A 53,755-nucleotide genomic window follows, 5' to 3' on the forward strand; every position below is an offset into this window, starting at 1 on the left:
GAAGTGTAAGGTTGCTCTAGCAAATTATAGTGTGTGAATACTGCAAGTAGCTTTTTCAGTTTTCTATTTCCTTTAAAAGATCTCCTGATGGATAATTATTGTTGGCATTGGAAATATACTGCTTGAACATGTGAGTTGGCTGTTCAAATACTGTTAAGTACCTCAGTAAGTCATGTCTTAACTTTTACTGCACTCCAGTTTGTCTGTTTATGGGTTCCGTATTGCAACCGCGTGGCCCAAACTCATAATTATATCTTTATAAGCACAGATGAATAGCATATACGAGAACATAGTTACATCTCAAATAAATTGCCTTTTGATTTGTTTTCTTTTAATATGTTCAGGTTACAGCTGGAATATGGTGCGTGGGATGGAGGAGATCTGTAGAGACCTTAAACATCCAGTAACCTTCGCAGTGCGTGCAGCTTTGCTGGCCCACTCGCTCTCACCGCTCACATGGCTGCTGCAGCAGTCACACAGGTAGGGGTGCACCGTTCACAGAAGTCACGGTTCGTACCTCGCTTTGGGGGTCACCGTTCGGTACGGGTTCGGTACAACAAGGTACAAAAAAAGTCCCAAATCCACAATTCCAAGTTTGTTGTTATTTATGTTTGAACAGTAGTGCAAGTTTCAGTTTAAAAATAAGGAACTCTAACATTTTGAATAATTAATTGTATTACACTGTTAAAAACAAACCACAAACCACACACACTCAGATGCCCAGATTATATAATAGAAATTATATATATATAATAATATATATTATAGAAAGTGTTTCAAGAGCGCATAGCCGTTGAAAAACATATGCCAAAAGCTTCCGTTATTTATTTTGGTCTCTCGGCTTTCATGTCTATTGGCTTCTTAAAAACAGCGGGAATCAGCTGTTTCTGAGTGATGGGTGATGCCTTCTGATGTGATTTAGCATGTTTGGCGTGTGCCACCATTAGCATACCGCACCGCTGTCTAACAACGCCGACACACCGTCCTCGTCCGATCCACCGTTATCCATCCATCGTTGTTGTAGTCCACAGGGAACCCGAAATGTTCCCACAGCTGATTTAAAAGAAGCAGGTGGGTTCTAGCTCCTGTGTGTTGTGTGAACCTGAGGTTGAATTGCTTACTTAAGAAATGCCATGTCACCTGGGAACTGCCATGGTGTTTTTGAGCAAGGCACTATATTCAAATTAAATTCAAAATTCTGATTCAAAGGCTCCATGTCATCTGCACAGTAGCTACATGTTTGTTATGGCAATGAAACATCCCAAGCTCTTCCAACAATGCAACATAATTATATATAAGACATAAAACAATAAAACAAATACAAATAATAGTGCAAGAAAAAACAGAATACACATAAAATAGTGCAAGATAATGTTGCAAGTAATGCAGGAGAAGTGAAATATATGCACGTAAAATAGAATAAGATGAGCTAAAAATGTCAAATGAGATAAAATAGTGCTCATTGAAACAACAGATGAACGTGTGCGATGCAAACAGAGGAATGGAGGCGGAGAAGTCCGGAGGTAGAGACAGGATTTACCGAATCAGGCTACACAATGTTTTCGTTGGAACCATTATAGATGGGCTTTTTTTAAGAGTCTTGAAAACGCCTGTTCTCCACAGCGACGCACACTCAAATGTGTTTGTGTTTTAACATGTAAACAACGCATTCTGGTAAGAAAACAACATTTACTTCATGCAAAAAGGCCAAGCAACATTGCCGCATGTTTTTGGGTAATTTTAGAGTCAGTAGAATCAGGAGGAATTCTTTTTAGTTTACATTTATTCAGCAGGAGCAATGCTAGTTTTTACATGTTCTATTACAAGTGTACTAACATGTCCAAATTGCACATCTTGACACTAAACCAGTGTTCTTGTTTATTACATTTCTTGTGCACGCCATTTTTCAAATACACAAGGAGTTCCATTTGTCACAAATATTGAGAATTACAAAACTAAAATATATAGTGAAACGATGTAGTTGCTCAAGTGATCAGTTTATGTGATAGAAGATATCATTGTGTTTATTATTTTTCAACTGCACAAACCTACTATTTAATAAATGCTTATGTTTCATCATGTTCTACACAGGTACACTCTAACAGTATGGACGGGCCAGGAGGATACGTTCATACTTCAGGACTTACTGCCCTACAGAAAAGAATTTGACATCAGTAGGATCTACTATGACCTGCCAGACTCCCAAAGGACAGAGCTCAGTATGACACGACAAGAACTAAAAGTCTGACAACATATTTGAAATGGTCTCGCTGGTATCCAAAGCTAGATAGATGAGAAAGAAAAGAACTAAATAGTTGGTTTATCTGCAGAAATTATTCTTATGATTTTTGCATTTGAGTTCAGGCCTAGCAATATACTTCTTCTGGGCTCTAAAGTTTGAACACAAATTCAGAAAATGGAAAATGAAGTCTGGTGGCGTTGCAGAGCATAATTGTAGGTTTTTTATGTTAATAAATTACAACACTTCCAAATCCCTGTTTTTATTTTTATAAAACTCATTTGTCCCACCACCTAATGCTGTCAAAAGACCGACGTCAGTGTGTTTGTGTTGGGGGGGAAATGGCTTTGTAAGAGGTAAGGAGTAGGCCTAGCTAATGATACAAAATGTCAACGAGCCACAAAAGTTTGAAGTAACCTGGAACAGCTGGATTCAGAAAAAGGTGAACACTGGCATACATTATTGATGTCTTGTTATTCTATTTAAATAGGAAGAAGTTAGCATGGCATTTTGTTAGTAGTCCTCAAAAGTCAAAACTATTTTGGGGCGGCAGTTGGCTCAGTGGTTTAGTGCGCTCATCTTCAGATCAGGGAGTACCGGTTCAATCCCACCTTGACACACACTGCAGTCAGCATGCCGCTGTTGTATGGGTATGCTCCTGTGGGTATTGTCCACAGTATTGAGAACGGATTTGAGCACCTGTAAAAGCGCTATAAAAAATACCATGTATTATTATTATTATTTCATATAAGTAACAGAATAGTTTTCATATCCCTTTCTTAAATAAAGTCAAATTCAAGTCAGCAAAGTGTCGAGGTTTGTTCACCTGTCATGACCCAGCATTACTGTGATGTGCTCTGCCTTGTGACTTTCTCACAGTTCCGGACCCGACTTGTTTTACCACTTCTTTTTTTACTGTCAATTTTTTCACTTTTTATGAAATCCAAAGTTATTCACATGTGATCACATGCACAGTGGAGGAAATAATTATTTGTCCCTTGCCGATTGTGTAAGTTTACCCACTTACAAAGAAATGAACAGTCTATAATTTTAATGGTAGGTTTATTTTAATAATGAGACAGAATATCAAAAAGAATATCCAGAAATGTACATCATGTAAGAGACATACATTGATTTGCATTTGATCCTCTTGCAACCAACAAGTCACTGTAGACAGTTAAGCCTTCTAATTCGACAGTCATTTCCATCCGATTGGAAGTCTACAGTCGTACTGTCCAATGGAGTTTGGAGGGGGGACTCCGACTGCAGACGTTTGGCAAATCAGAAGGGATAACCGTCTACAGTCACTGTACTCGCATGTGATTGGAAGTCTACAGTCGTACTGTCCAATGGAGTTTGGAGTGGGCGGGCTGTCCGAGCGTAGAGAAACAGCGGCTCTCCTGAGACTGTCACTGGACAGTATTAACAAGACAGAAGCCATTTTTCTTAGAGAATTTGTGTGCAATGTGTCTTTTATTACTACCTGACAGTATTCATTCGTGTGTTTTTCGCTTTCAACTGAGTTTTTACCCCACCACTTCGTCGCTCGTTTGCTGGTGTATCGCTAGCGAAGACTTGGGTTGACAGGTACGCTTTCTTGTCTTTTTCTGTTTGAAAACTTCTTTAAAGTATACTTTACATGCCACATACTTCGGCAACATTTCTGTTGCATCTTTCAGTGAAATATCCTTTCTAAGTCCTTCCTAAAGATCTACATGACAAACATTGTCCCACTGTACTCCGCACATATAAAAGTACTTATCATCAAAAGCCTTGGATAACCAAGGGCTTACAAGAAGAAAAATAACCTTTATAAAGATTTCATAACATTTAGGACAAAGGCAATTGAAAAGCAATACAAGGCATATACAAATAAGTTGACAGTTCTAATGAGACAAGCAAAAAGAGATTATAATAATGTTAAAAAAAAAGAAATGATATCAAGGGCACATGGAAAATCTTAAATAATGTTATTGGAAATAAATCTGTATCCACTGGCCTGCCCAGTCACTTCATTGATGACAAAAATAAGGTTGTAAAAAACATGAATGAAGTGGTACATGAATTCAACTCTTTTTTTGTAAATGTCGGACCTAATCTTGTAAAGACTATTCCAAAAGGATGGCGGAATTGGGGGAAGTAAAGTGTTGCAGTCAATGTTTCTGGGAGAGATAAACAAAATTGAAATTAGATCCATTGTAGACAAATGCAAAAATAAGACTTCGGCTGATAGTGATGGGATCGACATGACAATCGTGAAAACGACTATTGACTGTATAATTAAACCGCTAAGATACATCTTTAATCTTTCATTTCAGACAGGTATTTTTCCAGATAGCATGAAAATAGCTAAAGTTATCCCACTTTTTAAAACGGGACACAAAAGCCAATTTACCAACTACAGACCAGTGTCCTTGCTTTCACAATTTCAAACGTCCTTGAGAAATTGTTTGTCCAAAAATTTGATAATTCTATTTGAAAAAAATGAGTTATTGAGTGAGAGTCAGTATCGATCTACAGCTTTAGCTTTAATGAAAATAAAAGAAATTACAACAGCTATAGAAAGAAAGAAATACACAATAGGTGTATTTATTGACTTAAAAAAGGCATTTGACACCATAGACCATCACCTATTAATTTCGAAATTACATATATACGGAGTGAGAGGAGTAGTTCTAGATTGGTTAAAAAGTTATTTAGATAACAGACAACAATATGTAGAATTTGCTGGTAGTACATCGGAGTGTATGAACATAGAATGTGGCGTCGGTTTTAGGGCCTAAACTTTTTATTTTGTACATCAATGACATATGTGAAACGTCAACATTATTGCAATTTGTGTTGTTTGCAGACGACACAAATGTATTTTGTTCAGGAGATGATTTAAACATTTTAGCAAAGTGTATTGGACATGAAATGGTCAAACTTAAAGATGGTTTGATGAAAATAAGTTAACCCTACATTTGAATAAAACGAAGTTTATGGTTTTTGCTAATAGAAAAAAAGATGAAAACATTTCATTGTCCATTGATGGAGTTTTTATTGAAAGGGTTTCTGAATTTCGATTCTTAGGTGTGACGCTGGATGAAAACCTGACATGGAAATCACACATAGCACATGTTGAAACCAAAGTGTCTAGGAATATTTCTGTTCTAAACAAGGCAAAGTATTTGCTAGATTACAAGGCCTTGAGGATGTTGGACTGTTCACTCATTTTGCCATTTTTCATTTATTGTATAGAAGTGTGGGGCAACACGTATATGAGCAACATAAAGCCATTGTCTATATTACAGAAAAGGGCAATAATTCATAAAGCTGACTCAAGAGAACACACCAGACTGTTTTTTAAGTCAGGACTCTTGGAACTCAAAGACATAGCTGAGCTGCAGACATTATCAGTAATGCACAAAGCAGAATGTTACCAGCATATTTACAACAGTTTGTTTTTGGATCAGACAAGGAAGACCACAGAAGGAAATGACATTTTAAGCATCCATATGCAAGGACTACTCTTAAACAAATGTGTATTTCGATGGTTGGTGTACAATTGTGGAATTCTCAACAAAAGGATCTAAAGAATTGTATATGTATTTTTCAGTTAAAGAAATTGTATAAATGAAGAAAGATGGGACTATTAAGCAGAATGTGAATAAGTCTGTGTACTCTGGTCCTTCATGTTTTTGATGTCTTTGATGTGATGTCTGTTCTTTATTTGCAGGTCCCATTGTTATTGTTGTTATTATTATTATGCGCCGCTTTCCACCTTCTTCTCCAGTCGGACTCAGATGAGGGTGTTGCACTTTTCTTTTCCTTATACATGTGATGTTTTGGTGTTGTTTTTTTGTTTATTTCCGTTAACCGTCAAGTGGGAAATAAGTATTTTTTTGTGTTTCTCTTAGTATCCTAAGATACTGTTATGTTTGGCTGTGAAAAAAAAATAATTATGAAGGGCAGACCATCTATTTGTATTTATTTAGGTTTTTTTTTTTAGAAAGCGGCAGGTCACAGATTGTATTCTTCTCCCTGCTCCTTTTCGCTCAATGGTGTTTTGGTAGAGTCATGTTTTGTTGGCTATTATTGTACATTTCATTTTGCTAACCCTAACCCTAACGTACCGTGAGCGGGACAAATAAAAATGAAATGAAATATATTCAAAATTAACCTGCCAATATAACTTAAAACTCTAAATAAATGAAATGTATAAGTAAAAGCCTCCCAGTAAGATTATTATGTAATCCGTTAGTTTAAACTAGTATAAGCCGCTAGCTGATACTGAACTCATATAGACGCTCAGCATTAGCCTTGTCGTTGTTATTTGTTAACTGCTTGCCCAAAATAAACTATTTTGCCTATTCGGGGCCGTTGAGTCAAATAGTATTCGTTGTGCTTTTGCTACAGGCACTGTCCCTAATATCTCTGTGTTAACTGCTAAGAAGCTCATTTTAATCTTGTCAATTAGGAGTAAGTGCACCCCCTTTTGTAATAACAGTATCGCAAAATATGTTTTAGAGCCCATTGATTAAATGCTGACCTTTTCAATTGAAAACTTTGTAATAGTAATAATGAACTTACCTCCAAGTACAAATTAATTAATTAATTGTTGAATTGAAGCTTGTTTTAGATTATTTAACTTTATTACTAATTTAAAAACGGAACAGTCTTTCAAAACAAATGCTTGAAATTGTATAATCTGAACTAAATCAGTTAAACCATTTTAACATTTTCCACTTTTCATTAAAAACACAAGTAAAGTTGGACTAAGATTCTGCGTCTCTTTTAGTTGCTGAATTTAGGAGTAAATTAACTCACCGAGTTCAACTCCAGCCCGTCCTCCAGAGCCGCCTCGCCGTCCGACAGGCCGGCATGTAAAGGGGTCCCGCCGTGGCCTCCCTCCAGCCAGGCCTCCAGAGTGGTCCCGCCGTGGCCTCCCTCCAGCCAGGCCTCCAGAGTGGTCCCGCCGTGGCCTCCCTCCAGCCAGGCCTCCAGAGTGGTCCCGCCGTGGCCTCCCTCCAGCCAGGCCTCCAGAGTGGTCCCGCCGTGGCCTCCCTCCAGCCAGGCCTCCAGAGTGGTCCCGACGTGGCCTCCATCCAGACAGGCCTCCAGAGTGGTCCCGACGTGGCCTCCCTCCAGCCAGGCCTCCAGAGTGGTCCCGACGTGGCCTCCCTCCAGCCAGGCCTCCAGAGTGGTCCCGACGTGGCCTCCCTCCAGCCAGGCCTCCAGAGTGGTCCCGACGTGGCCTCCCTCCAGCCAGGCCTCCAGAGTGGTCCCGACGTGGCCTCCCTCCAGCCAGGCCTCCAGAGTGGTCCCGACGTGGCCTCCCTCCAGCCAGGCCTCCAGAGTGGTCCCGACGTGGCCTCCCTCCAGCCAGGCCTCCAGAGTGGTCCCGACGTGGCCTCCCTCCAGCCAGGCCTCCAGAGTGGTCCCGACGTGGCCTCCCTCCAGCCAGGCCTCCAGAGTGGTCCCGACGTGGCCTCCTTCTAGCCAGGCCTCCAGAGTGGTCCCGACGTGGCCTCCCTCCAGCCAGGCCTCCAGAGTGGTCCCGACGTGGCCTCCCTCCAGCCAGGCCTCCAGAGTGGTCCCGCCGTGGCCTCCCTCCAGCCAGGCCTCCAGAGTGGTCCCGCCGTGGCCTCCCTCCAGCCAGGCCTCCAGAGTGGTCCCGACGTGGCCTCCCTCCAGCCAGGCCTCCAGAGTGGTCCCCACGTGGCCTCCCTCCAGCCAGGCCTCCAGAGTGGTCCCGACGTGGCCTCCCTCCAGCCAGGCCTCCAGAGTGGTCCCGACGTGGCCTCCCTCCAGCCAGGCCTCCAGAGTGGTCCACACGTGGCCTGAGTTCAACGATTTTTCCCTCAAAATGTACTTTAATGGGAGATTGTTTAGATATTTTCTAACATTTTTTGTAGCAGCTTTTGCCATGACACGGGACTGTAGTGTTTCCATTGAAAATGCATGCAAAGACTCTTTGAATCCCAAGAGGAGCACTTCTTGGTATAAAAACAATGAGTCACTGTTTTTTGAATATATTTTTCAAGATCAGTTTTGATTTTATGATTTGTTGAGGATTCAGATGCTCTTGCATATTTACACACTTATGATCATCATAAGGATTACCCAAACAAACAGTACAGGTGTTTTTTTAGATTCCCCCAACTGTAAACAACTACAAATAAAATAACTCAAAGTCTAGGATTAACATTGTTTGGTTTTATTTGTTCAAATTGCATAGTTCATCAATGCTCTCGTAGACTTCAAATCTGTACTGGATACCATTCTCCTCCTGTAGCTCGGGCGGCACTCCTGGAAACCTGAAGGAGAGGCAACAGTTACTCTACGTTTCACCTGGTGGTACATGCATGTGTAAAGCCGCCTTCACATGATACGCGACTTGCCCTTTGACTCACCACAAAGCAGGGCGCAGGCAGTACAACACCTCAAGTCTCCTTCCTACTGTATGCTTACCTCACCTGCTGCTTTATACAGTTGTTGACAGAAATGGTTCAAAGTTTAAATAATTTGATCTGAGCCCAGTGCTCGCCGACAATTTGGAGCGTGTGTGACGCCAAGGGCAGCGCCTTCGCCTAGTAGGGCAGCGCCTTCGCCTAGTAGGGCAGCGCCTTCGCCTAGTAGGGCAGCGCCTTCGCCTAGTAGGGCAGCGCCTTCGCCTAGTAGGGCAGCGCCTTCGCCTAGTAGGGCAGCGCCTTCGCCTAATAGGGCAGCGCCTTCGCCTAGTAGGGCAGCGCCTTCGCCTAATAGGGCAGCGCCTTCGCCTAATAGGGCAGCGCCTTCGCCTAGTAGGGCAGCGCCTTCGCCTAGTAGGGCAGCGCCTTCGCCTAGTAGGGCAGCGCCTTCGCCTAGTAGGGCAGCGCCTTCGCCTAGTAGGGCAGCGCCTTCGCCTAATAGGGCAGCGCCTTCGCCTAGTAGGGCAGCGCCTTCGCCTAGTAGGGCAGCGCCTTCGCCTAATAGGGCAGCGCCTTCGCCTAGTAGGGCAGCGCCTTCGCCTAGTAGGGCAGCGCCTTCGGAGCTCATCGGAGATGGACTGACAGCGTGGAGAAGTGTGCTGTGGTCTGATGAGTCCACATTCCTAATTGTTTTTCATGGACGTCGTGTCCTCCGGGGTAAAGAGGAAAAGGACCATCCAGATTGTTATCAGCGCAAAGTTCAGAAGCCAGCATCTGTGATGTATGGGCGGGTGTTAGTGCCCATGGCAACTTGTACATCTGTGAAGGCACCATTAACGCTGAAAGGTCCATACACGTTTTCAGGGACGTCCCTGCTTATTTCAGCAAGACAATGCCAAGAGAAAGAGTGGGGGTACCAGACCGGCCGGCCTGCCCTCCAGACCTGTCTCCATTCAGTGTGGGGCGCATTATGAAGCCCAAAATACAACAACGGAGACCCTGGGCTGTTGAGCCACTGAAGTCATACATCAAGCAAGAATGGGAAAGAATTCCACCAACAAATCTCCAACAGTTAGTGTCCAGAGTTCCAAACACGTAGGAGTGGTGCTAGAAGGAGGGCGATGTGACCCGGTGGTAAACACGCCCCGTCCCAGCAGGCAACACACACGATGAAACGTGATGGTGTGAAACCACGCTCGCATCTGTAAAACCTACAGAAATGCAAAACCGTGTCAGTTTAGACGGAATTCTTCCGTTTACCACATCATCTAAGAGAACACCTTTCAGAGCATGTAAGGGAACATATTCGAGGGGTGATCAATAACGTATCCATAGTTAATTACTTTTCCATGTCATGTTGTTTGTGTGCACTCAGGAGTATCAAACGGGCGTTTCATCATTTTAAGATCGGCTTTTATCAATGTTTGCAAATTAACTCTTCATATGTGATACATGAGGTCCTCTTTTTGATTCATGGTTCACGTATTTCTCTCCATTCTTCTTTCTGCTAACGTGTCACTGTTTCTCATCTCTCCCGTTGTCGTGCGTACGCATGGTCAGAGTGTCCGTGGAGGACCGCACATCCTCCCGTCAAGTCTGCTCTGTATAAATCGCAAAGATTGCTTAGAAATTGGCGTACGCCGTCTTTTGAGCGGACGCCACGTTTATAAATGAGGCCCCTGGTCTTTAGAGTGTACTCAATCGAATATAGGTATTTCAGCAGTCAAGCTGTCAGATGTAAAGTAACTAAGTACATTTACTCAAGTACTGTATTGTACAATTCTGAGGCACTTTGTACTTCTACCAAACTACAGTTCAGAGGTAAACTGTGTACTTTTCCTCCACTGCATGTATTTAATACCTTTAGTGACTTCACAGATCTGGATGAATGATGTGAAATATAACCAAGTGTTGAATCAGACTTTAGTTCCACCTGGAGTAAATCCACCAGCTACCCTGCAGTCTACAAAGTCATTCAGACTAGCTGCACCTTCACCAGCTTTGAGAACACTTTCATGATCAATCATTATAAAACATATCAGATATATTATTCTGAAATGGACCAATCTGCACAACGACTACTTTTACTGTCGCTACTTTCACTATATTTTGATGATAATACTTTTCTACTTTCACTTGAGTAACATTTTGAATGCAGGACTTTTACTCATAACAGAGTATTCCTACACTCTGGTACTTCTACTTTTACTCAAGTACAAGACCTGAGTACTTCTACTTTTACTCAAGTACAAGATCTGAGTACTTCTACTTTAATTCAAGTACAACATTTGAGTACTTCTACTTTTACTCAAGTACAAGATCTGAGTACTTCTACTTTTACTCAAGTACAAGATCTGAGTACTTCTACTTTAATTCAAGTACAACATTTGAGTACTTCTACTTTTACTGAAGTACAACATCTGAGTACTTCTACTTTTACTCAAGTACAACATCTGAGTACTTCTACTAAGTACAACATTTGAGTACTTCTACTTTTGCTCAAGTACAACATCTGGCCTCATACCTCCACCTCTGGCTCTGGCGGTCAGTGACAAGCCTTTTGTTCCAAGGTCTTATTGTCATATGCACATACGCTACAGTGTAGCAATGGCAATGTTATGACCAGAGCTCCTCAAACGATGCAAAAATAGAATACAAATAAAAAAATAGTGCATGAAGTCTATATACACGTAAATAGAATATGATTTATACAAGAACAGAATGTAAAATTAAATATTGTAAAGCAAGGTGAAATGAAATAAGACCCATCTCAAGGGATGTTACTGGAAAAGATACACTTGGGCTTGATACCATGATTTGTTACATGCGTTTGAAAAGCTGCTGGGCACATGACGCTTTACATTGTGAACTAGTCAGTTCAACATCAACACATCTAAATGCATCTTGAATGAGTAAACCTGAATCTTACTGTGGCAGTAGACGATATCTGTCCAGACTGATTTCAGGGAGGAAGGTGTCACACTCGAACTGCTTCATGATCCGCGTGACGAACAGTCTCCTGGTCCCTGGGAACTGCATCAGCTCCTGGGTAACCCATAGCAACGAACACATCATTACAGAAAGACGAAGACTGTGTGTACACAAGTGTTTGAAAGTTAGGCTCATCCTAAAGATGTTAACCATGACCGTTATTCATAGCTGTAACCAGTATAATAATAATAATAACTACAACACCGCTACATGGGATCTTTATAGCGCGTTTCCTTATGCTCAAAGACGCAATACAAGTTACAATGTGAACCCTTTGGATTCTCCACACATAGCGTCTGTGAAGGAAATATTTTTGTTTATGTGTTTGTACCAAAAAGCATTTTGTGTTTCACATAGGTCTGCTATAACTTAGAGCAGGGGTTTAAGAGGTTAAAGGTTAAAGGGTTAAAGGTTCCGCTTTCCTGTTGGGGGACTGTGACTAACTGCCAGAGGACTTTAACAGACTGTCTTTGTCTCTGAATCCAGGTTCTTGTGATTATCGATCAGAAGACGCGCGAAATAGAGGCTCCTCCTTGATTATCTGTGTAGATTTGCGCTGTGTTTCTGTGTAATCTTCAGTGTTGGCTGGGGAATCACATGATGAAGTCGTGTGAGAACCCTGCCAATGCTCCCGGCCGGTGGCTCTCAATAAACTCAGGTGTTTGATATAAAGCGGACTCCAGCCTCCATTCCTTCCATCTACATTGCTGAAAAGAAAATCTCTCTCACAGCGTCGTGTTCCTTCCAAACAACTCAACTTTGGTTTCATCCGTCCACAGAATATGTTGCCAGTCGTGCTGTGGAACATCCAGGTGCTCTTTTGCAAACTTCAAACGTGCAGCAATGTTTTCTCTGGACAGCAGTGGCTTCCTCCGTGGTGTCCTCCCAGGAACTCTATTCTTGTTCAGTGTTGTACGTATCGTAGATTCGTCAACAGAGATGTTGGCATGTGCCAGAGATTTCTTTAAGCCTCTAGCTGACTCTCTAGGACTCTTCTTCACCTCATTGAGCATTCTGCGCTGTGCTCTTGCAGTCATCTTTACAGGACGGCCACTCCTAGGGAGAGTAGCAACAGTGCTGACCTTTCTCCATGTATAGACACTGTGTCTCACCGTGGCCTGATGAACATCAAGGCTTCAGAGATACTTCTGGAACCCTTTCCAGCTTTATGCAAGTCAGCAGTTCTTAATGGTAGGTCTTCTGAGAGCTCTTCTGAGCGAGGCATGGTTCACATCTGGCAGCTTCTTAAGAATAGCAAATTCAAAACTGGTGTATTTTTTATAGGGCAGGGCAGCTTTAACCAACACCTCCAATCTCGTCTCCTTGATTGGACTCCAGGTTGGCTGCCTCCTGACTCCAAGTAGCTCTTGAAGAAGTCTTTAGCCTCGGGGTTCACATACTTGTTCCACCCTGCACTGTGAATGTTTACATGGTGTGTTCAATACAAACATGAACACATATCATTGTTTGTGTGGTATTAGTTTAAGCAGACTGTGTGTGTCTGTTGGTGTGACTTAGATGAAGATCAGAACACGTTTTATGACCAACTTATGCAGAAATCCAGGTCATTCCAAAGGGTTCACAGACTTTTTCTTGCAACTGTAAAATCAGAACAGAAAGAAAACAAAAAAAAACATAAACAGAAGTCCTTATCCGAGTACGGAGTAAAACGGGGGGTTGGGGATCAGAGTTTGAAAGCTAGAGTGAATAAGTGAGTTTTTTTGAAGGATTCAAGAGTGTTGGCCTTTCGAATGTAACTATATATAGATATATATATATAGTATAACTTTAAAATTATAAACTGGATCATTGAGCTATTATTTTCCATCAACCCTACGAAACCCTTTTTGAAAAAGGTCAATATCTGTAGCAGTTTCCCACTAAATGTTCAACCCAAAAAAAATGACAAAAACAATTAAAGCTTGTCTGGGGAATACTGAGACTTTCTTTTTTTTACAGATTTTTAAAACATGCCAAAACATTTACAGACTGATAGAATCGGAGGGACCCTCTTTAATGCAGAGCACACTGCTTGTAACCCATCCTAGTACCAGGAGTCGAGTACTAGGAAGCTGAACAATCTGGTGCCACTCAATGTTTTTAAAGCTCGGTTGGACGCTACTCAATCGGAAGCTGTTGGTACCTGTTCATGTGGATAGTTATGTAAATGATGCTGATGATGTCCTTTTGTTGTTCTGTTGATGTTTTTATGTTTCATGTGGAACTACTTGAGCAGGTCTCCCTTGGAAAAGAGATCAATGATCTCAATGGGATGTATCTGTATAAATAAAGGTTTGAAATGAAATGAAATGAAACAGTGGGCAGCTATTGTCCAGCCGGGGAGCAATGGGAGTGGGGGGGGAAGGGGGATGTCCGGTGCCTTGCTCAAGGGCACCACGGCAGGGCAGGAGGTGAACTGGGACCTCTCCAAGTAGCAGTCCACACTCCATGTTTTACGTTCGGGACTTGAACCGGCGACCCTACAGCTCACAGTCCAAGCCCCTACTGACTGAGCCGCTGCCAGACTTCAGTGTGTTACCTTGTAGAGAGAGCTGCCCCCTATAACCCAGACCTGGGCAGTGCGTTCTGCCAGCTCCGTTTCCACCAGCCGGAGAGCTGAGCTGAAGTCTGGCGCCAGGTGGTGGGCTCCTGCAGGGGGCGCTCTGGAGAAGAGCATTCAGATTGTTAACTATAACAAGTAAAACAATACTTAAAGGTCACCTATTATGCAAAAGCCACCTCTTCATGTCTCTTCTACATCAACATGTGTCCCCTCTTCTTCGTGTCTCTTCTACATCAACATGTGTCCCCTCTTCTTCATGTCTCTTCTACATCAACATGTGTCCCCTCTTCTTCGTGTCTCTTCTACATCAACATGTGTCCCCTCTTCTTCATGTCTCTTCTACATCAACATGTGTCCCCTCTTCTTCACGTCTCCTCTACATCAACATGTGTCCCCTCTTCTTCACGTCTCCTCTACATCAACATGTGTCCCCTCTTCTTCATGTCTCTTCTACATCAACACGTGTCCCCTCTTCTTCATGTCTCTTCTACATCAACATGTGTCCCCTCTTCTTCATGTCTCTTCTACATCAACATGTGTCCCCTCTTCTTCATGTCTCTTCTACATCAACATGTGTCCCCTCTTCTTCATGTCTCTTCTACATCAACATGTGTCCCCTCTTCTTCACGTCTCTTCTACATCAACATGTGTCCCCTCTTCTTCACGTCTCTTCTACATCAACACGTGTCCCCTCTTCTTCATGTCTCTTCTACATCAACATGTGTCCCCTCTTCTTCACGTCTCTTCTACATCAACATGTGTCCCCTCTTCTTCACGTCTCTTCTACATCAACATGTGTCCCCTCTTCCTCATGTCTCTTCTACATCAACATGTGTCCCCTCTTCTTCACGTCTCTTCTACATCAACATGTGTCCCCTCTTCTTCATGTCTCTTCTACATCAACATGTGTCCCCTCTTCTCCATGTCTCTTCTACATCAACATGTGTCCCCTCTTCTTCATGTCTCTTCTACATCAACATGTGTCCCCTCTTCTTCATGTCTCTTCTACATCAACATGTGTCCCCTCTTCTTCACGTCTCTTCTACATCAACATGTGTCCCCTCTTCTTCACGTCTCTTCTACATCAACATGTGTCCCCTCTTCCTCATCAACATGTGTCCCCTCTTCTTCACGTCTCTTCTACATCAACATGTGTCCCCTCTTCTTCACGTCTCTTCTACATCAACATGTGTCCCCTCTTCTTCATGTCTCTTCTACATCAACATGTGTCCCCTCTTCTTCACGTCTCTTCTACATCAACATGTGTCCCCTCTTCTTCACGTCTCTTCTACATCAACATGTGTCCCCTCTTCTTCATGTCTCCTCTACATCAACATGTGTCCCCTCTTCTTCATGTCTCTTCTACATCAACATGTGTCCCCTCTTCTTCATGTCTCCTCTACATCAACATGTGTCCCCTCTTCTTCATGTCTCTTCTACATCAACATGTGTCCCCTCTTCTTCATGTCTCTTCTACATCAACACGTGTCCCCTCTTCTTCACGTCTCTTCTACATCAACATGTGTCCCCTCTTCCTCATCAACATGTGTCCCCTCTTCTTCATGTCTCTTCTACATCAACATGTGTCCCCTCTTCTTCACGTCTCTTCTACATCAACATGTGTCCCCTCTTCTTCACGTCTCTTCTACATCAACATGTGTCCCCTCTTCTTCATGTCTCTTCTACATCAACATGTGTCCCCTCTTCTTCACGTCTCTTCTACATCAATATGTGTCCCCTCTTCTTCACGTCTCTTCTACATCAACACGTGTCCCCTCTTCTTCATGTCTCTTCTACATCAACACGTGTCCCCTCTTCTTCATGTCTCTTCTACATCAACACGTGTCCCCTCTTCTTCATGTCTCTTCTACATCAACATGTGTCCCCTTTTCTTCATGTCTCCTCTACATCAACATGTGTCCCCTCTTCTTCATGTCTCTTCTACATCAACATGTGTCCCCTCTTCTTCATGTCTCCTCTACATCAACATGTGTCCCCTCTTCTTCATGTCTCTTCTACATCAACATGTGTCCCCTCTTCTTCATGTCTCCTCTACATCAACATGTGTCCCCTCTTCTTCATGTCTCTTCTACATCAACATGTGTCCCCTCTTCTTCATGTCTCCTCTACATCAACATGTGTCCCCTCTTCTTCATGTCTCTTCTACATCAACATGTGTCCCCTCTTCCTCATGTCTCTTCTACATCAACACGTGTCCCCTCTTCTTCATGTCTCTTCTACATCAACATGTGTCCCCTCTTCTTCATGTCTCTTCTACATCAACATGTGTCCCCTCTTCCTCATGTCTCTTCTACATCAACACGTGTCCCCTCTTCTTCATGTCTCTTCTACATCAACACGTGTCCCCTCTTCTTCATGTCTCTTCTACATCAACATGTGTCCCCTCTTCTCCATGTCTCTTCTACATCAACATGTGTCCCCTCTGTGGACAGAGACTCTGAAAGTTTCAGGAACAAAGATTCTCTCTCTTTTTGATCCATTTCGATAAAAACCTGTCTGAAAATGAGCTGATCAGATTTTGGCCACTTTATGATGTCATAACGATGTTTTGTCTTGTGTAACCATTAGCCAATCAGCAACCAAGGTAACCCCCCCCACACCTTACCACCTGAATCCCCTCCTAGAGCACCATTGAGTTCTTTGTAACCAAATCTCTCTCAGAGGGGCGTGGGGAGGGGCTCCTTATGGAAACAGGGCTGAAACAGAGGGGTTTATGGCATGCTACAATGCAGGAGGGGGCCTCTCCTCGCGGAGGGGGCCTCTCGTCGCGGAGGGGGCCTCTCCTCGCGGAGGGGGCCTCACCTCGCGGAGGGGGCCTCACGTGGCGGAGGGGGCCTCTCCTCGCGGAGGGGGCCTCACCTCGCGGAGGGGGCCTCTCGTGGCGGAGGAGGCCTCTCCTCGCGGCGGAGGCCTCTCCTGGCGGAGGAGGCCTCTCCTCGCGGCGGAGGCCTCTCCTGGCGGAGGAGGCCTCTCCTCGCGGCGGAGGCCTCTCCTGGCGGAGGAGGCCTCTCCTCGCGGAGGAGGCCTCTCCTCGCGGAGGAGGCCTCTCCTCGCGGAGGGGGCCTCTCCTCGCGGAGGGGGCCTCTCCTCGCGGAGGGGGCCTCACGTGGCGGAGGGGGCCTCACGTGGCGGAGGGGGCCTCACGTGGCGGAGGGGGCCTCTCCTGGCGGAGGGGGCCTCTCGTGGCGGAGGGGGCCTCTCCTGGCGGCGGGGGCCTCTCGTGGCGGAGGGGGCCTCTCGTGGCGGAGGGGGCCTCTCCTGGCGGCGGGGGCCTCTCGTGGCGGAGGGGGCCTCTCGTGGCGGAGGGGGCCTCTCCTGGCGGCGGGGGCCTCTCCTGGCGGCGGGGGCCTCTCCTCGCGGAGGAGGCCTCTCCTCGCGGCGGAGGCCTCTCCTCGCGGCGGAGGCCTCTCCTCGCGGAGGAGGCCTCTCCTCGCGGCGGAGGCCTCTCCTCGCGGAGGAGGCCTCTCCTCGCGGAGGAGGCCTCTCCTCGCGGAGGAGGCCTCTCCTCGCGGAGGAGGCCTCTCCTCGCGGAGGAGGCCTCTCCTCGCGGAGGAGGCCTCTCCTCGCGGAGGAGGCCTCTCCTCGCGGAGGAGGCCTCTCCTCGCGGAGGAGGCCTCTCCTCGCGGAGGAGGCCTCTCCTCGCGGAGGAGGCCTCTCCTCGCGGAGGAGGCCTCTCCTCGCGGAGGAGGCCTCTCCTCGCGGAGGAGGCCTCCTCCGCGCGGAGGAGGCCTCTCCTCGCGGAGGAGGCCTCTCCTCGCGGAGGAGGCCTCCTCCGCGCGGAGGAGGCCTCTCCTCGCGGAGGAGGCCTCTCCTCGCGGAGGAGGCCTCTCCTCGCGGAGGGGGCCTCTCCTCGCGGAGGGGGCCTCTCCTCGCGGAGGGGGCCTCTCCTCGCGGAGGGGGCCTCACCTGAATCGCAAATGTGCCGCCACTAGCTTATATAACTTATATTGACTATTGGTTACATTTTAAAAAAGGACAAATTTCTGTCCTTGGCTTTTTTTTTTGTCTCTGATTTATCTGCCTCTACACCAATACAATAGAGATGAATGGATTTCATTAGACAGACTACTTTTGAGAAACCTTGGGTTCCTTTTTGTAATTGTTTTAATGACTATGAAATGTGCTAGCTGCATTTGCATGTGTTATTCTGCCCCACATTATGCAGAAGTGCCCAGAATGTCTAGAGTTTAAAGAAAACGTTTACTTGGAATGGAATTGTGCCCCACGTCATTGCTTTTCTTTTTTCCTTTCCTATTTTGCAATTGATCTGAGGTTGCTGGATATCAGGAGATATATGAATTGAGCAACCTTAGACTCAACCCCGTCATCCAAGTATATTCAACAAAAAAGGCAGTGCACCTTGGGTTTTTGACCTGCCAAACGCTCTGTCTGCCTCATGCCTCAAGTCACGCCCTCCCAATGCCAGCCTTGATGATGGTTATGGTAAGTTTTAAAATGACACAATTTTGGTGACCTTTAAAAGCAGCATTTCATATCAGAGATAAGTTCTGTCTTCCAAGAATACATAAAAATGTTATACCTAAAAAAAAAGTTTCGGTGTGTCTACAGTGAAACATCCAGTGGCACAGCCCCACCTAGTGTCAGCAGAAAGTATTACAAATAATGATTACAAAAAAATACACAAAAAATATATTTTAAGATCATGTTTAATCATCTGATTCGTCTGTACATTGCTGTTTTAGTCTGTGTTCTTCTAATTAGTGTCTACAGTGTGTAAAACCCGATCATGCCCCTCCCTCTCACTGTCTAAGTGAACGGTGACTGTAAAAACTACACTGCTCAGAATATTTTCCTATTTAATGTGCGTGGCAAAAAAATAATGACCATAGGGGCATAGAGCTGCCATCCCCACCATACGTCATCTCACATAATTCAGAATTGATTGGCTGTAAGTACGTCACGTGTGCAGTGCTGCAAAACGTCACGTGTAGTTTGAAGAGGAGACGAGAGAGCAGCATATAGCTAACATCACCAGCGATTAAAAGAAGTAAAAAACTGAAAGAAAATGAAATGGCTAACGGCGAGCATCCAGAATAATTCCTTCTTTTGCTTTCCTTGCCTGCTTTTTGGTGAAGATCAAGGTACTTGGTCGAGGACAGGTTACACGGATTTAAACCATATTTCGGAGAGGACAATGAAGCATGAGAGCAGCAACAGTCATTTGGAAAATGCCGTAAAATTGGGATTACTGGGAAGCAAGCACCATACAGAATGCACTCTTAGACTGCATGTATGATGTGTGCAGGGAGGAAATAGCCAAGCAAGTGGACAACACATCATCTGTTGCCGTTCAGGCCGACGAGACAACCGACGTCTCCTGTAAATCGCAAATAGTGATTGTGCTGCGATACATTACGCCTGACCTCACAGTTACAGAGCGTTCTTTGGAGTTTGTGGAAGTAAAAGACACAACTGGTGTAGGTCTCTCTAACAGCATCCAGGCTGTTCTGGAACCCCTGAAGCTGAAAGAAAAGCGAATCGCTCAGACCTATGACGGGGCGGCCGTCATGAGCGGTCACGTGCGCGGGGTACAGACGGTGATGAAGGAGACGTACCCAAACGCTCAGTTAGTTCACCGCTACGCCCACCAACTGAACCTGACCCTGCAGCAGCGTGTTCAGCCAGGACGAGCATCCTGAAGGTGCTTTTTGCAGATCTAACTGCTTTTTCCACTTGTTTCCCCGGTGCTCCAAAACGTGTTGCAGCTCTTGCAGAGGCAACACAGAGACGCATACCACGGCCACCGGCTGCGAGATGGAACTTTAAAAGCAGAACTGTGAACGCGGTTTGGGAGACCCGAGAAGCTGCTTCAGTGTAGCATATACGCGCACAACCAGGATGGGATGCGGTCCCCATAAGTGAGGCATACGGCCCGTCAAAGAAACTGCGGGACCGAGCATTTATGCAGCTCCTGGAGTTTTTTCCGTTGCTTACGCCAGAAGTGGATGTTTTATACAACAGTCTGCAAACACGAAGCATCGATGCACCTGGGATCAACAGCGCGCTCTGCCTTTCAAGGAACATGTCCAGAAAATGAGGCAGCAAACTGATGCATTGGCCGCCACCGCTCACGATGGAACAGACGAGCCAGGCCGACGAGTCAGCAGCACAGCGCCGGTGATGAAGGTGATGAAGGTGATGAAGGAGGCTTGTGACAGTCATCTCACGGGTGGAACAGAGGTTCTCACAGAGTGACCATTTGATCGCTGCAAAGCTCGTTGACAGCTCATTCTTCCCACAGCATGTCCTGTCATTTCCTACACCTGAGCTTGACTGCGCCGTGAAACTGTGGCCTGCGTTGGGGAACAAGGAGAAGTTGAAGTCTGAGCTGACCACGCTCTATGTATGCGCTCACTGTGTTGCTCCGTGTGGTCTTCAGTATGTAATTTGACATTCCCCCTCTCTCTCTCTCTCCCTCCCTATCTCTCCTCCCTCTCTCTCTCTCTCTCTCCCTCCCCCAGTTTTGTACACATAGAACCGCCACTGGAAGCATCCCATTGATGTCGTTTGGACACCCTGCTTTATAGTAGCATGCACTGTGTGCGACACATACCTGCACTCCCTGCTGAGGACGATGTTGATCCTGTTGTTTAGAGGTCTGTTCTTCTCTGGGATGGAAAACCATGTTTTCCTGCCCATTATCACCACATTCTGCTTGCCTGCAGGACAGCAAGGTTTAAATAAATGAATTCATGCATTTTTAGTCAACACTCTTTGACCGCTGGTGAAGATTTATCCAAGTTTTCTTAGATAAGTTATAGATCTGAACATTTCTCAAAGCTAATTCCTTAATTAAGCCTAATGAGTATTGTAAGAGACAATCTCTGCAAGGGAATTCCCCAATATGTTTTTCCTTAGTTGCATTATTGATATTCTTGTTTATTTTACACTGCTGCTAATTTTACAATGTCCAACATTTCAGAGATATCCAAAGTCAAGACAAGATGTTAAGTTAGGACTCTTTGCTAATTCCTTCTATGTGAAGGTGTGAGAATTATAGATACAGCAAGGAAGTGCTAGTCTAACTAGAAAATGCATTTCCTGCTGAAAATGCGTGCGAATGCTGTAGGCTGCGCAAATTCTTTGCTGAATTTAGCTGAAAATACAGAAAAAGCGGAATATTTTAATAGCTGAATGGTCTCTGTACATGTAGCTGCTTTTAGCTACAGAAACAAAGTAAGTGTGTTGCTGAACTTAGCGGAGAAATGCAGAAAAGTGAAATGATTTGAATCAAAATTGTTACAGCTCAAATGCATTGCAATGACTTTGTTGAAAACTTGAAAGTTAAATGTTAAACTGGAAGAGTAGGAAAAATAGTGAAGAAGCTTAATATTTAAAAAAGGTATAAACAACATGTATAGCCTCAATGTCCTGAAATAGCTGAATAATGTAATAGTTGAATGGTTTCTGCAGCTGAAAGTAATCTGAAGGAGTTAGTTACATATTAAATGTACGTAGTAGTGAATGAATGTGTATTAAGAAGAGAAAAGAAAGTAAAAACGCTTTGAAAAGCAGCAGAATATTTTAACTGCAAACTTTTGAACTGAAACCACACGTCACCAATAATGTCTAAAATATGTGGAACATGTTGAAGTCGGTATGAAGTCTCCATCAGACAGAAAATAATAGGCTGAGACAGTCTGTTAAAGTCCAGTCTGTGGGTGTTTCTCAAATGTCGAGGACGCTTGCTTGGTAGCACATGTCTTCCGAGTCACTTGCTTCAGAAGCGAGGCAAGAATCCTTCCTAGCCTCGGAAAACGAAGAATTGTGGAACAGGCTAACAGGTGTGCGTCATATGCGAGGCCCCGCCTTAAATGGAGAGCGATTTCCGCCATAGATTTGGAAACTGTGGTTTCTGAACTGCATTATGCTGCGTTCCAACCCAGTCTCACGGCATTTCGTGTTCACCAACACGATTTTTAATCTATTGATTCGTGTTCACCATCACGATTTGCCCCTTTTTTTCGTGTTGCACAGCACGATTTTAAAAGCAATGTATTTCTACTGGTAACGTGTTTCGTGCCTGCAGGCTGCAGCACGTCTTTTTCTCCGGTCGGGTCGTGGAAGACCGGAAGCTGTGTGGTTCATAAAAACATGTTCTTACTCAATATCAAGCCACAATTATTGCTTTTATTTTAAATTGTATAATTTCGGACTTTTGTTGTCGTCTGTGAGGAAAATAAACGGGGCTCAGAGCCTCAGAATACTGAAATCTGTATTTTTAAATCTTTTTTTCCTTCTAATTTGTTATTCTTTTCAAAATAACACACTGTTATTTACTCACCAATAACACACAATTATCCTTGCTTTTATTTATTGGTTTAATTCCATAATCTCGGGCTTTTTTGGTGTCCGTCAGGAACTGAATTTCAAAATAAAAATAACCAGAAACAGACGTAGGCATATAAGGGACATTTCGAGCATCATTGCGATTGTCAACATTTCTGAGTTTAGGATGGCCGAAGACACTACACTACCCATAATCCCCAGCTATCGTTTAGGACTACAGTTCCCGTAAGGTTACAGAGCGTCAAACAGCTGTGTGAAATGGAACGAAACCACGCCAGACTATCCAAAACTGGAATCGAACACCCCTCCAGAACTACACATGCTGGCTATTGTGTTTCGCAAAATGTTCTATGGGACGTCTCTACTGAACGTTTTCGTTTTTCCCACAATTAGAAGTTGCCAGTATTAAACACATTGGTGTTATCAAATGTAAAACATACAATTAATAAATGGGTGAAAATCACTTGTGTCCATAATGCGCAGCATTATATTAATGCCGTATACCCACATGACAGCTCATTGCTACTTTTTAATTCTACTCCACTACAATTCAGAGGTTAACCTGGTATTTTTACTCCACTACACTTATTTGAGTTACTCTGCAGATTCTGATTAATTATGTGAAATATAAACAACCCTTAAATCAGACTTTAGTTACACCTGAGTAAAATTCAGGTAAGGTGATTGTCAAGTGCCAACAATCAGGAGAGATATTTGATAGTTGGTGCTTGAGAAGACTAAACATGCATCTGCCATTGACATGAATGGAAACAAGTAATAAAGTATATTCATTACTCGTTATTCTCTACTAATAGTTAATTAAAGACTGTATATTATGGCTATTTTGCATATCCCTTTCAAGATTTTCAAAGGTTTATTGACATATATACAACTACGGTGTAGTTATGCAATGAATGAAAAACTTGGGTCACAGGTTCCTCAACAGTGCATTACAAGACATCTATCAATATGTGTGTACCTCCACCATTAAACTGTCATATTCTGCACATTTCTTATTCTATCTACATACATAAGAGTATAATTAATGTGTATAATATCAGTTAAAATAAGTGCTTCAACATAGTTAACATTGCAGGAAAGCAATATATTAGACGTTAATTACTTTGTCAGGCATAATATTTAATATTTAATGTTTAAATAAAGGTTAATCCGTTTTTCTGTTTTGCACCTCCTCCTATTAATATCTGTGTACATCCTGCACTAAACTGTTGTATTGTAGAGATCACTTATAGTATCTTCTTGATTTTTTATATTCTATATTTCTATATTTCTACTTTCCCCCTATGAAAGTATGTACTCTTAATATTTTTTTAATCAAATATAACACATAAAAACAATAATTCAATAACGTGCTTTAACCACTAGGAGGTGCACACAAGGTGCACACAGCCATAATAACTTTGTAGTATTAGTGTGTATGTACAACATCTGAAGATGTATAGTTTTATGCATGCTTTCACATCATTTTACAGCATATTGCTATACTATTTCAGACTCAGTATTTACATTCTTACATTCAAAGAAAATCAGTAATATCTTTGAAAACTACAGTCCTTTTCTATCAGCTGTGCACCGTTATGGTGTAAATATAACCTATCTATGAATTAGATCAAATGTAAAAGTCAGCCGAATTAGTGTTGATACTGCAAGGAGACGTATTGTGTGAAGAGAAATTGAAGATGTTGTTTAATTGTTGATATATTTATGATCCACGTCAAGTATTCAGTTTCGGCGCCATTTCTTCCAGTTTTTCCAAAGGTCTTCTCATCAGGGCTCTCTAAATAAAGAACTACGGCAGATCTGTAATATGTAATGCAGCCGAACCGTGTATTACAATGCCCTTATGTGATGACTTTCAAAGAGAAAAGCAAGAGCACTCGGAATTAAGTATTATTTTATACTTTTAAAATGTTTTCCGGATTTCATATAATATAAACACCAAATCCCAGCATGCATTGCGGCTAACACATCCAATCAGCGAGCTTAAAACCATAGCTGAGGATCTTGGGTAATCGCTCGAAATGCCTACGTCTGTTTCCGGTTTATATTTATTTTGAAATTCAGTTCCTGACGGACGCCAAAAAAGCCCGAGATTATGGAATTAAACCAATAAATAAAAGCAAGGATAATTGTGTGTTATTGGTGAGTAAATAACAGTGTGTTATTTTGAAAAGAATAACAAATTAGAAGGAAAAAAAGATTTAAAAAATACATATTTCAGTATCCTGAGGCTCTGAGCCCCATTTATTTTCCTCACAGACGACAACAAAAGTCCGAAATTATACGATTTAAAATAAAAGCAATAACTGTGGCTTGATATTGAGTAAGAACATGTTTTTATGAACCACACAGCTTCCGGTCTTCCACGACCCGACCGGAGAAAAAGACGTGCTGCAGCCTGCAGGCACGAAACACGTTACCAGTAGAAATACATTGCTATTAAAATCGTGCTGTGCAACACGAAAAAAAGGGGGAAATCGTGTTGGTGAACACGAATCAATAGATTAAAAATCGTGTTGGTGAACACGAAATGCCGTGAGACTGGGTTGTGCGTTCACAACGGACGCGATGCGAATATTGTCATCGCTCTAACCGCTGGAGTTTCACCGTGGCTGCCAGGGGCGGGGCTTATATCCATGTAAATACTGTGGTGGAAACCAACTACGACAACATTAACCTATTTTACCGTGATTTAATTGTAATACACGTTTCAAAATGATGCCGAGGTAACTAAATACTGATAACGGTTAGTAAAAACCATGCTTTGACAAGTGTGTGCAGACAAGACGGCAGGCGAAAAACTTTTAAAATGTGTGTTCTCTGAATGGAGCAATCTCCATTCGATCAGATCAGAAACTAACCTGTAACTGCTCCGTCCAAACTCACAACAACGTCCTAAAGACAGAATTAAAGCAGCGACTGTATTCGCCATAACAGACAGTCTGTGGTTTGTACATGTTTAACTGTTGTCCAGTTTCTGAACAGATATGAGGAGCTGTGAGGAGTTGATTAAAGAGACACACACTTTTGCATTTCAAAGTATTGCTTGTTCATACAGTTGACTGTTTGAGCTTCACTGTGCACTGCTGAATGATGTATGAGCAGAGTTTGACCCTTGAAGGCTGTTTCTTCTGCTCTGAAATGGAATATATTTGTTACATATTAATAGAATTTTAGATTTGATTTTGGATTTGTGAATGGGAGAAGTAGTAGATGGAAAACATACCAAACACTAATTATTCAAAGTAGAGTATTTCATTTTGTATACGGTAATACTAAGGAGGCATAGGCCTATATGATGATATAATGTTTGACATTATTGATATTAAAAAAGTGATTTGTTTTCCATGTCATTTGTATGTTTTTCTTATCAGAAATGAAGTTATTTATTTGTAAGCTCCAAATCCAAATGTTTACATCAATGGCCTTTGTGCCCTGGCATGTGGCCTTTGCGCTTTGAAAAAATGTGTGACACCAAAGGCCAAATGGCCTGGTCAGGACCCTGAGGCAGAGTCCTGCACGGGTCTGATTTTCAAGACCCGCTCCGGCCGCGCGACGTGCAATACCGAACCCGCCCCGCTACCCACACATATTGCCAATCAGTTCCGCAACCCGACCCGTCGGCACAAGATCCGCAACCCGACCCGAACCCGCATATATATGAGCAGTGAAAACGTGCAATTATTAACACACGCAGTTGCATATTTGTCTCAAAATGCGTGGGATGTTGGTTATTTTCTCCATCTAGGAACCAAAAGCCTCCCAGACGCTGGGTTTCGCTCTTGAGGAATTGAAAATGCTGTATTCTCCGCTAGAGAGCTTCACCTCAGCCATTTAGAATGTGGCGCGCACAGCAGCAGATTGATGCGCTGCAGAGGTTATGATTATGCGCGGTCCCGCGGGGGAGAGGTCTGAGGATTTTAAACATTAAACTAAACTATTATTTTAATATATTTATTATGCAACACCCGCGACCCGACCCGCATCATCTTTGTTTTACCCAGAACCGAACCCGGAGAAAAGCGTTTGAAAAAATACCACCCGCGAATCACCTTTTTTGCGGGTCACCCGTCGGGTAGGACTCTACCCTGAGGAGCATCTCAGTCTGCTTTTTGTGTATTTTCGGGTCAATAATGTGGCTTTTTTTTGGCAGATTAACTAAAAGGTGTGGAGCTGGTGCTGTGATGAAAGATGAGGCTACATTTATTTTTCAACGTAAGAGAGGTTTTCCTAAATGTTTCATGAATAATGATGTCCAAGGAGTGTAGGGTTTGGGAGTTATAGCAGGTTGAAGGCACATTTCAAGCTCTCCTCCACTCTAGCTGTGACATCACGCACTCTAGCCCTTAACGAGCTACGCAATACACAGTCATGTTAAACTCTGAAGAAGGCCTCTTTACCAAGCTCCAAATTAAGTTAAATATCTCAAAAAGTGTAAAAAAATATCAAAAATCTGAATACAAGTTTTATAGGTGATTGTCTTGTGACCGTTTTAAAGTTGGAATGAAGTCTCTAGCTGAAAGTATGGAAGGAGTAGCATTTGGCGCAAGGTGTAGGTAAAAGAGGATTTGAAGGTTCCTCCCATTGAGTGCTGAAAAGGATGAATATTTTGATAAACAGCATTCCACTAATTACAGATAACCTGAGATGCTGGTCATAAAACCCTCTTGACATACTGTAGGCACCAGTTTGATTTAGTAAAAGACAACTTTGATATCTTAAGTCAGACACCGAACAATGTTGGTGTTACATGGAATTCAAGCCTCTCTTTTGTTCAATACCAGGTGTTACAAAGATCGTCTTCCTTCACCTACAAAACATAGACAACAATCAAGCCTTTTTATACATGGCTGGTGCAAAAACTAAACCCTTTGTTTCATCCAGGATTATTGTAACATTTTGTTGTCAGCAGTGATGTAACAGAGAACAGAGTGGTACTTGGGGGTGGAGCTTTTTATTGCCATTCCGTAACGTCACGGATGCAGCACATGTAAAGGTTATTCTCAAATTCGCATGAAGGTACGACACTGTCTCATAAGAACCCGTTAGTTACTGTTCAAATCCAAGTGAAATATATTGTATTGATTCAATATTATCTGTGAAAAATACCAATAGATTAATAAATGTTGTAATTGGAATTCTATCAGCAGAGTATAGCGTACTACAGCAAATCAGGACGAGGCATAAACACCGATTCCCGAGTGGTGACATTAAGGAATTATAGCGCTTTCATATGATAGTAAACTATACCCATAAATAGTCTTCTATGGTGATCTATTTAGGTAGGCAACTTGCAAATATTTAGGAGCTAATTAGGGAAACAGAGAAAAAAAAGAATATACAATGTTCCCTTATTCAAAATGAAATACAATTATTCTTGATCAGATTTTCTGCATTACTGAGGGGAAAAAAGCAATCCGATGCATACAACATGTGCTACTGTAACTCAATGGCTCTGAAGACTCAGGCTCATGGTGGAGACATGTCGGCCTAAACAGTCCAGAAGCCATCCAAGGAAACATTGTCAGTTAATCCTGGTGCATGGGTCAGACTATGTTTCCTCAAAGCACATTAAACTACACTCCAGATATTCCGTCTGACTCCTGGCTAGCGCCATCAGCTTGTCCATTATTATCCAGTGGTCTTAATGATCTGAATTACATCTCTAGATTAACTTGTTTTCATACATTTCAACACTGTGTGGACCCTGGTCTATCATATCCTGTTTTATAAGCCATCGACATTTGCCTAATACTGGAGTCCGATTGGCCGGTGTTCTTGGGTACTTTAGTCATTTGTAATAGCTAAACCATATACATCAAGAGACAGCACAGTTCATAAAAGTGTGCTCATTTGAGATTTGGGGTCCTTCTCATAGTCACCCACTAACAGAGTATGGATGATGTATTGTGTTGTACACGGCGCAGTGTAGCAGTGATCACAAATTAAATGCTATAGTGCTTAACCTGTCAAATTAACACATGTGCGTTTGAACCAGCAGTGGGGAAAGGGTTGAAAAGCGGAGCCTATTAAAAATGGGTCATTCCAGAAATCGAAGGACATTTCCCGTCCCACCTATGACATTTCAAATATTCCATGCCCAAAACGCAAAAACATGCACTTGTTGTGTTAAATATACTTGAACTTAGACAAAATGCAAATACAGTTGTAGGAAAATTGTTTTCAACATATTAATTAAAATGTTCCTCCTCCTTGTAGACCAACTTGCATGTCAAATTAAAATAGCTTTTTTTTTTCTATTATCTTGTTGATATACAGCTCTGACAAAATGAAGAGACCATAAAAGTAGTTTCTATAAACTACTGACAACTTTCTCTGTGTTGGAATGCAACAGACACTGGAATGTAACGGCTGCCATACATGTAGAGATTGAAGAAACATTTGAAGTGGTCTCTTAATTTTGTACAGAGCTGTATGTATATCATAAACACCAGACATGTTACACTGAAGGTGTGTCCCTCAACATGTTCACGCCTCTGTTACCTCAACCCATTACTCTGGGCAGAGGGAGTGAAAAGGCTGCAGTCACATGACACAGAGGTGCTGCTGCCATGGTTCGACCAAAGGTCAGTTCTCTGGTGTTTTTCATATTTGAAGTAAAGGCAAACATAATATAATATATATATATATATATATATATAAGTATTGCTCCTATAATTATAAGTATTGCTACTAGAATTAGAGTAATTAAGGTTACAGCGTTGCATTTTCTGAAATTTAATTTATTTTGTTTAGTAAAATTGATTGTAAAAAAATTATTTCTATTGATTTCAAAGTTCGAGCACAACATTGGGAACGTTTAAATGGCAACAAAAACATATCTAATACAATGTACCATTGAAGCCTGAGCTGTCCAAATCAATGTGATGGTTTTCTTGCTGTAAAGTTAAACCATCACATTGCCCGAAAATTAGAAAATAAAGGGTTCATTTTGCGAAAGTTTTGATAGCTAAATGTCCTCCGACTCTGGAATGACCCACATGCCTTTATACATAGAATGTGTGGTTGTAAGGGACAACAGTAACATCATGTAACTCAACATATCCACTTTGATTCCCCACAGAACATGGTGAACAGAGCTTACCTTCCACAGAGGGCGTCGCTGTCATCTTACGGAAATGTTTGAATTCGTTACTATAAAAGAAGAACATAAAGTTGTTAAGCTAACACACAGGATACCTGTCACACTACGCCACTTATCTCCCACAGTCAGTGTATTACAACGTTAGCGGGCTCCTCCGTCCATCAGGGGACTTACTTGAGTCTAACTGGATGCCAGGGCAATTGCCCGTCCATCCCGATGCCCAGGTCAGGACACACCGCCACGATAGCGTTCAGCATGCGGGACATTGGAAGGGCCGGGGCAGAGCACCGAGTGTCTCTGTAGATCTGAGAATGCTTCGTGCAGTCAGGTCAGAATGCACTCGAAGAAACCGCCGGAATTCTTCTTCGTTTGACTGCAGCGGAAAGTCGTTTCGTTACATCACTGCCATCTTATGGAATAACCCGAACACTGTTGGAAATCATGAAGTACTAGGCGTTTCCATAATGCTAGGAATACCATCTTGGTGGGGGAGTTGTGATTATTTTATTTATTTGGTCCAAAAGTACACATTTAAATATGGAGAGTCAACATTGGTGGCATATGGACTGCATTTATATGGTGCTTTTATAGTACAAAAATAATAAGTACAAGTTCCAAGTCAAATTCCAACTACTGTGTCACAAACAGAACTGTAGCATGCTACCAAACGTATATACAATGTGATCAAACTGTTTTTTATAAAAATAATGCAATGTGCCATTTAACAGCAGTAACAGAAACGCTAGAAAGGAGAAGCTCTTCGGCCAGCATGGTCGATATAGCAACAAACTGCTTCCACCTTCAAAATGAAAGGATCAACCAAACCAAACATTTCTTTTTGCATATCTTCAAAACCTTTGAACCTTGTAACCATGTGGATGATCCATAGCCTGTGTTCAATGTTACTCTGCCAGAGGTGGGCGATGCCTATACGATCGATGTGATGAGCCAATAAGGGCACATGACCTATGAGTTTATTTCAGTCTGTGTGGGACAGTCAGCCCCTCAGTGTCAGGTGGGGCTCTGACTGTGAAGACAGCAGGGGCAGCAGTGTAGCGAGTCATGGATGAAGAGGTCACACTCCACGCAGAATACACTGCGACACGATGGACAGGTGAATGCCTTGAGACATAGGGAGAGAGAGCAGATACATAAAGATGGATAAAGGGATTTAACTAGCAATGATCAAATGAATGCAAGTACACACTTAATATTAAGTGTTAACCATTGTAGTTCCACATAGTTTGGGGACTTGTAAAAAAAAAAAAAAAAAAAAGATGGACTTTTATTAATCCCCGTGGGGAAATTGTTTCTCTGCATTTGACCCATCCTAGTGTTAGGAGCAGTGTGCTGCCATTTTGAACGGCGCCCGGGGACCAGTGTGGGGAACGGTGCCTTGCTCAGGGACACTTCGGTAGCACTTGGTCTTGCCGGGACTTGAACTCAAAAAAATGTCTATACCAAATTTCTGGTTTGTAAGTCATGCCTTTTGTATCTGGAACTTTTGTTATAATGGACGTGATAAAGATTAGGGTGGACAAGGCACAGATGATGAACTGCAGCGCCAGCATTTCATCCCTCTACTGGACTTACTAATAAAACAGGTATAACATTTGTAATTTTATTCCTAAAAACAATGTGGATATACTTTGCATCATTTGTTGTTTTTCCAATGGTCTAATCAGTTACAAAGTACCCCTCTGTAACTGAAGACGATCGGGTGTATTACAAATGTTTTATACAAGCTAAACGGTACCTTCTGTGACGGGTAATCAAATCTTTGAGAAATAAGAGGCTGTCTACAGAAGCTGTGGAAAAGGCGCTTTAGGACCAAACTCCACTAAAAGGAATGCCAACGTATGCTTGGAACAAGTCAAAAGTGGCTTGGATTCATCCAGTGGCATATATGATGTGTGAAGCCTGGAGTCCACTGGACTTTTCTAAACAAATCTATCTGTTGTTTCCACGGCTAGAAGGTTTTAAGTGAGGAAGACATCAAGCATGCAATTTATTACATTACATTGAGCTGACGCTTTTATCCAAAGCGAATAACAATAAGTGCGTTCGACCAAGAAGACACAGACTTGAAGAAAACAGAATCATATAAGTATTTAATCAGGTTTCATAGAGCCAAACATTTCAAGTGCTACTCAACTGGCTTTAGATAAGCCAGTCCTTTGTTAGTATGCAAGTGCTTTGTTAGTATATAAGTGCTTTGTTAGTATGTATGTACAAAAATGTTTTCATTGTATCGCTCGAAGTGGAGTCGAAAGAGATGAGTTTTCAGTCTGCGCCGGTCAGCTATGGAGTAACAACCTTAAAACATTTGTTTTATAGATATGTTTTTAAAGAATAACATGTGTTTTGGATATTGCATTTTAGTTTTAGTAAATTGTCCAGTAACCTGAAACACTATTTTGGGATTAGTTTGAGAAAGTCCTGTCATTTGTTGTAGAGAATGAGAGTACTTATAAAGTCAATGTTTAATTAGGAAGATAGCACTATTGTAACAATATTTAAAAAGTATTTGTATATGTTCCACTATCAGTACTGTGTGCAATTTGTAAATTAAGAAAATGTCTACTTTGTATGCTTAGGACTTCTTTTCTTTTTCTGTTGGCAAAGAGATATCAAGTATCTTTTTTTATACTAATATTGCATCCAATTTAAACAATCTTCATTAGAACTATATCCTTATATGCCATTATATTAAGCTATTGTACTTACAGTTTTATCTTTCAGCTCCCCTTGACAAGCTTGACAGACCCTGAAACCAAATGAGATCAGGTTAAGATACAGAGAGACACAGTTTTAGCATGTGAGGCTAGTGTGTTTGTGTGTCAGAGCCACCTGTCGTCTTGGAGCCCCTCCACAGGACTCTCTGTAAAGGCTGCGAGCGGGAAAAGGTGGTGGAAGGATCTGGCAAGATGGGGCGCCGACACCAGAGTCAAACCTAGGAGACGATACGTCACACACAGTCAAAGTTATGCAGCATTATGGAGGTCTTTTATTGGACTTTAATACTTGTAATCCACGGAAGACAATTTAAAACTACACACTAGGACCACCCATGATCCATAAATATTTCACTATCAAAAAACATGTGTTGTTTATTTTGTTGTGTTAAGGAATGGCCACAAAAAATACAGAGCGATGTTTGGAACATGCGTGACTTAATCTGTAAAGACCAGGGTTCATACACTTTCTCACCAATGATTTTCCATGACCTCTCCATGACCTTTACCTAATTTTCCATGACCAAAAACATTACTCTTTCTCAGCGGTACCACTGAAAATGGTTTATTTTAACATGGAACAGGAAAATAAGGTTTGAAACATGTTGTGCCGATCTAAAACAAATCAAATAGGCTTACTAGCTTCTACACGTAAAGCAACTAAAACCTCTCACCAGCAAAATACCTCGACAGTTAAATGCCATTTTACGTTTCATTACTATACAGCATTTATTATCATTACAGTATTACTATTTCGGCGATTAGATCAAATATAAATTATATTTGATGCAATTTTAGTTACATTTCCATGACTTTTCCAAAACTTTGGGAGAAATATTGCTTTCCATAACTTTTCCAGGGCCTGGAATTAGCATTTTGAATTTCCATGACTTTTCCAGGCTTTTAATGACCGTAAGAACCCTGAAATACATAGATTACATTTCACATAAAAATGTAATAGGTTTATAAGAAAAGTCATATTTATGCGCTTGTTGATCTATTGGTGCATATAACATTTATTTGCACATTTGTAGATCACCATCTTCATTTTTGGTTTGCCTAATTTGTGATGCAGCACATCCGAAAAGCAAAAAATACTCATATTAGATGCAGTAACTAGCTGCCTCGCAAGTTGGTGATGGCGGCAGGGAGCGACTAAACTGACTTGCTGCACTGGGCTACCCAGGCCAGTGAGAAGGGAGGGTGTCGTTGCCCTCCCTCCCTCCCTCCCTCTTCCTCTGACTGCCTCCTCCTTAACCTAGCCACATAACTAATATTGATGCTTGTAGACCAGACAAGCTGAGCACTCAGACCGGAAGCTTGTGCTTTTCCCCTGAAGTCCCAAAGTAGGATACCTGGTCCAAACTAACCTGTAGTCAGAGCACATCTGTATTTTTGAGTACATGAGCTTAAATAACACAAATAAAAAAAGACATGTTTGTGCATGCAGCAAAACTACTTTTGAGACTGCTGCAACTACAGCACTGTTTTAGAAAAGTGTTCTCTTATCTAATACCGACACACAGACTCAAATCTTGTATCACACATACCGCAGACTTTACACTCCACAGGTAGCTCCGTGTACTTTGCTTGGCACTGCGGACAAAAGTATCCTCCCAGAGACAGACCCGCACCACTGCTGCTGTCCAGGTGCCTTGGAGACACACACAAGGAAAAATAAACTTCACGTCAGTACACAGTGGCGACTCAGAGTCCTGACCACCCTGTCAATAACAACTTACGACATGCTGAATGAAGGCTTGGCATCCTGATTAGTGAGGGAGGCGATGATGTGTGGAGGAAAACCTGAGAAAACAAGTTGGCGAGGGACAAATATAAACATCAAACAAATATAAACATCAAACTTAGTATTTTAATAAGGAGAAAAAAGGAATATATTTTTCTGACACAAAAGAAAGATTTGATTTGTTGCTTTCTGATCTTAAGGGGATGGACTGTTCTTAGTGTTCAAAAGTGTTTTGCTCAAAACCTAGAGGATTACTTCAACAAAATATGTATTTGTATATCAACAACTCACCCCTTGTTACTCTGAAGTACCCTTTAAGTATTCCTTTTATCACAAATTAATTCTTACATTTAAGAAATGTAGCTGGGCACGACAGTTTTGATAGAAATGTTACTCAAACGTTCAGTGTTGCAGTAATCAAACGTTGTCCTCCAGTGAGTATGTGGCAGAGCAGAACGGTATATATTACATTGACTTCAAATAACCTAGCCGCCGACTCAGGTAGCCCAGCTGTCCTGGTGCTGTTAGACCTGACTGCTGCCTTTGACACTGTGGACCATAGCATCCTGTTGTCACGGCTTGAACAGTCCGCTGGCATCACAGGCTCTGCTCTTGCATGGTTCAGGTCCTACCTGACAGACCGTAGCTTCTCAGTGCAGTTGGGTGCCTTCTCCTCTGCCAAAGCCCCTCTTACCTGTGGGGTTCCCCAAGGCTCGATCCTGGGCCCCATCCTTTTTCTACTGTACATACTGCCCCTAGGTTCAATTCTCACAAAACACAACATCCCCTTCCATTGTTACGCTGACGATGCACAGATCTATCTGCCTCTCAATCAAAATGCCAACTCACTACAGCAGTTGATGGACTGCTTAACAGAGATTAAATCCTGGCTGAGCCAAAACGTCCTCACCCTCAACGAGAGCAAGACCAAATCATCTTTTTAGGACCCCGACCTCCAGCCTCCCCGGTTGATATTCTGGGCTCCCTCAATAAAAATGTTCTCCCCTCCGTCATGAACCTTGGAGTGACCTTCAACAGTGCTTTTAAATTTGATAAGCAGGTTAGCACTGTAGTCAAGACCTGCTTTTTCAAAATACGACTATTGGCTAAGACCAAGTCGTTTTTATCTTTTAAAGACCTAGAAAGGGTTATTAACGCCTTTGTTACCTCGAGACTGGATTACTGCAACGCTCTGTATGTGGGTATGGACCAGGCCTCAATTAGACACCTGCAGCTAGTTCAGAATGCAGCTGCACGTCTTCTCACTGGCCATAAAAAGCGTGACCACATCACCCCAATTCTGGCCTCACTGCACTGGCTTCCAGTTCGGTTCAGAATAGATTTTAAACTCCTTTTATTTGTTTTTAAAGCCCTAAATGGGCTGGCTCCGGCCTATGTAGCCGAACTACTCCATCGCTACACCCGAGGCAGAGCCTTAAGGTCGGCTGACCAGCTGCTGCTGATAGTGCCCAAGACCAGGCTTAAAACCCGAGGGCACCGAGCATTCGCAGCAGTGGGCCCCAGGCTCTGGAACACTCTGCCCCTCCATGAGAGGTCGGCCCAGACATTAAGGGTTTTTAAATTTACACTTAAAATTCACTTCTTCTCTCTGGCCTTCTAGCCTTTTCTTATCAATCTCCACTTTTGTGGAATCAGCTTGCAGTTTGTGTTCGGGCGGCCGACAGCCTATCCGTTTTAAGAGTTAAGAGAGGTTAAGACCTTCCTTTTTGATGAAGCTTATAGTTGATAAAATGACCTAATGAGAGTGCTTTGACGCAGACACGCTCTGCCTCTTCACCTACATTTTGGTTCTTGCTCTTTCACTTAAATCCTAAAAACTTGGATCTTATATTTAAAACTAAGGTTATTATTACTCTTTCTATTTTTGCTTTATCCACAACCTTTTCCCTCCATGACCTCACGAGGTTTTATTGAAGGGAAACAGGTTTTGCAGAGTGGCTTATCCAAGGCCGGGGAGTGTTATGCCGTAGTCACAGCGTACCTCCTTATCCCGCACCAATTCCAACTAAGGCCCCTTGCTCCCTGCGTGTGCCTGTCTGTGTCTGCGAACTCTCATGTTCCGATTAACCCAGCCTCCCGCATATTTTCTTTCGTCTATATCTACGCTGGGATCCGGAGTCGAGGCTGATCCTCTTGCTGTAGTCCTGTGTCTTGGATCCTCTATCCTGAGTTCTGGATTAAGTCGTGGACTTCGGGTCGTGGCTGAACCTGTCTCTGCGGTCCTGCCTTGGGTCTCGTCATGCTGCTTCCCTGATGGCTTCCTCAGGATTGTAGCTGACATCCTCGTGGATTCATCTTCTTATTACAGACACGTGCATTTCCTAACATTCGGTCTATATGCTGTAAAATGTATTATCTCTTCGATTTACACACGGCATCTATTGCACGTCTGTCCGTCCTGGGAGAGGGATCCCTCCTCTGTTGCTCTCCCTGAGGTTTCTCCCATGTTCCCTTTAAACTGGGGGTTTTCTCCGGAAGTTTTTCCTTGTACGATGTGAGGGTCTAAGGATAGAGGGTGTCGTTTTCTCATACTGATATTTGCTGTATAAATAGTACTGTAAGGTAATTATTATATGTACAGCACTTTGGCTCGACCAAAAATCGTTTTAAAAATGTGCTATATAAATAAAACCTGATTTGATTTGATTAGTGTGTTTGGTTCATGTTTATGAGTGACCACTTCAAATTGCTGTCCTCATCATTCAAGAACAGGCCTCCTTTACTTGGCCCACTAACAGGTCTTTTACCATTCTACCAGTGGGGTTTTATATGTGGATGCCTGAATATTGAAGTAACCTGCCCCAACAGTGTATGATTGTATGAAAGCTCTGACGTGTTAACCCCCATTCGGTAATATTGTATTCCATTTTTAAAACAGTCCTACATGATGGCAGCAGAACGCCTGTTTGTTACATCACAGCCTGTTTACAACACTTTGGTGTTATCACTCGGATGTCCAGCTAGAGGAGAGAAAGAGGAAGGAAAGAGCGCCTGCATACTGACCCATGCGTATTAAAGAGCATTCAGATGAAGAGCTGGCTGGAGGAGGTTTGACGTGCAGCATCAGCAGCTCCTTGAAGTGACTCTCATCCAGGATGACGCGGTACGAGCCTCCCGTCTCTCTGGTCAGGACTGTGCACACCCGGACCTCAGCTGACAGGCCAATCACAGACACCCGCACCTTGAGAGCCTTCAGGGTCTGACAGGGCACACACGGTTACACTCAGATAAAAAATGAAATGTGAAATATGTAGTAAACTCAGAAGCCTAACGGCAGCCTTTGACTGCGCTCTCTTAGGAAGGGTTTAGGGTTCAACGTCACCTTAATCAGCTCACATATGTTGGCTGGGTCACATGTAGTCAGGCTGCTGAGGACGATGAGGATCTCCCGGCTCGTATGTCCAGGCATGTGCCTTCATACAAGGACAGACACCAGCTGAGTGACTTTCAGTGACATCACAGAAACCAATGTAGAATATAAACATGGCAGAACCTACTTGAGTGTCTGGATGGCCAGGTTGAGAGAGTTGTATAAGGACGGCTCTCCAACACACAAAGTGGTGACTGCTTTCTTCAGAGCAACAATGTGATTCTTTGGATTTCCTGGTGGTAAAACAAAACTACACGGTACATAAATGCAGCACGGCACTTCACAGACCGCAGGCTGTAGTTTACATGCAAACTAACACTACACATGTATTGTTGCTGTTGACTGCCAGTAGACAAGTATGCTAGTACTGTTGTAACTTGTTTTATTTAAGGCAGTAAAACATTTGATTATTTGATATAAGTTAAAAGGTACGTTTCACAAGAAATGCTTTTATTTTGAAGTGCAAGTATGTCTCTTCCTCTGGCTGCTTCCTGTTATAAAAAATTGAATACGAGCATGTCGAGTGCATTTTCTCTGTCTTCCACCGTTCTTTTTGGAAACTGTTTAAGGAATATAAAGTAAAGATTCAGTTTGAAATAGACTGTGCTTGGTTCTTCATTCGAAGCTTCTATTACACAACAAGTACATCATAACTGTAACTCACAAATTGCTACTTGTTCAGAGTCTTTTAACTTGACTTATTTTCTTACTGTCAAGTTTGAGAACTTTGTTTTATGAGGATCAGCAGGATGAAATGACTGTCGTCCCGTCCAAACTGTGCTGATCTTATTTGCGGTGTTCTCATTTCAATAAACGTCACATAGCATGGCTCGTGTTTCTCCTTTGCACATTTAAGCTGGAGACGATAAGTACGATTACTCCTGCAGAATCATTTCCCGGGAATGAATGATCACGGCAAAGTTTCAAACTAAAGACAAGGCTGTGGGAAAAGGCTTAGCAGTTCGTGTGATGCTCACCTGCCAGGTCGGTCAGCTTCTCAGCCCGTTTATTCTTTGTGGTGATAATGCCCAGCTATAGTCACACAACACAAGTCGTCAGGTCAGCCACTGTGAAACTTGTTTGCAGATATTGTCTCGTTCTACAACAACCATTCAGTGATGTTGGTCTGACAGCAGCAGTGCTGTCTTTAAGGACAAATGATGTGTGGTGTTGCTGATCAAAATGGTTCCTTTAACAATGTATTCATAAAGGAGGAGAAAAGATTCTCTCTCATGCTGGGCTTTAAGGACAACTATTTCAGAATCTCAATTAGCTGTTAAAGCTTAGACACTTGGTATTAATCCCTGTTAGGAATATTACAAAATAATTTAAGAACCTGTGAAATAAATTGTAGTCTATTTTACAGCAACATCGTTGAACAAGTTTTACTTATTAATCTTTGAGTTACGTTAATCATTTGTCAAAGAAATCTCAAAAATAATGAGAAATTCCTATCACAGATTTTGAGGCAGAAGCCTTTGCCAAAAGTAGCTTCCTGTTGAGCAACCATGACTCGAATAGAACACAGCCAGTGTGTAAACATAAGCATGAACGTATAAACTTGCCTGACTGATGGGGTTTTGGTCAAAATACTCATCAACAAAAGATTCCATGAGCTGCAGAGGAGAGGAGAAAAGAGACGTGGCTTTACACCTCATGGCATCACATACTGCTGGTGCAGAGTGACGCTCTGCTGCGGGACGTACCTTCAGAGTGGAGGTGAGGCGGTTTGGTTTTAAGTCATGGTCGTCCATACTTCTGGAACAGTCAATTACCACGTGGAGGTGACGCATCTAGGGCACATACAGTAGTGTTGTGATACCAAATTAAGTCCTGCTGCAAGAGTTATTTCAAGCTACATTGCCCTGACGAGGCGGCAGCGGCTCAGTCCTGTGTGTGTGTGTGTGTGTGTGTGTGTGTGTGTGTGTGTGTGTGTGTGTGTGTGTGTGTGTACAAAATAAATACAAGAGTGAAAAACTGAATTGAAAGGTTAATCTTCTTCTCTATACTACTTGAGTGTTATATTAACTGTTATATTGTAAATAAGAAACAATAATTTGTTCTAAACTCTGCATTTAGTCTGATAATAAGATTCCATTCAAACAGTAATTGTATACACAAAAAGGTTATTTGGCTATTTACTAAAATGTATACAAAGCTATTGTGGTGGAATAGGTGCCTTCATGCGATCCTGGAACCCTTGGGATTATTTGGAAGCACACAGAACATTGAAGGTTCTGAGGCAAGGATGCAGAACTCACTTACCATTCCCAGCCTCACTTGTCCATGGCTCTCGATCACCCTATGAGGAGAAAAGAGCAGCAGATAAGATTATATTAACAATCATTTTGGATTAACGGCTTTCTTTTTGGAAGTGGCCAGTGCAGACTGTTAGTATATCAATGAATATAAAGCAATACAGCAGCCAGGGGAAAACATTCAACAGACATTTGGTATAATCTATAGGAGTCACATGTAAGGTGTGGTTGTCTTCTATATGGTATTTACACTCATTTTTGGTGGTGGACATCTTGGATGCAGACACACAATCTTGGATAATCAGACACACAACCTGAAGAGGGATCCTATCTAATGTCAGCTCAATCTATGACCACTTAGGAATCTTGGCAACTATGGTCCTATCCGTCAAAAGGATTCTTCAAGACTTGTGCAGAAAGGAACTTGTTTGGAGGATATTGTCCAGCCTTGGCTGCACAGGGATGGACAAGTTGGCTGAAGGAGCTCTGCAAACTTGAAGAGTTTAAAGCTGATAGAGGCCTGGAACGGGTAGATTTGGGGAAGTGACATTGGCTCAGCTAAACCACGTTGCAGATGCAAGTGGAGCCAGCTCTGGAACGGTATATTACATGTAAGTACATAACATCAAGGTACAGGGCGCTGTGCCTTTTGTAATGCTGAAAGCTAGAGCGGCCCCATTGAACCCACGGCTTACAGGCCCAACACCAAGGTTTGCTTTCTATGAGCTACAGGAACACGTAGCGGAGTCCTGGGCTGCGTTCCAATAGTCCGTTTAGCTTAGGAACCTTCCTAACGGACTGAAATGACCCGGAAGTCCCTCAGTGGCAGCCATGATAAGTGCCGTTCCAATTCTCTAAATGAAAGGAAAGGAGGTTTCAAACTTCCTTTATAACCTCCTTTATCTTAGGAACCACTGGACCTCCCTTACCGAAAGGAGAGGAGAAAATGCTGCCCCACAATGCATTGCAGCCGCAGCATTTGCCGTCACTCAACAATCAGCCGTTCACGGAAACAATTATGACGGAGAAATTATATCATGAAAGTTACGGTGCTTATTAAGCTTTTTAAAACGTAGGTGGTAAGTTGCCAAAGTGCTTTGTTTTGAACGTTCATCAGTATTATAATCAAAGAGAGAAATATGAACGTTAGTTTTCACTGAAATGATCAAATAAAGTCAACATCTCACAGTCTTTACTGAGCTGTGGAGTTTGTTCAACTTTTAAAAGATGTTTGAATGGTGATATACACAGTGATAGATGTTAAGGACTAACGTTTATAATAAATACATCTGTATTGATTTTAAGATCTTTAGTTCATACAATCATACGTATTGGGATCATTTGTATTAATGTGGACCGGAGGGAGAGGGTGACGAGCATAAGTTTCACTTTCCTTTTTTATTTCAATTCCAACTTTGGTCCTGAAGAATATGTTTCTCTGTTGTCCACGTTCATAAAGCAAAGCAGCAGCATCAGAGCACGGTGCAGAGTCTCTAGATGAGTTCACAGCAGTCCCTCGTTCTTATTAAACATCCATGTTGTAGTCCGCTGTATAGAAAACTGTAGTTTCCATGGTTTCCCCACAGCAGCAGACGCACACAATGACGTCCGCTGGCGCATCATAAACACGTCGGATAGTGAAAGTGCATTCGGATTCTCTAAAGTACCGCAGTCTCTTCTCCTAAGTCCTTTTTAATTCTCCTATCCACTATCCCTTAACCCCGTGAGGTTTCACTCAGAGGTCAAAGAATAGACGATAGGGTTAGAATTTAGGAGCTGATTTTTAAACTATCCGAACGCAACCCTGAACCTCATAGACCTTTAACTAACACACACACACACACACACACACACACACACACACACACACACACACACACACACACACACACACACACACACACACACACACACACACAACACACACACACACACACACACACACACCTCTTCCTCTTAGACTGGAACAGGATCTCCTCCACTGTGGCTTTCAGGGATCCAGATTCGTCCTCCTTCAGCACTTCCCTGTAACACATCCATTAAACAATATTGCGTCAAATTATAGCACATACATGATACATCTACAATAATCTCCCTAGATACATCTTACCAAGTCCTCTCATAGCCCCCTTCCCAGCGCTTGGTTCTCTCTGGTTCTTCATCCATGGTGTCCGTCAGACGCAACTTACGCTAACCGCAAAAATAAAATCATCTTCATATAAAATACACACATCTGTCCCAGGGAATACTTTACTACAAGCGGTCTGTGAATAATGTGCTGTTCACAGCATCATGGACCTCTTCAGAAGCTGCAGTTACCCTTAGATAAAGGCCTACAAGTTAATAGTCGCAGTCATTTACGGTATCTCACCTAGGGGTTGACTTTTAAAGCGATGCGTTACCGGATGCCTGTTAACGGTAAAGCTGCTAATGTGAGCCAGCAGCCAGGTTATGAATGTATTATCAACTTAATACCTCATTACTGTGTATGATACAACTTATTATCCTACTTTGCAAGTCAAACAGTTGTTACATTATCTAGAAAACGGGTCCAGTGCAATGCCAGCTGGTGCAGCCTAGTTTTCTTCCGGAAGGAATCATGGTTTCCAGAGAAAAGGTTCCGCTCAGTCAGCCTGCGCGCGATCAGCCGTTCGACCAACTTCTATAAATGAAACACGCGCGAGCCCACTAGCCCAGGGCTGCAGTAGAAAAGTCAAAAAATCTGCTCCTATCGTCTATTCCTTAATCTCTGTGTGAAACGTCACGGGGTTAAGGGTAGTTAGTGATGTTACGTATAGAGCTGGGACGTGCACAGACATTTTGGGGGGCGGGTGCTCAAGTGAGAAAAAGGGCACTTCCCATAATCATTTATTAAAAAAAAGTTTTACAACAAAAAGTTAAATATAGTTGCACATCTCTGACTTACTGACCAGTTTATTTTAATACCCTCACACTCACGTAATTGTTTAATACTCAACAAAATTCTACAAAAATAATCAGCTAACACAGAGACAATGGCCTTCTTTAGTATTCACTACACACAAGAGCAGACAACAAACTAGTAAAATAATAGTTATTAAATGAGCAGCCAACAATCAAAATTATGAAGTTACTGTTTAAGGACATTTCAGGCAAAAAGACAGTTTTTTCATGTAGCCTACTCGTTATTTTGGTCTATTTTGCTTCAATGTTTTCTTTCACTCTAATGGAAATAAAACTTCCAAGAAACACATATAAATGGTGTTAGTTTTACTAACATGTCTGAATTCATCTATAGATTTAAAGCTAATCTGCATTTAAACGTAACATTTCAGGGGGAAATACTGACTTGACGTAAGTAACTATATGGGGAAGTTGTGAGGTGATTTTTTGTTTTATCCGTTTCACCTTCAATGCCTTGGTAACTGCATGCAAATTAGCACATTTTAATTAGGCCTAGTTAACGCCTAATTTGCATATCAATGTGCCGATTGTGATGACGTATAGATACACATTTTACTGTATTCACAGTATTCAAGAATATTTTCGAGCCCCCCCCCCAAATACGACACACGTACACATCTTTAGCTTCTGAACTCTTAACATTTATTTTAAACAGTGTGATTCATACTGCAAATTATCATTTAACAAAACAAAATAAATAATAAAGAATACATAAATAATAAAGTGACATCACCTTTAAGTTGAATTATGAACTGTGTAATAACATTTCTGCTTTCAACCTATATGCAAAAAATGACCTCTCTTTTAAAACATAACCAGCTTCCAAAAAACTAAAACCTGAGCATTTTCTTTTCAAACACCACATATTTAGTGACTGGTCTTGTAGTATATAGTGCCGCGCACATATACCATCAGGACGTTAGTGATGGGGTGCGGCGGCGGAGTGATAGGAGGGTATGCAAGCCCGCATCTAGGAGTGATCGATGTGTGTCACGGCTGTAGACCTGTCAAGCAATAAAGATGCATCATACAAAGGGCTACGGATACCTCATTATTCTCCATGACCTGCGGTCAACTATATAGCCTAAAGGACTATTACATGGTGTCAGAAGTCGGTCCAGTTCGTCACTTTGCCGGAGCTAAACAGATGAAAGTTTTGTTAGCCTAAAGCTAACAGGTGCGGTCCCCAGAGAGCGGGAGTCGCAATTTTTTTTGGAAGAAAGAAAAAAGAGAGATGGATCGATTCGAATTACCATCTCCACTGGTACTCAGTGGCAACTTGGGAGAAAACTGGCGACGATGGGAACAACGCTTCCAAATCTACATGACCGCGAGTGGTGCAGACGGTAAGGACAGGAAGATTAAAGTGGCCATACTGCTGCATGCACTAGGAGAGGAGGCTCTTGAAGTTTACAACACGCTAGACATCGCACATGGTGAAGATGAAGGTGAAGAAGAAGATGAACAGACTGTTAAGGATATTCTAGCAGAATTCAGAGCCTATTGTCTGCCTAAGAAGAACACAGTGTTTGAGAGACATCAGTTTTGGGCACATCCTATGTCAGGTAACACCACGATTGAGAAATACGTGACAGAGCTCAAGCAAAAGAGCAAGGATTGTGAATTTCATACCACAGAAAATGACATGATCAGAGACAAGATTGTGTTTAGTATGAATGACCAGAGACTGAAAGAGAGACTTTTAAGAGAACCTAATCTCACATTAGAAAGGGCCATAGACACCTGCAGAGCTGCTGAGACGGCCAAAGTTCAAATGCTAGCTATGAATGCAGCAGCAGCCCAGGAGATGTCTGTACTTGCAGTGCACAAGAACAGTCGACAAGGACAAAAGACACGCACACTGCCTGTACAACGTACACAAGACATGGGACAAAGGCATGAAACATGCACACAATGTGGTAAATCACACCAGCCAAGACAGTGTCCAGCATACGCAGTCTCCTGCCATCATTGTGGAAAACAGAATCACTATGCAACAATGTGTAGGTCAGCTAAAGCCCAACATCACAAGACAGTACATGATGTTTCTCCGGAAATAGACACCCTATATGTTGGGACAGTGAACATTGATCAGCTAAAGTCTAAAGCTGACAAGTCGTGGCAGTCTAATGTAAATGTTGACTGCATGTGTGTGAAGTTTAAGTTGGACACAGGAGCAGAGGCCAACGTCCTGCCACTGAAAGTATTCACAGCGATGACCCGAAAAGCCAGACGTGAAAGAAGAACACACCTCAAACTGCAGCCTACAAAGACAGTGCTGGTGGTGTATGGAGGGAGGAGATTGAAGCCGGAAGGGGTGGTAACACTCAAATGCTCCACTCCCAAAACACAGGCAACTCTGACATGTTATGTTTCCAGGCACTCATCCATTCCCATATTAGGAAACGAGGCATGTGAAGAACTGCGCCTGGTGAAAAGAGTGGACATTGACTCGATAGAAGTGAAACATCCCACAACAAAAGAGGAGCTCATAGCTCAGCACCCAACTGTCTTTCTGGGTTTAGGTGAGTTTGCTGGAGAATATCACATCCACACTGACCCCAAGGCCACAGCTGTCATACATGGCTGTAGGAAGATACCACTGGCAGCAATGGACAGACTGAGACACTCTCGATGACTTGTTACAAGCTGATGTTATTGTACAGGTAACTGAGCCCACACCATGGGTTAACAGCCTGGTGATCACAGAAAAGAAAGACAGAAAAAAGTTACGGGTTTGCTTGGATCCCAGTGACTTAAACAAAGCTATTCTCAGGCAGCACTGCTCCATTCCAACGACCGATGAAGTTCTGTGCAAACTAGCTGGTAAGAAACTTTTCACAGTGCTGGATGAAAAAGATGGATATTGGCAAATAAAGCTAGATAAAGAGTCCTCCCTACTGTGCACATTTAACACACCATGGGGGAGATACCGCTTTAAACGTCTTCCATTTAGGATCAAGTCAGCAAGTGAGGTTTTCCAGCAACGCAACTGTGAGACATTTGGAGATATCCAAGGGATCCACATCATTGCAGATGACATGATAATTGCTGCATCGTCAGAGAAAGAACACGATGAGATATTACAGGAAAGTGATAGCCAGAGCAAAGGAGGCGAATGTGAAGTTCAACCAAGACAAGATACAGTACAAGGTGAGCAGTGTCAGCTACACGGGCCATACTGTCACTTCAGAGGGCGTTAAAGCAGACAGCGCTAAGATCAAGGCTATCACAGGCATGCCAACACCAACTGACAAAACAGGACTGCAGCGATTGCTGGGCATGGTGAAATACCTAGCTCAGTACATCCCAGGTGAGGCCACCATATCAGCACCACTGAGACAGTTGTTGAGAAAAGACAGTGTGTGGCTGTGGCAGCACGAACACGATGAAGCAGTCAAACAACTGAAAGATGCTCTCATTACAGCTCCTGTACTCAGTTACTATGACCCAAAGAAACAGCTCATCATACAGGCAGATGCATCCAAAGATGGTTTGGGAGCATGTCTAATGCACGAGGGCCATCTTGCCTATGCATCAAGAGCACCAACACAAACAGAAAAGAACTATGCTCAAATAGAAAAGGAACTGTTAGAAGGTGTCTTCTCTGTTAAGAGGTTCCATCAGTACGTGTATGGATTGAAAGTGGATGTGCAGTCAGACCACAAACCTCTTGGAGCAGCTCCTTCCAGACTCCAACGGATGCTCCTCCAGCTGCAGCCATATGACTTGAATGTCATCTACACACCAGGTAAAGACCTACTGGTTGCAGACACACTCTCACGAGCTGTCACACATGATGAACACTCAACAGTTGATGACATCACAGATGAGAAAGTTGTCTATGCTCTGGAGCCAACAGATGCTTTGAGCACTGAGATGCTGCAAAAGCTCAAAAGTGGAACAGCTAATGATGAAATACTACAGCTGCTGCAGGGAACACACAGACAGGGCTGGCCACGACACAGAAAACACAGTACACACTAAACTGGTTCAATACTGGCCTATCAGACATACTCTGTCAGGAATAGATGAGATCATGTTTGCAGGTGACAGGATAATCCTCCCGAGCTCGATGAGAAGTGACATGCTGCAAACATTACATGTGGCTCATCAAGGAATGCAGCGGACAAAAGCACTTGCCAGAAGGCACTGGTACTGGCCAGGTATGTCAAGAGAGATAGAACAAATGGTCGAGAATTGTGGGACATGTCAGCAGTTCCAGAAACCAGAGGGAGCCTCTGATCTCACACGACATTCCTGAGCTTCCTTGGCTCAAAATAGGGGCTGACATCTTTGAAATAAAAGGACAATCATTCCTATTGATGGTCGACTACCTGTCGAAATATCCTGAGGTGCTTAACATTAATGACAAGACATCACATACTGTCATTAAGAAAATGAAATCAGTCTTCTCCAGGATAGGAATACCAAAAGAGATAGTGTGTGACCATGTCCCATTCGCGAGTCAAGAAATGAGGAACTTTGCAGAATCATGGGGCATAACACTCACTCCTTCCAGCCCAGGCTCTGCAGGCAATGGTCTGGCTGAAAGGACCGTACAAACTGTTAAACATGTTCTTAAAAAAGCACAACTAACGAACACAGACCCTCATCTTGCCCTGCTCATCCTGAGAAACACACCTGTAACAGGCATGCAATACTCACCCGCACAAATGCTCATGGGGAGAGTGCTAAGGAGCACCTTACCGAGCTCCACCGTGATGCTTCAGCCTGCTGTGCCTAAGGATGTTCACTCGACTCTCGAGAATCTACAGAGGAGGCAGCAGCAGTATTATGACAGAGGAACGAGGCCGCTTCCTGAGCTGCCACCAGGAAGTACTGTTCACATGGAAACTGAACAGGGTTGGCGTCCAGCTTTGGTCACTGCACAGAGAGGTGAGCCACGCTCCTATGATGTGGTCACATCTTCAGGTCAGCACTACAGGCGCAACAGGAGACATCTGAGGAAAACACCACACGGCGCCCAAATGGACCCAGAACCTGACTTACCTGAAGACAATCAACTATGCATGCCAGATGCAGACACGTCAGAGACTGTTGAATGTGAAATGTCATCACCGCAGAGCACAAGAAGAACCAGATGTGGCCGACTTATTCGACCACCTGAGAGATACAAAGATTTCCTAATTAGCTCAGGCTAAAGGTTGTGCTAAGACAGAGTTTATATGTTAAAATCCTTACTCTATTTGCTAAAAAAAAAAAAAAAGAGAGAAAAGTAAGGTGTGTTGTTTATATGAGGATGTTGGAGTGATATACACTGATTCTAAGTTGACATGTTAATGTTCATACAAAATATAATTTCATATATATTCGCATGTTAACAAGTGAACAATGTTAATATTGAGACTGTTATAGAATGTTTACTACAGCAAATGTTATATGCAACTTTCATTGTAAGAAAGGAGGATGTAGTATATAGTGCCGCGCACATATACCATCAGGACGTTAGTGATGGGGTGCGGCGGCGGAGTGATAGGGGTGTATGCAAGCCCGCATCTAGGAGTGATCGATGTGTGTCACGGCTGTAGACCTGTCAAGCAATAAAGATGCATCATACAAAGGGCTACCTCATTATTCTCCATGACCTGCGGTCAACTATATAGCCTAAAGGACTATTACAGGTCTGGGCTTGCTTAGTGCTGCAGATCTTTCCAAACCGGGGTTGTATCTGTGAGACTGCTACTCTTAGTTCATTTTCAATGTCCAGCTTTGACCTGTATTTTGTTTTGATTGAGGCCACAGCAGAAAAACCTACCTCACAAAGGAGGATGTGGCAAAAGGAAGGAGTGTGGCCATGGCTCTCCTACCCAGCAGTGGGGAATCCTTCTCAACTCCAATCCAAAAAGCAACCAGTGTCATAGACTTGAACTGCAGCCTCGTTGTTGAATCAGAGGAGAGATCAACGAACTGTTCATCCACTGCAGTGCTGAAGTCGGAAGGTGGTGTTGCACTGAAGGGGTCTCGGATCCAGTCGTATTGTTGAGGATCCTGCACTGGGAAATACTTCTGAAAATACTTCTGTAGGGCAGAGATGTGAGCTGCCATGCTTGGGATCTCTGTGTTCCGCAGCTTGTTTACCTCGATGAACGATGTGAGGTTCTCAAATGAGTCTATATTTCCCTCCTTAACTCGTTGCTCCCACATCTCCAGTTATCGTGTGAATGATGTTATTTTATCTGCCAGATGTGGAAGGTGTGTGTTGGTCCCTTGCATCTGCAGATTTAGTTCATTTCGTTTTTGAAACATGTCTCAGGTATGCAACGTTCACGAGGAAGTTGTTATCACCAAACTCCAGGCTTAGTTTATTACCCTCTTCCTCCAAAAAGATGCGGATCTCATCTCGTAGTTCAAATACCCTGGATACGACCTTCCCACGTGACAGCCACCGGGCCTCGCTGTGAAACAAAACAGCTGTGTGCAGGGCCAGGCACGTGCACACAGACATCAAAGTGGGCTTGAGCCCCTGCCCTTTTTCTTCCTCCAGAGAAAGTGCCATTTCCCCCCCCCTTTTTTTTTTATTCGCAGTCCCTTCAGACCGACAGGTAGCAGCACCTCCCACTTTACTGTCCCTTATGCCGGCTTTTCTTGGCTTATTTTGAAGGTGAGTGGTGATGAACAAATGACTAAGCTGCCAGGGCCTCGAGTTTACAGCTAATTAGCTAAAAGACAATGACAAATATAGTTAACTATAAGGTAGGCTGTATTGGTTTCTTAAACTTTTAAAAGATGTTTGAATGGTGATGTACACAGTGATAGATGTTAAGGACTAACATTTATAATAAATACATCTGTATTGATTTAAGATCTTTAGTTCATACAATCATACGTATTGGGATCATTGGTATTAATGTGGACCGGAGGGAGAGGGTGACGAGCATAAGTTTCACTTTCCTTTTTTATTTCAATTCCAACTTTGGTCATGAAGAATATGTTTCTCTGTTGTCCACGTTCATAAAGCAAAGCAGCAGCATCAGAGCACGGTGCAGAGTCTCCAGTAGTCCCTCGTTCTTATTGAACATCCATGTTGTAGTCCGCTGTATAGAAAACTGTAGTTTCCATGGTTTCCCCACAGCAGCAGACGCACACAATGACATCCACAAGTCAATATCCACTACTAGTGAACGGTGCATACATTATGCTATTATCGTCATACATTTTTTAACAATTGAATGTTTGCCTCTCTGAAGAACCAGCACCTTACCGTGGTAGAGAGGTTTGTGTGCCCTGATGAACCTGGGGGCTGTGTTGTCTGGAACCTTGTGTTCCTGGTAGGGTCTCCCATGGCAAATTGGTCTCAGGCAAGGGGCCAGACTAAGATTGGTTCAAAAGACCTCATGAAAGAAACAAGAACAAGAAGTGAGGATACCCGGCCCGGAGGAAGCCCGGGGTCCCCTTCTGGAGCCAGGCCCAGAAGGAGGACTCGTCGGCGAGCGTCTGGTGGCCGGGCTTGCCACGGAGCCCGGCCGGGCCCAGCCCGAAAAGGCAACGTGGGCAACACCTCCGCTTCTCCGTCCCGCGGGCCCACCACCTACGGGAAACATCGATGGGGTCGGGTGCGCTGCCAGAAGGGTGGCAGTGAAAGTGGAGGGTCTCGACGGACCAGACCCGGGCGGCAGAAGCTGGCTTTGGGGACGTGGAACGTCACCTCTCTGGGGGGGAAGGAGCCGGAGCTTGTGCGGGAGGTGGAGCGGTACCAGTTGGATCTGGTTGGGCTCACCTCTACGCACAGCGTCGGCTCTGGAACCTTACTTCTGGATAGGGGTTGGACTCTATTCTTCTCCGGAGTTGCTCAAGGTGTGAGGCGCCGGGCGGGTGTGGGGATACTCACAAGTCCCCGGTTAGGTGCTTCGTTGTTGGAGTTTACCCCAGTGGACGAGAGGGTCGCCTCCCTACGCCTGCGGGTTATGGGGGGGAAAACTCTGACTGTTGTGTGTGCTTATGCACCCAACAGCAGTTCAGAGTATTCGGCCTTCTTGGAGACCCTGGAAAGAGTCCTGTATGGGGCTCCTGAAGGGGACTCCTTAGTCTTGCTGGGAGACTTCAACGCACATGTGGGCAATGATGGAGACACTTGGAGGGGCGTGATTGGGAGGAACGGCCCCCCTGATCTGAACCGGAGTGGTGGTTTGTTACTGGACTTCTGTGCTAGTCATGGATTGGCCATAACAAACACCATGTTCGAACATAAGGATGCTCATAAGTGTACGTGGTACCAGAGCACCCTAGGCAGAAGGTCCATGATCGATTTCGTTATCGTATCATCGGACCTGAGGCCGTATGTTTTGGACACTCGGGTAAAGAGAGGGGCGGAGTTGTCAACTGATCACCATCTGGTGGTGAGTTGGGTCGAGTGGCGGGGGAAGCCTCTGGATAGACCTGGTAAGCCCAAACGTGTAGTTCGGGTGAACTGGGAACGTCTGGAGGAGGCCCAAGTTCAGGAGGCCTTCAACTCACAACCTCCGGCGGAGCTTTTCGGGCATTCCTGTGGAGGTTGGGGACATTGAACCAGAGTGGTCGGTGTTCAAAGCCTCTATTGCCGAAGCCGCGGTGGGGAGCTGTGGTCTCAAGGTCCTAGGTGCCTCAAGGGGCGGTAACCCTCGAACCTCGTGGTGGACACCGGTGGTCAGGGAAGCCGTCCGACTGAAGAAGGAGGCCTTCAGGGATTTGTTATCCCGGGGGACTCCCGAGGCAGTTGCAAGGTACCGACAGGCCCGAAGGGCAGCAGCCTCATCCGTGGCCGAGGCAAAGCAGCGGGTGTGGGAGAAGTTCGGAGAAGACATGGAGAAGGACTTTCGGGCGGCACCAAAGTTGTTCTGGAAAACTGTCCGACACCTCAGGAGGGGGAAGCAGGGAACCATCCAGCTGTGTACAGTAAGGATGGGACGTTGTTGACCTCAACTGATGGAGTGTTGGGACGTTGGAAGGAACACTTTGAGGAACTCCTGAACCCGACAACTCCGCCCTCTATGTTAGAGGCAGAGCTGGAGTATGACGGGGGATCGACACCAATCTCCCGGGGGGAGGTCACTGAGGTCGTCAAACAACTCCACAGTGGCAAAGCCCCGGGGGTGGATGAGATCCGCCCGGAAATGCTGAAGGCTCTGGGTGTTGAGGGACTGTCATGGTTGACACGTCTCATCAACGTTGCGTGGAAGTCGGAAACGGTACCGAAGGAGTGGCAGACCGGGGGTGGTGGTCCCCCTTTTCAAAAAGGGGGATCAGAGGGTGTGTGCCAATTACAGAGGCATCACACTACTCAGCCTCCCCGGGAAAGTTTACTCCAAGGTACTCGAAAGGAGGGTCAGGCCGATTGTCGAACCTCAGATTGAGGAGGAACAATGCGGATTTCGTCCTGGTCGTGGAACGACGGATCAGCTTTTTACTCTCGCAAGGATCCTGGAGGGGGCCTGGGAGTACGCTTATCCGGTCTACATGTGTTTTGTAGACTTGGAGAAGGCGTATGACCGGGTTCCCAGGGAGTTACTGTGGGAGGTGCTGCGGGAGTATGGGGTGAGGGGGTCTCTACTCAGGGCCATCCAATCTCTGTACTCCCAAAGCGAGAGCTGTGTCCGGGTCCTCGGCAGTAAGTCGGACCCATTTCCGGTGAGGGTTGGCCTCCGCCAGGGCTGCGCTTTGTCACCAATCCTGTTTGTAATATACATGGATCGGATTTCGAGGCGTAGTCATGGGGGGGGGGGTCTGCAGTTCGGTGGACTAAGGATTGCACCACTGCTTTTTGCAGATGATGTGGTTCTGATGGCTTCATCGGTCTGCGACCTTCAGCACTCACTGGATCGGTTCGCAACCGAGTGTGAAGCGGCTGGGATGAGGATCAGCACCTCCAAATCTGAGGCCATGGTTCTCAGCAGGAAACCGATGGACTGTCCACTCCAAGTAGGGAATGAGTACCTTACCCCAAGTGAAGGAGTTCAAGTATCTCGGGGTCTTGTTCTCGAGTGAGGGGAACAATGGAGCGTGAGATGGGCCGGAGAATCGGAGCAAGCGGGAGCGGTATTGCAGTCGCTTTACCGCACCGTTGTGACGAAAAGGGAGCTGAGCCAGAAGGCAAAGCTCTCTGTCTACCGGGCCATTTTCGTTCCTACCCTCAACCTATGGTCATGAAGGATGGGGTCATGACCGAAAGAACGAGATCGCGGATACAAGCGCGCCGAGATGGGTTTCCTCCGCCGGGTGGCTGGTGTCTCCCTTAGAGATAAGGTGAGAAGTTCGGTTCATCAGGGAGGGACTCGGAGTTGAGCCGCTCCTCCTTCGCGTCGAAAGAAGCCAGTTGAGGTGGTTCGGGCACCTAGTTAGGATGCCACCTGGGCGCCTCCCTAGGGAGGTGTTCCAGGCATGTCCAGCTGGGAAGAGGACCAAGGGGTAGACCTAGGACCAGGTGGAGGGATTATATCTCTTCGTTGGCCTGGGAGCGCCTTGGGATCCCCCAGTCAAGCTGGTTGATGTCGCCAGGGAAAAGAAAGTTTGGGGCTCTCTGCTGGAACTGCTACCCCCGCGACCCGACCCGGATAAGGCGGGAGAAGATGGATGGATGGATGGACTGGATGAATGGTTATATTCGTTTTTTTCTTAGGATTCTTACCCGGCCCGTCACTAGTCTAGAAAAGGAAAAGTGTGACATTAGATTATAAAGTTGTGTATATTTAAAGACTGTTGTAAATATACAAAGCTCTCGTAAACATCAGATTTGAAAGCAAAACATATTTACACAAAAAAAAGAACGCCACTAATGACTTGGGGTTATTATTATTTGTTGTCCTGAAGAGATGCTGATATGAAGCCGTTGAAGAGTTCCCGTTTTCTGCCGGTGGGGGGGTCGCTCGTCCCAAAACTTTCCATCCGGCAAGACAGGAAGGGTTTTATTGGATTTTGAAAATGTTATAACAATAAAAGGAAAAATTAAGATAAACATTTGTGGCATACCTTAAGTGAACTAAGCCATCATGAATCATTAAGTTACACTTTAACATCCACCATGAAAATCAACAAGAACCTTT

General features: G+C 43.6%; 3 protein-coding genes across 5 annotated transcripts in view; 1 reads left to right on the forward strand and 2 right to left on the reverse strand.

Annotated features, from left to right (window-relative positions):
* The window catches only part of fam151b (family with sequence similarity 151 member B), a 7,942-nt gene extending 4,909 nt beyond the window's left edge, over positions 1 to 3,033 (forward strand). For both annotated transcript variants that reach the window (XM_034090247.1, XM_034090248.2), the window contains 2 exons: positions 345 to 480; positions 2,092 to 3,033. In XM_034090247.1, the coding sequence (XP_033946138.1) occupies positions 345 to 480; positions 2,092 to 2,248 (293 nt within the window). In that variant the 3' untranslated portion in view covers positions 2,249 to 3,033. The remainder of the gene's footprint in view (positions 1 to 344; positions 481 to 2,091) is intronic.
* Positions 3,034 to 8,422: 5,389 nt separating this feature from the next.
* dhfr (dihydrofolate reductase) lies at positions 8,423 to 30,031 on the reverse strand. The gene is made up of 6 exons (XM_034091427.2): positions 29,817 to 30,031; positions 29,643 to 29,692; positions 20,781 to 20,886; positions 14,162 to 14,285; positions 11,561 to 11,676; positions 8,423 to 8,538 (listed from the first exon to the last, which is right to left on the reverse strand). The coding sequence occupies exons 1-6, from the start codon at positions 29,906 to 29,908 to the stop codon at positions 8,439 to 8,441; spliced, it is 588 nt and encodes a 195-aa protein (XP_033947318.1). The 5' UTR covers positions 29,909 to 30,031; the 3' UTR covers positions 8,423 to 8,438.
* A 563-nt stretch (positions 30,032 to 30,594) lies between these two features.
* On the reverse strand, positions 30,595 to 42,544 carry gtf2h2 (general transcription factor IIH, polypeptide 2). 2 transcript variants are annotated; one of them, XM_034091425.2, is made up of 15 exons: positions 42,145 to 42,544; positions 41,884 to 41,963; positions 41,721 to 41,798; positions 39,781 to 39,817; positions 39,222 to 39,308; positions 39,081 to 39,131; positions 38,493 to 38,547; positions 37,643 to 37,748; positions 37,468 to 37,558; positions 37,149 to 37,344; positions 34,120 to 34,183; positions 33,928 to 34,031; positions 32,493 to 32,595; positions 32,370 to 32,409; positions 30,595 to 30,764 (listed from the first exon to the last, which is right to left on the reverse strand). In XM_034091425.2, exons 2-15 carry the CDS (start codon positions 41,937 to 41,939, stop codon positions 30,654 to 30,656), a joined length of 1,179 nt encoding a protein of 392 aa, XP_033947316.1. In that variant the 5' UTR covers positions 41,940 to 41,963; positions 42,145 to 42,544; the 3' UTR covers positions 30,595 to 30,653. The 2 variants fall into 2 exon arrangements, with proteins under 2 accessions (XP_033947316.1, XP_033947317.1); XM_034091426.2 differs by having other exon boundaries at positions 41,884 to 42,544.
* Between the last annotated feature and the right edge of the window lie 11,211 nt (positions 42,545 to 53,755).

Source organism: Pseudochaenichthys georgianus, chromosome 9 (genome assembly GCF_902827115.2).
Source record: "Pseudochaenichthys georgianus chromosome 9, fPseGeo1.2, whole genome shotgun sequence".
Lineage (NCBI taxonomy): Eukaryota > Metazoa > Chordata > Actinopteri > Perciformes > Channichthyidae > Pseudochaenichthys > Pseudochaenichthys georgianus.

Bases quoted from the DNA above. Each gene is read 5' to 3' on its own strand.
- gtf2h2 (XM_034091425.2), bottom strand. From the start codon at position 41,939: ATGGATGAAGAACCAGAGAGAACCAAGCGCTGGGAAGGGGGCTATGAG. The intron at 38,548-39,080 runs GCAAGTTTATAC...GTGTGACTATAG, and splicing joins ACCAAAACCCCATCAGTCAG to CTGGGCATTATCACCACAAA. The intron at 34,032-34,119 runs GTAAGTTGTTAT...TGTGTCTCCAAG, and splicing joins AAGCCTTCATTCAGCATGTC to GCACCTGGACAGCAGCAGTG.
- dhfr (XM_034091427.2), bottom strand. From the start codon at position 29,908: ATGTCCCGCATGCTGAACGCTATCGTGGCGGTGTGTCCTGACCTGGGC. The intron at 29,693-29,816 runs GTAAGTCCCCTG...CTTCTTTTATAG, and splicing joins TGGCATCCAGTTAGACTCAA to TAACGAATTCAAACATTTCC. The intron at 14,286-20,780 runs GTATGTGTCGCA...GCTCTTCTCCAG, and splicing joins GTCCTCAGCAGGGAGTGCAG to AGCGCCCCCTGCAGGAGCCC.